Source organism: Nicotiana tabacum, chromosome 3 (assembly GCF_000715075.1).
Source record: "Nicotiana tabacum cultivar K326 chromosome 3, ASM71507v2, whole genome shotgun sequence".
Classification (NCBI taxonomy): Eukaryota; Viridiplantae; Streptophyta; class Magnoliopsida; order Solanales; family Solanaceae; genus Nicotiana; species Nicotiana tabacum.
Window position 1 is genome coordinate 87,906,642 of NC_134082.1, and position 72,089 is coordinate 87,978,730.

At 39.0% G+C, this 72,089-nt stretch overlaps 2 protein-coding genes across 2 annotated transcripts; both read right to left on the reverse strand.

The window, feature by feature from the left end:
• Nucleotides 1-30,783: 30,783 nt before the first annotated feature.
• On the reverse strand, nucleotides 30,784-31,356 carry LOC142176581 (putative calcium-binding protein CML46). The gene has a single exon (XM_075244576.1). It carries the CDS (start codon nucleotides 31,354-31,356, stop codon nucleotides 30,784-30,786), a length of 573 nt encoding a protein of 190 aa, XP_075100677.1.
• A 35,740-nt stretch (nucleotides 31,357-67,096) lies between these two features.
• Nucleotides 67,097-70,297, reverse strand: LOC107795318 (cyclic dof factor 1). The gene is made up of 2 exons (XM_016617929.2): nucleotides 69,815-70,297; nucleotides 67,097-68,779 (listed from the first exon to the last, which is right to left on the reverse strand). The coding sequence occupies exons 1-2, from the start codon at nucleotides 69,953-69,955 to the stop codon at nucleotides 67,511-67,513; spliced, it is 1,410 nt and encodes a 469-aa protein (XP_016473415.1). The 5' UTR covers nucleotides 69,956-70,297; the 3' UTR covers nucleotides 67,097-67,510.
• Between the last annotated feature and the right edge of the window lie 1,792 nt (nucleotides 70,298-72,089).

Here is a 72,089-nt window from a genome sequence, read left to right on the forward strand (position 1 = left end):
TTTTGTGAGGGACGTCAGTGCATAGGCTCCTACCATTGATTCGGTCCTGGTAGTGAGGGACTTTTCAGATGTGTTTCCTACAGACTTGTCGGGCATGCCACCAGATAGGGATATTGATTTTGGTATTGATCTGGTGTCGGGCACTCAATCTATTTCTATTCCACTGTATCATATGGCACCAGCGAAGTTGAAGGAGTTGAAGAAGCATCTTCAGGAACTCCTTGATAAGGGGTTTATTCGGCCTAGTGTGTCACCTTGGGGTGCGCCTGTTCTATTTGTGAAGAACAAAGATGGCACGATAAAGATGTGCATTGACTACAGGCAGTTGAACAAAGTTACAATCAAGAACAAGTATCCTTTGACTCATATCGATGATTCATTTGACCAGCTTCAGGGAGCAAGAGTGTTCTCCAAGACTGATCTCTGTTCAGGGTATCACCAGCTGAAAATCAGGGACTCGGATATTCTTAATACAACTTTCAGGGCCCGATATGGTCATTATGAGTTCCTTGTGATGTGTTTTGGGCTGACCAATGCCCAACAGCGTTCATGCATTAGATGAACAGCGTGTTTCGGCCTTATCTCGACTCGTTCGTTATTGTATTTATTGATGATATTCTAGTATACTTGTGTAGTCAGGAGGAGCACGCGGAGCATCTGAGAGTTGTGTTGCAGAGATTGAGAGAGAAGAAGCTTTATGCAAAGTTCTCCAAATGTGAGTTTTGGCTCAGTTCAGTGGCTTTCTTGGGGCACGTGGTGTCTAGTGAGGGTATTCAGGTTGATATAAAGAAGATAGAGGCAGTTCAAAGTTGGCCTAGACCGTCCTCAGCCACAGAGATTCGTAGATTTCTTGGTTTGGTGGGTTATTACCGTTAGTTCGTTAAGAGATTTTCATCTATAGCATCACACTTGACCAAATTGACTCAAAAGGGTGCTCCATTCAGGTGGCCGGATGAGTGTGAGGTGAGCTTTCAGAAGCTCAAGACTAACTTGACCACAACTCTAGTGTTAGTTTTGCCATCAGCTTCAGGTTCATATACAGTGTATTGTGATGTTTCGAGAGTGGGTATTAGGTGTGTGTTAATGTAGGAGGGGAGAGTTATTGCTTATGCTTCTCGTCAGTTGAAGCCCCATGAGAAGAACTACCCTGTTCATGATTTGGAGTTGGCTGCCATTGTCCACGCATTAAAGATTTGGAGGCATTATCTCTATGGTGTGTCTTGTGAGGTGTTTACTGATCATCGTAGCCTCCATCACTTGTTCAAATAGAAGGATCTCAATTTGAGGCAGCGCAGATGGTTGGAGCTGCTAAAGGACTATGACATTATTATCTTGTACTATCCGGGAAAGGCCAATGTTGTGGTCGATGCCTTGAGTAGGAAGACGGTGAGTATGGGCAGTTTAGCATATATTCCTGTTGGGGAGAGACCTCTTGCAGTTGATGTTCAGGCCTTGGCCAATCGATTTGTAAGATTGTATATTTCAGAGCCCAGTCGGGTCTTAGCTTGTGTGGTTTCTCGGTCTTCCTTGTTTGATCGCATCAGAGAGCGCCAGTATGATGATCTTCATTTGCTTGTCCTTAAGGACAAAGTTCATCACGACGATGCCAGAGATGTAACTATTGGCGATGATAGGGTATTGAGGATACAAGGCCGAATATGCATACCTAATGTAGATGGTCTTGGGGAGTTGATTCTGGTAGAGGCTCATATCTCGTGGTATTCCATCCATCCGGGTTCCACGAAGATGTATCAGGATCTGAGATAACATTATTGGTGGAAGAGAATGAATAAGGACATTGTGGGATTTGTAGCTTGGTGTATCAATTGTCAGTAGGTGAAATTATGAGCATCAGAGACCGGGTGGCTTGCTTCAGCAGATGGATATCCCATAGTGGAAGTGGGAGCAAATTACCATGGATTTTGTGGTTGGCCTCCCATGGACTTTGAAGAAGTTCGATGCTATTTGGGTGATTGTGGATCTGCTGACCAAGTCCGTGCACTTCATTCCTATGTGTACTACCTATTCTTCAGAGTGATTGGCAGAGATCTATATCCGAGATATTGTTCGCTTGCATGGTGTTCCAGTTTCCACCATTTCAGATTGAGGTACTCAGTTTACTTCGCAGTTTTAGAGAGCCGTGCAGAGAGAGTTGGGTACTCAGGTTGAGTTGAGCACAACTTTTCACCCTCAGATGGATGGGCAGTCCGAGCGCACTATTCATATAATAGAGGACATGTTGCGTTCTTGTGTCATTGATTTCGGTGGTTCATAGGATCAGTTTCTACCACTCACAGAGTTTTCTTATAACAACAATTATCAGTCGAGTATTCAGATGACACCATATGAGGCTTTGTATGGGAGATGGTGTAGATCTCCAATTGGTTGGTCTGAGCCAGGTGAGGCTAGGCTTTTGGGTGCAGACTTGGTGCAGGATGCTTTGGATATGGTGAAGGTTATTCAGGAGCGGCTTCGTACAGCGTAGTCGAGATAAAAGAGTTACAGTGACACGAAGGTTTGTGATGTGTCCTACATAGTTGGGGAGAAGGTTCTATTGAAGGTTTCACCCTTGAAGGGTGTTATGAGATTTGGAAAGAAGGGTAAATTGAGCCCTCGGTTCACTAGGCCTTTTGAGGTGTTTCGGAGGATTGGGGAGGTGGCTTATCAGCTTGCTTTGCCACCTAACTTGTCGAGTTTGCATCCGGTATTTCATGTTTCTATGCACCGGAAGTATATTGGCAATCCGTCTTATGTTTGGATTTCATCACAGTTCAGTTAGATGGTGATTTGACTTATGATGTGGAGCTGGTAGCTATTTTGGAGCGGCAAGTCCGAAAGTTGAGGTCAAAGTATATAGCTTCAGTGAAAGTGCAGTGGAGAGGTTGGCCTATGGAGGAGGCTACCTGGGAGACCGAGTGGGAGATGTGGAGTAGATATCCTCACCTGTTTGAGGCTTTAGGTATGTTTCTTGACCCGTTCGAGGACGAACGTTTGTTTAAGAGGGGGAGAATGTAACGACCCGACCGGTCGTTTCATGAGTTACCGCTCTGTTTCCCCTATTTTTGCTTCTTTATGTGTTGTTCAGTTGTATTTCATCGCTTCGTGATGGTTAGTTTGGGTTCGGAGTGGTTTTGTAGAGAAATGAGACACTTAGTCTCTTAAGTTGGCCTTTTAGTTGGAAAAGTCAACTGAGAGTTGACTTGTGAGTAAATGATCTCAAAACTTAGTTTTTATGGTTCGGGTAGCTTCGTGAGGTGATTTGGGACTTAGGAGCATGATCGAAATGCATTTTGGAGGTCCGGGGTAGATTTAGGCTTGAATTGGCAAAATTGAAATTTTGGCGTTTTCCGGTTGGTGGTGGAAATTTTGATATAGGGGTCGAAATGAAATTATAGAAATTGGAGTAGGTCTATTGTGTTATTTGGGATGTGTGTGCAAATTTTCAGGTCATTCGGACGAGTTTGATAGACTTTATGATCCGAAGCGGAATTTGGAAGTCTTGGAATTCTTAGGCTTGAATCCGAGCGTTATTTGATGTTTTGATGTTATTTTGAGTGTTCTGAAGGTTGGAAAAAGTTTGAATGATGTTATGGGATGTGTTGGAATGTATGGTTGAGGTCCCAAGGGCCTCGGGTGAGTTTCGGGTGGTTAACAGACCAATTTTTGGTTTTGGAGAGTTGCAGATTTTCTGGTTTTTGTTACAGAAGAAATTGTTCTTCGCGTTCGTGAAGTAGAGCTGGACCTAGAGGAGAAAATATTCTTTGCGTTCGCGAGCCTGAGGTCGCGTTCACATAGTTTGGATTCCAGTGAATCACGAACGCGTGAGAGGAGTCGCGTTCGCGTAGGGTAATTGGAGCAGCTGGGATCCCAAGAGTTTTGTGCTTCGTGTTCACTTAGGTATGGTCGCATTCGTGAAGGCTTGGACGGTTGAAGCATCATGTTTGCGTGGAGTATGTCGCGTTCGCGAAGGAGGAATAATTGTTCAGTGGATTTTTGTGCTTCGCGAATGCGAGGCTTTGACCATTGTTGAGCGGTTTTGAAACTTTTTGAGAGGGATTAAAGAGGGAATCGAATGGAAACACTTGGAGGTAAGATTTTTGAACTCAATACTCGATTCTATGGTGATTTCTACCTAATTAGACATGAAATTAGTGGGATTTAAAGCCTAAAATTGGGAAATTAGGGCTTGAAATTGGAGACTTTGATTTAAGGATTTGAGGAGTCGTTTGTGGTCGGATTTTGATGTATTTGGTATGTATGAACTCGTGAGAGTGTAAGGATTCTAGTTTTGTGATTTTTATCGAAATCCAAGACGTGGGCCCGGGGGTCGGGTTTGGCCAATATCGGGATTTTTGATGTAATTTGATTATTTTCGCTTGGGCTTTGTTCCTTTAGCACGTATTAATGGCATGATACTGATTTTAGTTAGATTTGGAGCAATTGGAGGCCGATTCGAGGGACAAAGGCTTCGCGGGCTAAAGTTTGGACCGGATTGAGGTAAGTAATAATTGTAAATGTTGTCCTAGGGGTATGAAACCCCGGATTTCACATCGTTGTGCTACTTTGAGGTGACGCACATGTTAGATGACGACCGTGGGGTTGTGCACCATTGGGGATTGTGACTTGGTCCGTCCCGTGCGACTGTTAAGTTGCGTATTTAATTGAAACCTATTTGATATCATCGTATTTTGGAAAGTATTACCATGTTTGGGCTGAATGCCATATTTGGGTTGAATGCCAACTGTTTTGGACCCTTAGGGGCTTTTTACTGCTTTTCCTCACTGTTTTAACTTAATATATGTACTCAGTCATGTTGTATTCTACTGTTTTCATATATAACTCAGCCATATTTACTCCATTTTGATATATTTAAATGATATTTTGGGCTGAGCATCATGTTTTACTATTGCCCGAGGGGCTTGAGAGATTTCTGACCAAGTGAGGTCAAAGGCCTGTGTAGTCAAGATATTATGGGATCGGGCTCGCACGCCGCAACATGTGTACTGATTTGTGATATATGAGAGGTCGAGGGCCTGAATTGTTATGCCTCGAGTTGGCTTGTGATAGCGCTTGGATTGTAGGAGCCCCTCCGAAGTCTGAACACCCCTAGTGAGCGCAGGTACCCAGTGTGAGAGATGTGATATTGCCCGAGGAGCTGATGTTGTTTCATGATGTTGCCCGAGGGGCTGATTATGAGTGACTGTGAGGTAGCCCGAGGGGTTGTTGAGCTACATGTTTTGCCCGATGGGCTGTTTATGTTTTCATCACTTTTACTCACTATTTTCATCACTCGTTTGAAACTATTGAAATATGTTTTAAAAAGGTTTTACTGAACTGAGTTGTTTTTACGAGTTTTATTGCTTTACTGTATTGTTCTGGACATATACTATTTTGTTGTAGTGGTATGACGTGGAATTACCTATTTTCTTACTGCTCAGCTGCCCTTACTTTTATTACTTACTAAGTGGGAGTACTCACATTACTTCCTACACCTTGTGTGCAGATCTAGGAGTCTCGAGACGCGATAGTGAGTGTTGATCAGTCTTCCAGCAGGTCTCCGGAGTTGACTAGGTAGCTGTTTGGCGTTCGCATCCTAGTGCTTCTCCTTCCTATCTTATTTAGACTGTCTTAGTATTTTATTTTCAGACTATGTTGTCCTTTCTTATTCCTAGACGAGTTTGTAGTTGCTTATGACTGGTGACACCCCGATGTCGGGTTTGTGTTATATTTTTGCACTGCTTATTTTAACTTATATTATGGGATTTTAGCTAATGAATGGCTTAGAATGACTTATTATAAATTCTGGTTGGTTTTGGGGTTTCTGTCGGCTGGCCTAGTTTCACGTTAGGCGCCATCACGTCCGAGTCAGTTTTGGGTCGTGACAAGTATAACTCTCAACTCTACATTACCCACTCTATACCTCTCAGCTAGAGAGTGATTTTGCCCAAATTGACTTTCTCAAGTCCAAATAGGTATCAATTAGAACAGTTGATATGACCTCAAGTCGGGTCCTTACTACCTCTAATTTGAACCATTTAATTAGGTTAATCAATCTCTTAGTTAACCCAATTCCTCGTTCGCCAAGTTATCCTAGACTATGTCCATCTTTCTCAAGTAGAGACTAAGTCAAATAGGCATGAATCAATGTTTGCAACCATTAATTCCAAAATTGAAGCATGAACTAAGCTAAATAATTAACACACAATCATAAACAAGCACTAAATTAAATACCCATAAGGTTTACACACTAGGGTTGGGTCACAACCCTAGTAAAAATCTGGCTACTCATAATGAAAATTGTAGAAAATGCAGAAGAAAAGATAATAAAACTATAATGGAAGATTAAAATGATGAAATCTAATGTTAAAACATTCAAATAAGCTAAAACTTCCAATAATAGTAAAAAGAAATGGCTACATCAGCTTTTAATGTTCGAACTTGACCTAAATTTGTGAAATTTATCCATTTATACTAGCGAAAAATCGCGAATAAAGATGCCCCTGAGTAGGTTCTGCGGCCGCACAATTCCATGTGCGGTCCACAGATTTCTTCAATTGGCAGGAAGGAGGAGTCTGCAGCCGCACATTTCTGGACTGCGATTGCGAAACAACTTCTGCGGCCACACAATTATTGCACGGTCCGCACTTCTGCTAGGGGTCAGGATTTGGAATTTTGCACATTCTCTGAACTTGAAAATATTTGTCAGTGCAAGACCAGTTCCGTGGCCACACAATTCATGTGCGGTCCGCACATTGTTGACACTCATGTTGAGCTCTTTAGCTTGAGTTGTGGCCGCAGATGAATTCTGTGGCCCGCAATTTCTTCTATGGACCGCACATCTATGCTTCTGCACCTTTTATTGCCTTATGTTTTGGAACACTCCTTTTTGAGTCAAAATTCTTCATGGGAGACCAAACTTCCAGCATTCCTGCAATTTGCACGATTTCATTAGTTTTGGGAACCCAATTCGATATTTTCGGTCTAAGACAAGAGCAAAAAGGTGCAAATAATCAGTTAAAATCCCTACTTATCAACTCCCCCAAACTTAAGTCTTTGCTTGTCCTCAAGCAAATAAATTAGTCCCCACCTTCAAAAGTTAAGGGTCATTTCAGCAAGTCAAGTGTGAGTCATTCACACATCAGTTAGGACCAACAATTACTTACACTACTCATGTGTTATGAACAAGGTGACACGTAAAGCATTCATGCGCATGCATATAGTTCTATTATGATATTTGAGCTTCAAGAATTGATTTCACTCATCGAGGACTCTTGATCTATCATGTAGTCCACGGTGGACTCGAAACTCTTCCTCCTCTACTTTCCATTTTTCAAGCTCACTTAAGAAGTTAGCACTCAATCTAAAGATTCATGAAAGGTTCACTCATCTCTCACAAGAGAATGTCACAACTACGACTTCAAGTACCATAGGCTTGCCTCTCATGTGGATGGCCACTAATGTAAGATCACTTTGTTTGAAATCAAGTAGGACTTCTTTCAAGATGTACTGAAGGCTTTTGGGTTAGGGTAGGATATTGTATGGTTAAGTGGTTGCACCTTTCCTTAAGCACTCCGTCTTTCATTTCTCGGCTCACTCTTGCCAACTCTTAGAGGCACTTTCTTTTTAATGGGGACTAGAGAGACTTAATATCACTCTTCCTTGATCATTTCATTCTTTATATCCCTTTTAGATTTCTCAATGCTTGAGATCATTGCCTTTTTTTGAATCCATTCAACCCTTCTACTTATTCACTTTTTGCATTTTTCTTTTTGTTCTTTTCTTTTCTTGCCTTCTCTTCTCATAGAGATCATTTCTTTTATCTTTTTGCACCTTGATACCTTATTTCAACTTCCTCATCTCTCCCCCAGTCTTATGTTTTAAGCTATTTGATTCACAAAAGTGTTAAGGAAAGCTCGGGTCAAGAGAGGGTCACGATAAAATGGGTAAAGGTTTGTACGTGGTTATCAAATGAGGAAGGCTAGAGGCTTGAAGGGGTTGACTAGAGATAATGATATTAGTTGGCAATAGAAAACTCAACGGGCCAAGTAGAGCCTACAATCACTTCTCAAACCAAGGAAAACTTAGGATTTCTCCTTGAAACACATTCAGGGAAAGTTCTAGACCCTTCGCACAGATACTTGGACTAGCAACAATTCATCTCACGCCTCACGCAACTAGATTGTAAAAGAGGATAGAGTCAAGAGCCTACGATGACCATATTCAAGTTTAAAGATCACTATGGTCCAATTAAACCACTCGATGATTACCAAAGTCAACACAAGAGTCACAAAGTCACTAACTAGAGATATTTCTTTTGAAAAACCTTGTCTAACCATAAGCACGTAGTTAAGTGTGTTGGTGCCAATGAAGCATGGTTGACTCTTCGAGCATGACTTAATTAGGTCTTTTTATTCATTACTACTACTATTATTACCTAAACATAAAAATGGACTCATTCCCTTAAGAAGGTTGTCACGCTATTCATCATTGGGACAAGTCACACGATTCACACAACAACTACCTTTGGAAAGAACCGAGGCGTTAAGAATATCAAAGGCTTATTATCTACTAGAACACAAAAAGAAGTTACTTAATAAAATACGAACTAATATAGAAACAATAATGAAGAAGCTAAAAAGCAAAAAACTATTAAAAATAGAATGAATATACATAATGAGAGAGAGAGAGAGAGAACATATATACATACAAATAAGAAAAGAGAGAATATTATCAAGTTATTACATGTCAATTATCTCAGAATGTATCAAATGTAACAAATAAACTCCACCCCCCCAATAAAAATAAACATTGTCTTCAATGCTTAGCAAAATAAGAGTAAAAGAGGGAAAAGAGTGAAGAAAATTTCATATGGCTCCTTGGACATCTCTATGTCCCCAGCAATGTCAACACCCTCCAGCTCAGCCAATTGGATCTCCTCATCCTCGAATCTAGGTATGGCTGGGTTGGCGAACATCTGACACACTACCTCAGTAGTATCAGCAACAAGGTCTGGCTCTTCAGACTGGCCAGCTAGTGCTACTGGTGCAGATGGGGCGAAGGATCTGGTGCCGACTAGTGTGGATCAAGTAACATATCAAATGAAAGATCTCCGGCTGTAGCAATTCTGATCACCTCTTTACAGAGCTTATCCATTGACTTCTTGCTAGCCGGTGATTTCCTCATCTTCTTTACTTCCTTTCCTAACTCTTCGATTACTGACTCGTGTTGTACTAAGGTGTTCATGATTATCTTCTGGTTCTTTAGGAGCTTCAGTATTGTCTCCTTAATGGTCAGGGGAAACTGAGATGCATGAGCAGTATATTATGCTGCAACAGTACTAGATAAGTCAGACAGCCTTCTAGTAGCTATCTGCATCTAGTTGTTGAGACTCGCCAATGTCTAGGAGACTCGCAGCATAGAGATTGGGATAGTAGGCATGGGTACTGGCTTCAAAGCCAATGTGGGAGCTATGGTAAGAGCTGCAGTAGGGGCTGTAGATGATGGTGAAGGCATAGCTGCGACACTGGAGGAAGGCTCGACTGAAGTAGATGGAACATCAACTGCCTCAGCTACCATAGCTGGCTGGCTCATCAAAATTGCATGTGGTGGTAGAAGGCTGAACTTTCCTTTTTGGGTTGTTCGCATCCATCAGTGAGTACCAAAAGAAAGGCTTCTTCAGCTTCACCTTTGTATTATAATCCCTCGGCTCTACCCTTGCATCTATGAGATATTCTGTAATGGTGTTAGGATACGGGTAGGATGAGTCATCTTGCTGAGTGATCACTGAGATGTTGGTTGATATCACGACACCCACATTTATAGGGTACCCGACCATAATAGAAGTAACTAGAACTGCCCGAGGAATCCGAAGGTGAGTCTTATTTTGGCTCGGGTCTAGTCTGCTACAAACAAAGGTTTGCCACCCCTTTGCCTCGAAACTCAGAGTGCTTCGGTGGATAGGAACCCCAGCGGCAATCCATGGTGGTGGTGGCCTTGGTGCTGTTAGAATCTCCGCTAACCAAGGTCGGACTGTGTCTCCCAGTGCACACTTCTCCAAATATTCCTTTAGCTCAACATCTTTGAAGCCCAAGTACGTGTTGAGTGTATGCTGATCATATCTCACTTTGAGGTTACACACTTTGGTCACCTTTATCCCCTTGTTGATATGCGCCACATTGGCGTAGAATTCACGGACAAGGTACTCTTTAGCGTCCACTACACTCTGAGTGAATCACATCCACCCCTCGCGTTCCCTGAACTATCTCAACACGGGTGGGTTGTACCTCTCCAAATCTGTCAATAGGAACTGTCGCTTAAGGGTTAGCAACCTCGATGGTCACCATGTACGGAAGCTAGTGAAAGTAGCCAGGCTGACGAAACGGTCCTCCCAAACCTCTTTCTTCTTTGTTCTTTCAAGCCCGGTAGTTGTAACATCTCCCCCTCTGCCATCATCGGGAGTATCCTGAACTGGTGCATCTTGTGTCATAGGGTTTGGCGTGGCCGATGTCTCAGAAGCCTGACTAGTAGTCTCTGATCCCTCAAAAGTGTTGTGAGATGAGGACAACTCGTCTCTAAGTTGGTATCTCCCTTGCGGCCTTAATTGTATGGACGGCTGCTCCTGAACAAAGGGTGAGTTTCCCTCTGATACTTCCCTAGATGGGATATATATGCTTGTCTCAGAGAGGTGTGCACCTCTCCCTCTCCCAGTTGTTACCTTCTTTCTAATTTCCTTTTGTTGGCCAAGAGGTAAGGCCCTCTTGCCTCATCCCGAGAAGGTTCACCGCTCCTTTTAGAAGTGTCGCCTCGTCCCATAGATCGAACCATTGTCTTTATCAAGCAAAAGGCGATTGTTAGTTGCAATTCAATGTTTAAACATACATAGGAGACATGCAAGTTATATATAAACTAGAAGACACGGTACAAAGTTAGAACATGCTTGTAGGGAAGTGATCTGCGATCTGCACAATTTCATTTGCGGACCGCAAAATTTTGTTGTGCGGCCGCAACAGTGAAGTGTGGTCCTCACAATTTCACTTGCAGCCGCACCTTTGAAACCCAAAAGATGTCAACTCTCTGATGACAGATAATTGGCTGATATGCGGCCAAACATGTTTTCTGCGTTCCGTATAATTAGACATACGGCCGCACATTGGAGTCAAAAAGTATGGACTCTCTCATGACAGTAAATGAGTTGTTCTGCAGCAGCGATGAGAATTTTACGGTCCATACATTTTATCTCGCAGCCGCAGAATGAGTACTTTACTAAGTTGCCCTAAATTCCACATCCGTGGACTGCACAGATTCAAGTGCAGCCACAGAATTCAATAGTTACGTACAGATCAATTTTTTTCTATCTAGATTTTTTAATTTTGTGCACACTTTGACATGGCAACATCATAAAAACATGAAAATATGCTAACCTAGTCCCTATAGAGCATGGACCCACAATTGAATTCTAATGACAAATAGCCTAAAAATAACTAAAAAGCTACAAATTAAACTAAAATAAAAAAATTAACAAGGAATTGAAGCATACCAAATGAATAAGTGTAATGAGTGAATGATAAAAGTTGTTGGGCGTGTGGACAAATGAAATCACCAAGAAATTTTAACAGAGAACTATTTTGTATGCTCAGAGAGTGAAAAAATGTAACAAATGCCCTTGTTCCTCTATTTATACTTATTGTTTATCAAGAGAAAGACGGGAGAGTGTGGTCGCACAATTTCATGTGCGATCCGCACTCTGTTACTTGGTAATCTTATCTCAGCATCTCATCTGTGGTCCGCACAATTTCATGTGCGGCCACAAATTTCCTGTGCGGTCGCATATCGACTTCTTCTCTGACAAGCTAAACTTTAGAGAGTTGGTATTTTCAACCTCTCATTTGTGAGGTCCGCAAGCTAATTGTGCAGCCGCAATGTTCTTTTGCTATAGCACCCAAAAATGTGTTGTCCGCAATTCTTGCAACACTTAGCAAATTTTTGTCCACAATTCTTGTAAGTCATACTCAGCCCTGTAGCATACTTGAAATCAAGTTAGAATAAAAACAATACCTAACTACAAAAGTAAAAGGAAAAGAAACATGGATTGCCTCCCAAGAAGCGCCTGATTTAACGTTGCGGCACGACGCAAAATTCCATCAATTGAAATGAATGACCGCCACGATATGGCTATCTCTAACTTTCCCAAGTAGTGCTTCACTCGGTGATCATTGACTCAAAATACTTTATTGTTTTTATTCTTCAAGTCCAATGCACCAAAAGGTGCTACACCCATAATTTCAAGAGGACCAGTCCATTTAGACTTTAGCTTCTCGGGAAACATCCTCAACCTCGAGTTAAACAACAATACAATATCACCCACCTTAAACTCTTTGTTTCAAATGTATTTGTCATGAAGATATTTCATTTTTTCTTTGTACAAGGACGAACTTGCATAAACATGGTTCCAGAGCTCATCCAATTCATTCAAATGTGCAGCCCTCAAGTTAGCGGCTACATCCCAATCAAGATTCAACTTCTTTAGAGCCCACATGACCTTGCGCTCAAGTTCCCCCGGAAAGTGACAAGCATTCACAAACACCAACCGGTATGGTGACATTTCGATAGGTGTTTTGTAAGTTGTCTGGTAATCCTATAATGAATCATCAAGCTTCTTGGACCAAACCGTCCGATTCACATTCAATGTTTTGGACAAAATACTCTTTATTTTCCGGTTGAAGACTTCCACTTGACCGCTAGCTTGTGGATGATATGGAGTCATGACTTTATGAGTAACACCATACTTTCTAAGTAAAGTGTCGAAAGCCATATTGCAAAAATGTGACCCCTCATCGCTTATAATAGCCCGCGAAGTACTGAATCTTGTGAAAATATTCTTCTCCAAGAACGCCACAACACTTCTCCCCTCATTGTCGGGTAAAGTAATGGCCTCAACCCATTTGGACACATAATCCACCGCGAACAAAATGCAGGTATTTCCATAAGAACTCACAAAAGGACCCATGAAGTCTATACCCCACACATCAAAAATACCAATTTCCAAAATATTAGTGAAAGGCATTTCATTTTTCTTTAAGATTCCACTGGCCCTTTGACATTCATCACATCTTTTCACTAACTCACTTGCATTCTTGTAAACAGTGGGCCACTAGAAACCACAACTAAGCACTTTGGTTGTCGTTCTCGCTCCACCATGATGACCACCATATGGCGAAGAATGACAAACTCCAAGAATTTCACTTTGCTCTTCTTTCGGCATACATATTCTAATTACCCTATCCGTACAAATCCGAAAAGGTCCGGTTCATCCCAATAATAATCTTGACAATCCCGTTTGAGCTTCTTCCTTGGGTTTGAAGAGAACTCATCCAGAATGATTCCACACACAAGAAAATTTGCTAGATCTGCGAACCATGGCACCTTTTTTATTGAAATAGCCAAGAGTTGCTCATCGGAGAAGGAGTCATTGATTTCAAGGCTATCATGTCGTCTCCCTTCCTCCTTCAAACGAGACAAGTGGTACGACGCCACTTGATTTTCGCTCCTTTTTCTATCTTGGATTTCAATATCAAACTCTTGCAACAAAAGCACCCATCTCATCAACCGAGTTTTGGAGTCTTTCTTGCTCATAATATAACAAAGCGCCCCATGATTCGCGTGGACATGACTTTTGCACCCATCAAGTACGGGTAGAACTTCTCAATTGCAAACACAATAGCAAGAAGCTCTTTTTCCTTAACGGTATATTGTATCCAAATAAGGTCAGATACAAAGCTTGATCAATTAAAGAATACTTCATTAATTTTTAATTGATTAGTCAACAGACGTCCTGCCATAATTATACAAAAAAGGTTAACTAAATTATACTACTCTATGTTATTTATTTTTCAAATTAAAATCTATATTTAATAATATAATATAGATTCTGATTAGTGAACAGACATCAAAAATATTTTCTATCATAATTAAAAAAATAATTCTTATTGAACTACTACTTTCATTAATTATGTTTCCATTTATAATTTAAATTATTAATGTTGTATTAAAATTGTCAAGTGTCTTAACCACATGCTTGTCACTTGGCTTAACCACATGCTTCACTACCCAACTTTTAATATAAGAAAAAATTACAATAAAATACACATGACTTCACACCATAACAAAAAATGGCCCATGTTTTTAAGTTTTACCCCACCTAGCCCACATTGTACATATTTTGAAAGCACTTTGCAAATTTAAAATCTGTGTTCTTACAACCATTGCTTCTAAAAGCTATGAAGTTAATTCTTTGTTCTCACAACCATTGCTTTCACTTTCTCTTCTTCTCACATCTTCTACATATGCTTCAAGGGGCCGTGTATTTTCTGTTTCTCCTCTTGTGTCACCTGCTAGCAATGTAAGAAAATTGAAGAGTAGAAGTCCACCATTGAAGACCATTCAAAGCTTTGCTTTTGAAAATGTGTTTTTTTGAATTTGTTAGTTGTTTGGATTGGGTGTTGTTCTAATTGATTGAAAATATCAAAAGGAGTTCAAAATTTAAATTTGAAGTGATTTGGAGTAGATTTGAGCAAGATTTGAGTTAAATTTCAGAAAAGACGCAAGGAAGAGGATGAAGTCGATTTTTTTTATAATTATGTATAATCTTGTATAATAGTGTATATGAGTACCGAAACACACCTTATACGCTATTATACACTTTTATACGCTTTTATACAAGCATCTGTAGACGAACTTCTTCCACAATTTTCAGTTGCAATTCTTGTTCAAAACCAGTCCAAATCTTCATTAAGTGACTTCAAATTTTATATACAGCTTCCTTATACTATTTCTAACAAGTCTAAATAACATCCACTCCAAATTTCTCACAAAATCAAATTCGGAATCTAAACCCACATATTTAAGCTTGTTAAAAAACTAATTTTCACCACCCAAATGAATTTGATTTGTTGAATTAATATTTGAGTCACAGTTACTGAATTGAAAATTAATTTAAAAGCTTGGGGAATCTTTTTTAAAAATTAAATAAAGTAGTAATTTTAAGAACTTATTGGAGTTGAATATTGAATCTTAGCCTATTATTTTTGGGCTAGTTGGTTGTAAATTGAATATGGGCTATAAAATTGAAAAGTATGGAACCCAATTATTTTAATCTGAAATTTTCCCGTAATATAATATAGAAGATTGTTTGTTTCATCAACTCAACAATATCACGATTACTTTTGTTAGAACTATATCAGCTAGCACGTGTAATAATTCGGCCCCATAGGTAACTTATGTGCGCTATATAGCACCTCCATCTGTAATGACCTTGATTAAGTCATAATATTATTCCTTTCATGTTTTAACCAAAAAAAAAAACATATTTCACGAGCTAAGATGTTGGTCTTTGTATGAAGAGGCCCTTTTCGTACGAAAACATCGAGAATTCCAAATGAACGAAGACATTCTTATTTTTGGTAGCCTCTTTGTGTTAACGTAAAGAAGACACCATAAAAAAAAAATAAAAAAAAATAAAAAAAAATTAAAGAGGATTACTCAAGTGATAAGCACCCTAGAAAAAGGGATGAAAGAAAAGATAACGAGTTATTCAATTACATTAACTTTTGAAAAAGGACAGAAGAGCTGAACCCCTATTCATATGGTTCATGAAAAAAATAAACAAATTGAAATGGTCTTCTTTACATTATCATATTGATTAAAAATTTTAGGACCTACGGTATATAACATACGGGCCACGGCCGAAGAACTAGTTACATGGATTAGATTTTTTTTGGTTTAAAAGACTACATTCTATTAATTACCGATGAAATACAGGGAGCATCTGTGAAGACGCAGTTATAAAAAAAAGTTGGAACAACACTACTATTATTGTTAGTAAGTGGATGATGAGCGTCATTTTGAGCGACTACTCTATTACAAAAAAGTATTTAGGTGTTATGATGTCACGACCCAAAAACTAACCCTGTCGTGATGACGCATATCGTGGTACTAGACAAGCCGACACATTACCAAAACAAAACAATATTTTTATTTTTCAAGATAATCCCAAAGCTATTTAATATAAAACCTTCATAAGGAGTTCAAATCAAAACAAAAGTGCGGAAAAGAAAGCCCGATATCGGTGTATCACTAAGTCATGAGCAACTACTACAAACTGTTCTGAAAATAGCAACACTAACGTAGTATGAGAATAACCAAAATACACTAAAGGGAAGATAAAGAAGGAGAAAAGCAGGACTGTGATCGCCAGATAGCTACCTCGCTATCTCCGATGATCCGCTATTGAGTAAAATCAACAACCGCTACCGTATCCAGAGATACCTAGATCTGCACACAAGGTGCATGGGGACGTGAGTACACCAACTCAATAATTAGCAAGTCCAAACTATGGACTGATAGGTAGTGACGAACTTAACCTCAACAAGTAACAAAAATAAATTGTGCAGAAAAGTAGGCATGCTTTCAATTCAAGTATTCAGCTTAAGCATTAAAGTAAATACAGATCTGGACAATGTGAAGTATAAAGCTCAGCTAATCTTTACGTGTCAATGCACATAATGTATGAAAATGTACCATGTACCTCCACTCTCAAGTGCTCAACTACTCGGTACTGTATATGGCCATCCGGCCCAGGGAAGATCCATCCCGGAATATATACACATCACCGACAACGGTCACTCAGTATCGAGGAAGGTCAATCCAGCCTTGTGGAGAAGATCCATTTCCAGGTATAAATTCTTCGGACAAGACCCATGTCCTAGTAAGATCCATCCCTCAATAATAACAACTGCGCTCACTGGGGGTGTGTTACAGACTCCAGAGGGGCTCCTATAGCCCAAGCGCTATCATAATCATCAACATAACTGCTGCGGCGTGCAACCCGATCCCATAACTACCACTCATAATCAGGCTCTCGGTCCCACTCAGTCATCACTCTCCAGTCTCATACATGGGCTCACAATGCCATGAAACTAGCCCGGAACAATGATATGATGTGCCAATAAATAACAACTGAGACTGAGACATGATATGAAATGCATGAATAAGACTAAGTACAGAATATCAATGAAAAGAGTGAGCTGACAGTAAGAAACGACCACTCGGGTCCCAACAGTATTGGCGTAAAGCCCCAACATGATATCTACCATGATTTACAGCTCAATTACTTAATCACATGATGGAAACATGGATATCAGCAAGAAAGAGTCACTAAACGGTGCCATGGAATGAACCAGGTCCCGATTCTCACGATGCACACCCGCACGCCCTCCACTTGTCATGTGCATCACCTCAAGACTAATCACATAACACATAGTTCGGGAGTTTTGAACCCTCAGAATCAAGTTTGGAAGCGTTACTTACCTCAAACCAAGCCAAAATCCTACTCTGCGACACCCTTGCCTCTCAAATCTGTAACGACCCGACTGGTCATTTTGCCTTTTAGAACCCTGTTCCCCTAAATAAAACTTCCCGTGCTTGCTTTAGCTAATTTACGACTTACGGGGATGGTTGGTTCGGAATTTGGAAGAGTTTGGAGTGAAATATGCCCATTTGATTCCTTAGGATTTTCTTAAAATGCTAAATTTGACTTTGGTCAATATTTTGAGTATACGGACCCGGATTCATGATTTGATGGTCCCTGAGGGTCCGTAGGAAAATATGAGACCTAAGAGTATGCCCGAAATCGAATTCCGAGGTCCTTAGCCCAAGTAATGAATTTTTGTTAGAAATTGTTAATCTGAAGTTTTAAAGATTTAAAGAAACTAATTAATGATTGATCACATGGGTATCGGGCTCGTATGTTGGTTCCGAAACCCGTTACAGGTCCGAAATAATATTTAAGACTTGCTCGTAAAATTTATTGTCAATCCGAGTAGTTTAAGTGTGTTTCGGCTCGTTAGAGGAAAATTAAGAACTTGAAGTTCATAAGTTTGATTCATTTGGTTTTAGGGGGTGAATCTTAGATTTAGCGTTGTTTCAGGCATTCCGGAGTTTCGAGTAGGTCCGTCTCTTGATTTTAGACTTACCGGTATGTTCGGGAGGGGCCCGGGAGCCCCGAGCGTCAAACGGACGAGGCTTGAGTGAAGTTGGGAAATTGGAGAAGTGCTGAAGCATCTGCTTCTGTCATAACCGCACCTGCGGTTGGTTGACCGCAGGTGCGAGACCGCAGAAGCAGTCCTCCAATCGCAGAAGCGGCCCAGGGCAGGCTAGGCCAGGAACTGCAGAAGCGATCCCAGCCCTTTTGGCCCGTTTCTGCAGATGCGGTCTCTTCCTCGCAGAAGTGGGACAACAAATACGGAAATTGCTGAAGCAGTGAGCTTCATTTAATATGGGTTCTAAGTTAATTTTTACCACTTTTCACTTCTCCATTGGCGATTTTGGGAGCTTTTGAGAGAAGACTTCCACCTAGCATCTTGAGGTAAGTTTATCCCACTAATTCTTGGTTTAATACTTGTGTTTTAGGTAGATTAAACACTAGAATTTAGGTAAAATCAAGGGGTTAGAGAAAAACCTAGGGTTTTAATAAAAGTTAGATTTAACCACGAAATTTATTATGGAATGAATTAGAAATCATATATTATTGATCCTTAGGTTATAGAGAACAACTTCCTTCGAAAAATTTCGGAATCCAGGCACGTGGGCTCGGGGTCGGATTTTAGGAAACTTGTGTTAAAGGTTGGGAAATTGCTTAAATAGCTAGAATTTGATCTTGTGAGTATATATTGACTAGTTCCTACCTCATTTAACTAGTTTGGGATCGTTCGACTCCGAATTAAGGGCTTGGACTCGTTCTTGGTATTGGAAGTGCACTTTGGAGCGAGGTGAGTCTCATTTCTAACCTTGTAAGAGGGAATTGTCCCCATAGGTATAATAATTGAATTAATTGCTATTATATGCGGTGGCTACGTACGCACTAGGTGATAAGAGTCCGTGCGTAGCTACTATTATGTTAAGTTCGGGTAGTCTAGGACCCAAAAGCATGCTCTACGTGGTATTCTTGTAACTTGATGATAAATTCGGATTCGTAAAAATTATGTTGATTAAAGCAAATGAGACAAGTAGAGGAACCTTATCTCGCTTGGCCTTTTAAAAGAGAATTTGAATATTCCTGTGAATAACTACTCCTCAGATATACATTATAGTCTGCTTGTTGATGAGTTTATTTATATTTGACCGCGTTGCACGTGTGATTCGCGAGCTGGGTAATAGGTGCATCTATGGTTCGAGCCGTTCGACCCTCGGCAATGCACAATTTACTTTCATGTTAGATCGGGCCGTACGCCCCTCGGTGTTACTTGCGCATGCTTTACTTAGTACTTCTCTGTGGACCGAACTTCATATATGCCTTGAAACGTAAATGGATACCCATGATATTATTTGGAAAAAGAACTGTTATTCCTTGCCATACGATACTAATAAATTGTGCTATCCATGCTTATTATAAATTCTTTCTCATATTATTTGACCCTAGTAAGTATCAAGTCGACCTCTCGTCTCTACTTCTTCGAGATTAGATGGAATACTTATTGGGTACATATTGTTTATGTACTCATACTACACTTCTGCACTTAATTGTACAGGATCTGAGACAGGTACATCTGGTTACCAGTCTGGTGCGCATTCTTGATCAGTGTTCGAGACTTCTATGGTGAGCTGCTTCCCTTCTCGTGCCGTTCAACGGCCTGAAGGAGTCTCTCTTATGTATTTTTGTTGTCTATTCTGTTTTGGACAGTAGGATAGTGTGATTCTTTTGTATATTCTACTAGTTGTCCACAGCTTGTGACACCAGGTCTTGGCACACACATTAATAAACATGTATTATTTTGGGATTGTATGATTATTTTTTACTTTACTGATCAATTATGATTTTATTTCAACTTAAAGAATCATTGCAACTATTTTGGGTAAAAGTAAATGAGAATTATTTAGTATTTTTCCGCGTTGGCTTGCCCGACAATGGTATTGGGCGCCATCATGACCTATTATGGAAATGGGTCGTGACAACATGGTATCAGAGCACTAGGTTTACGTAGGTCTCACGAGTTATGGGCAAACCTAATAGAGTCTTGTAGATCGGTACAGAGACATCTGTATTTATCTTCGAGAGGCTATAGGGTGTTAGGAAAACTACTCTTTATTCATTTTCTATCGTGCTATGGTTGGTATACTAAATTTCCCTATTCTATTCTCTCACAAATGGTGAGGACACGCACGGCTGATGTTCTAGACCCGGGCGGAGCTGCTCCCCCTGTTGCTAGAGCCCGAGGCAGAGGCTGGGGGAGGGCACCAGCCCGTGGTAGGGGACGAGGGCGTCCCAGAGTTATTCTAGTAGTACCACCAGCAGATCCCGCGGGAGATCCTATTATCGAGGAGCAGAGCAAGGTGCTCGTAGTTGAGCCTACCCCGGCGGACTTTATGACAGCTTCGGGGGTGAGCGTCATGAGGATGCCCAGGATTTTATTGACAGGTGCAGGGACAGATTGCACAACATGAGGATATTGGAGTCGCATGGAGTTGACTTCACTACTTTTCAGTTTAAGGGCAGGGCCAGTAGATAGTAGCAGTCCTATGTTCTTGGCAGGCCAGCAGGTTCTCCTCCCCTCACCTGGGATTAGTTCACCCAGTTATTCTTGGATAGGTATATTCCACCCTCGGAGAGGGAAGAGCTACAGTATCAATTTGAGCATCTTGAGCAGGATCAGATGTCTGTGACCGATTATGGGGCGAGGTTCTCTGAGTTGTCTCTCCATGCACTTATGATACTTCCCACAGATGCAGAGAGAGTGCGGAGATTTGTTGCGGGGTTGCACCCCGGTATTCGAGCTAGAATGGCCTGAGAGGTGGAGATGGGTAATGAGTATCATCTAGTGGTAGAGGTTGCTCGCAGGATTGAGGGGTATTGCCAGAGGGGTAGAGAGCATATTCAGCACGACAAGAGGGCCTGGTTTTCGGGAGAGTTCAGAGGTGCCCCAGCAAGGGGTAGAGGTCACTTCGGGAGGGGTCAGCCCAGCAGACCCCCGTACTCAGCACCATCACCCCCTCCCTGAGGTGCTCCAGTGAGGCCTTATTTTAGTGCGATGTCGGAGAGTTCTTACCGCCCACCAGCTATTCAGGGTTCCTTCGGCGGGTATTCTGGTCATCAATATTCTTCCAGTGCTCACTTCAATGTCGTGCCAGAGAGTTCATATCGCCCACCAGCCATCCAAGGCTCTTCAAGTGGGTATTCGGGTCAGCAGGCTCAGACTTCAGGGCAACAGGCTATGGTACCGAGAGTATGCTACGAGTGTGGAGATCTGGGTCATATGAAGAGGACCTGCCCCAGACTTCAGGGCAAAGCAGTGCAGCAGGGTTATCAGCCTATGATTTCAGCACTGGCTGCCCCGCCACCTAGAGGTGGAGTGCAGACTGGCAGGGGCCGTCCTAAAGGTGGAGGCCAGGCAGGGAGAGGTCAACCAGCTATTGCTCAGTCAGGTGGAGGCCAGCCAGCCAGATTCTACGCCTTTCCGGCTAGGCCAGATGCATTGGCCTCAGATTCCATCATCACAGGTAGTATTTTCGTCGGTGGTAGAGATGTTTCAGTATTATTTGATCCAGGGTCTACTTATTCATATGTATCATCTCTGTTTGCTCATTTCCTGGTTATTTCTCTTGAGCCTTTGGGCACTCCTGTTCATGTGTCCACTCCTGTGGGTGATTTTGTGGTTGTGGATCTGATCTACCGGTCTTGTATGGTCACATTTTGTGGTTTCGAGACTAGAGCGGATCTCTTGTTGCTTGACATGATCGACCTTGAGGTCATCCTGGGCATGGATTGGTTGTCTCCATATCACGCCGTCCTAGATTGCCATGCCAAGACTATTTCATTAGCGATGCCAGGGTTACTGAGGTTGGAGTGGAAGGGTTCCATAGTTGATATATCTAGTCGGGTTATTTCTTTCCTGAAGGCTCAGCATATGGTCGAGAAGGGGTGTTTGGCTTATCTAGCTTATGTTCGGGACACCACCATAGAGTCTCCGACGATTGATTCAGTTCCAGTGGTTCGAGAGTTCACCGATGTGTTTCCTTCTAATCTTTCTGGCATGCCACCGGATCGTGATATTGATTTCTGTATTGATTTGGCTCCAAGCACCCAGCCTATATCTATTCCACCATACCGCATGGATCCTAAGGAGTTGAAGGAGTTGAAGGAGCAGCTTTAGGAGTTGTTAGCAAATGGGTTTGTTAGACCCAGTGTATCACCTTGGGGTGCACCAGTGCATTGATTACTGCTAGTTGAATAAAGTCACTATCAAGAACAAGTATCTATTGCCTCGTATCGATGATTTTTCGACCAGTTGCAGGGTGCTAGGTTGTTCTCTAAGATATACTTGAGGTCAGGGTACATCAGTTGAGGATTCGGTATTCGGATGTTCCAAAGACTGCATTCCGGACTAGATATGGCCATTATGAGTTTTTGGTGATGTCCTTTGGCTTAACTAATGCCCCAGCAGCATTTATGGACTTGATAAACAGGGTGTTCAGGCCTTATATTGATTCATTTGTCATCTTCTTCATTGACGACATCTTGATATACTCCCGTAGCCTGCGGGAGCACGAGCAGCATTTGAGAGTAGTGCTTCAGACCTTGCGAGAGCAGAAGCTATATGCTAAGTTCTCCAAGTGTGAGTTTTAGCTGGAGTCAGTGGCATTCTTGGGGCATGTTGTGTCAGGAGAGGGTATTATGGTGGATCCCAAGAAGATTGAGGCAACTCAGAGTTGGCCACGTCCTACCTCGGTGACCGAGATCAGGAGTTTCCTAGGGCTAGCAGGTTATTACCGACGATTCGTGCAGGGCTTTTCATCTATTGCATCACCTTTGACTAGATTAACCCAGAAGGGTGCTCCTTTCTGTTGGTCCGATGATTGTGAGGAGAGCTTCCAGAAGCTCAAGACAACTTTGACTACAATACTAGTTCTTGTGTTACCTTCCAATTCAGGGATGTATACGGTATATTGCGATGCTTCACGCGTTAGATTCGGGTGTGTATTGATGCAGGAGGGGCGAGTTATTGCCTATGCTTCGTGCCAACTGAAGGTTTATGAGAAGAATTATCCTGTACACGATCTAGAGTTGGTCGCGATTGTTCATACTCTTAAGATATTGAGGCATTATTTGTATGGAGGTTTATATTGATCATCGCAGCTTACAACATTTGTTCAAACAGAGGGATGTTAATTTGAGGCAGCGTAGGTGGCTTGAGTTACCGAGGGATTATGACATCACCATTGTTTATCATCTGGGCAAGGCAAATGTGGTTGCGGATGCCCTAAGCAGAAAGGCAGAGAGTATGGGTAGCTTGGCATTCATTCTAGTAGAGGAGAGACCACTAGCCTTGGACATTCAGTCTTTGGCTAACAGACTTGTAAAGTTGGATATTTCAGAGCCCAGACAAGTTCTCGCGTGTGTGGTTGCTCAGTCTTCATTATTGGGAAAGATCAAGGCCCGGCAGTTCGATGATCCACATTTGGTGGTACTTAGAGAGACGGTGCTTCAGGGAGGTGCCAAGGAGGTTACTATTGGCGAGGATGGTGTTTTGCGACTCCAGGGTCGTTTATGTGTTCCTAAAGTTGATGGTCTGAGGAAGAGGATTCTAGATGAGGCACACAATTCGCGGTATTCCATCCACCCGGGAGCTACGAAGATGTATCGCGACTTGAGGCAGCATTATTGGTGGCGAAGGATGAAGAAAGACATAGTAGAGTATGTGGCTAGGTGTTTGAATTTCCAGCAGGTCAAGTATGAACACCAGAGGCCAGGTGACCTACTTCAGCAGATGCCTATACCAGAGTGGAAGTGGGAGCACATCACCATGGATTTCGTAGTTGGGTTGCTGCGGACTTTGCGGAAGTTTGATTCAGTATGGGTCATTGTTGACAGGTTGACCAAGTCGGCCCACTTTATTCCAGTGGCAACTACTTATACAGCAGAGAGGTATGCTCAGATTTACATTCGGGAGATAGTCCGGTTGCATGGTGTGCCTGTTTCCATCATATCAGATAGGGGCCCTCAGTTTACTTTCCATTTCTGGAGAGCCATTCAGAGTGAGTTGGGGAATCGTGTAGAGCTCAGCACAACATTTCATCCTCAGACCGACGGGCAGTCGGAGCAGACAGTTCAAATTTTGGAGGACATTCTCAGAGAATGTGTGATTGACTTTGGAGGGCAGTGAGATCAGTTCTTACCTTTGGCGGAGTTTGCATACAACAACAGCTATTAGTCCAGCATAGAGATGGCTCCATACGAGGCTTTATATGGTCACCGTTGTTGTTCTCCTATCGGGTGGTTCGAGCCTGGTGAGGCTAAGTTATACGGTACAGATTTGGTACAAGATGCCTTGGACAAGGTAAAGTTGATCCAGGAGAGGCTTCGCACATCTCAGTCCAGACAGAAGAGTTAAGCAGATCAGAAGGCGTGTGATGTATCATATATGGTTGGCGAGAAGATCCTCTTAAAAGTCTCACCAATGAAGGGTGTTATGAGATTCGAGAATAAGGGCAAGCTGAGCCCAAGGTTTATTGGCCCATTTGAGGTGTTGAGGCGAGTTGGAGAGGTTGCTTACGAGCTGGCTTTACCCCCAGCTTATCGGGAGTTCATCCGGTTTTTCATGTATCAATGCTTCGGAAGTATCATGCCAACTTGTCCCATGTGTTGGACTTTAGTACCATTCAGTTGGATGAGAGTTTGTGTTATGAGGAGGAGCTAGTTGCTATTATTGATAGACAGGATCGCCAGTTGAGGTCCAAGAGGATTTCTGCGTTAAGGGTCCAGTGGAGGGACCAACCAGTCGAGGAGGCGACTTGGGAGTCCGAGGAGGACATGCGGAGCAGATATCCACATTTATTCGGTAGCTCAGGTAATTTTCTATGTCTGTTCGAGGACGAACGTTTGTTTAAGAGGTGGAGAATGCAACGACCCAACTGGTCGTTTTGCCATTTAGAACCCTGTTGCCCTAAATAAAACTTCCCGCGCTTGCTTTAGCTAATTTACAACTTGCGGGGACAGTTGGTTTGGGATTTGGAAGAGTTTAGAGTGAAATATGCCCATGTGATTCCTTAGGATATTCTTAAAAGGCTAAGTTTGACTTTGGTCAACATTTTGAGCAAACGGACCCGGATTCATGATTTGGCGGTCCCGTAGGGTCCATAGGAAAATATAGGACCTGGGCATATGCCCGGAATCGAATTTCGAGGTCCCTAGCCCGAGCAATGAATTTTTATTAGAAATTGTTAATCTGATGTTTTAAGGATTTAAAAAAACTAATTAATGATTGATCACATGGGCATCAGGCTCGTATGTTGGTTCCGAAGCCCGGTACAGGTCCTAAATAACATTTAAGACTTGCCCGCAAAATTTGGTGTCAATCCGAGTAGTTTAAGTGTGTTTCGGCTCGTTAGAGGAAAATTAAGAACTTGAAGTTCATAAATTTGATTCATTTGGTTTTAGGGGTTGAATATTAGATTTAGTGTTGTTTCGGGTATTCCGGAGGTTCGAGTAGGTCTGTCTCGTGATTTCAGACTTGTCGGTATGTTCGGGCGGGGACCGGGAGCCCCGAGCGTCAAACGGACGAGGCTCGAATGAAGTTGGGAAATTGGAGAAGTGCTGAAGCATCTGCTTCTGTCATAACCGCACCTGCGGTTGGTTGACCGCAGGTGCGAGACCGCTGAAGCAGTCCTCCAATCGCAGAAGCAGGCCAGGAACCGCAGAAGCGGCTTCAAGATCGCAAAAGCGGTCCCAGCCCGCTTGGCCCGTTTTCGCAGATGCGGTCCCTTCCTCGCAGAAGCGGGACCGCAGATGCGGTCCCCTGACCGCAGATGCGAAAATCGCTGAAGCGGTGAGCTTCATTTAATACGGGTTCTAAGTCAATTTTTACCACTTTTCACTCCTCCATTGGCAATTTTGGGAGCTTTTGAGAGAAGACTTCCACCTAGCATCTTGAGGTAAGTTTATCCCACTAATTCTTAGTTTAATACTTGTGTTTTAGGTAGATTAAACACTAGAATTTAGGTAAAACCTAGGGGTTAGAGAAAAACCTAGGGTTTTAATAAAAGTTAGATTTAACCACGAAATTTATTATGGAATGAATTAGAAATCATATATTATTGATCCTTAGGTTATAGAGAACAACTTCCTTCGAAAAATTTTTGGAATCCGGGCACGTGGGCCCGGGGTCGGATTTTAGGAAACTTGTGTTAAAGGTTGGAAAATTGCTTAAATAGCTAGAATTCGATCTTGTGAGTCTATATTGACTAGTTCCTAACTCATTTAACCAGTTTGGAATCGTTCGACTCCAAATTGAGGGCTTGGACTCGTTCTTGGTATTGGAAGTGCACTTTGGAGCAAGGTGAGTCTCCTTTCTAACCTTGTAAGAGGGAATTGTCCCCATAGGTATAATAATTGAATTAATTGCTATTATATGTGGTGGCTATGTACGCACTAGGTGACGAGAGTTCGTGCGTAGCTACTATTATATTAAGTTAGGGTAGTCTAGGACCCAAAAGCATGCTCTACGTGGTATTTTTGTAACTTGATGATAAATTCGGATTCGTATAAATTATGTTGATTAAGGTAAATGAGACTAGTATAGGAACCTTATCTTGCTTGGCGTTTTAAAAGAGAATTTGAATATTCCTGTGAATAACTACTCCTCAGATATACATTATGGTCTGCTTGTTGATGAGTTTATTTATATTTGACCGCGTCGCACGTGTGATTCGCGGCGGGGTAATAGATGCATCTATGATTTGAGCCGTTTGACCCTCGGCAGTGCACAATTTACTTTCATGTTGGATTGGGCCGTACAACCCTCGGTGTTACTTGCGCATGCTTTACTTAGTACTTCTCTGTGGACCGAACTTCATATATGCCTTGAAACGTAAATGGATACCCATGATATTATTTGGAAAAAGAATTGTTATTCCTTGCCATACGATACTAATAAATTGTGCTATCCATGCTTATTATAAATTCTTTCTCATATTATTTGACCCTAAAAAGTATCAAGTCGACCTCTCATCTCTACTTCTTCGAGATTAGATGGGATACTTACTGGGTACATATTGTTTATGTACTCATACTACACTTCTGTACTTAATTGTATAGGATCTGAGGTAGGTGTATCTGGCTATCAGTCTGGTGCGCATCCCTGAGAGGATTTCGAGACTTCTACGGTGAGCTATTTCCCTTCCCGTGCCGTTCAACAGCCTGAAGGAGTCTCTCTTATGTATTTTTGCTGTCTATTCTGTTTCGGACAGTAGGATAGTGTGATTCTTTTGTATATTCTACTAGTTGCCCACAGCTTGTGACACCAGGTCTTGGGGCACACATTAGTAGACATGTATTATTTTGGGATTGTATGATTATTTTTGACTTTACTGATCATTTCTGATTTTATTTCAACTTAAAGAATCATTTCAACTATTTTGGGTAAAAGTAAATGAGAACTTATTTAGTATTTTTCCGCGTTGGCTTGCTCGGAAATGGTGTTGGACGCTATTATGACCTATTATGGAAATGGGTCGTGACAGAATCGGCCTCCAAACATCCCTAATATAGTCAAAAACAATACAATGCCATCAATATACGCCAAGGAACCAATTCCATAAGAAAAATTACTTAATTGGACACAAATTCCCGAAAGTCACTCAAACTCGGCCCCCGGGCCCACATCTCAGAATTTTACAAAAATCACAAAACTAGAAAGCCCATTCACTCACGAGTCTATACATACAAAATTCATCAAAATCCGACTTCATTTGGTCCCTCAAATTCTCAAATTAAACTCTCCAAAATCCCAAGCCCTAACACCTCATTTTCACCCCCTAATTTCCACTAATTAATTAATAAAATAATGAAAAAATACCATAGATAGGAGTATTAGAGCTCAAGCAACTAACCTCACTGAAAACCCCTTGAATCTCCCTTCAAAATCAATCCAAAAGCTCCAAAACTCGTCTTCAAAATTGGTTGAAATGAGCAAAATTCGCGAAGTCTTCAATTTATAGGTTTTTCCCAGTAAAATCGCATTTGCGGCCATATATCCTCTCCTATGGAAACCACTTAAATCCTCAAAATTGCACTTGTGCCCCAAGTTCCCTACCTGCGGGCGCACCTGTGCACATCCTTCCGCTTCTGCGGAACTGGCCATTCTCCCTTCTTCCGCATTTGCGCCCCAGGTCTCGCACCTGTGAGCTCGCAGATGCAACCATTCCTTCGCACCTGAGCTCCAGCTCACCTCATCCTTGGCTGCATATGCGGCTCCTTCTCCGCTTCTGCAGGCTCGCACCTGTGGTTCCCACTCCACAGGTGTGGTTATGACAGCTGAGTTTAACTTCAGCAAATCCTCCAATTCCAAACATGCTCTGTCAATCACCCGAAATCAACTCGAGGCCTTCGGGACCTCAACCAAACATACCAACATGTCACATAATATCATACGAACTTAGTCAATCACCAAATCACCTCGAATACCATCAAACATACAAATTACCCTCGGATTCAAGCCTAAGAACTTCTAAACTTTCAAATTCCACAAACGGTGCCTAAACCTATCAAATCACACCCGAATGACCTCAAATTTGGACACAAGTCAAAAATGACACCAGAACCTACTCCAACTTCCGGAATTCTATTCCGACCCCGATATCAAAATTTTCATTACCGGCCAAAATCGCCAAAATTCTAACTTTTGCCAATTCATACCTAATTCTACCACAAACCTCCAAATCACATTCTGGACATGCTCCTAAATCCAAAATCACCTAACGGAGCTAACGGAATCATCACAATTTAAATCCGAGGTCGTTTACATATAAGTCAACATCTGGTCAACTTTCCCAACTTAAGCTTCCAAATAAGAGACTAAGTGTCTCAATTTGCTCTAAAACCACTCCGGATCCGAATCAACTAACTCAGTAAGTAAAAATTCAGCTGAAGAACATAAAAGAAGCAGGAAACAGGAGAACGGTGCTATAACTCTTGAAACGACCGGCCGGATCATTACATATGACTACCAAAAGCTACATCAAAAGAGTTACAAAAATCTACTCGTGATCCTGTTGTTGTAGGATTTGTTGTTTAATATGCCTAAGCTGCTACAGACCCGTTTGTCTTCAAGAAGATCTTATAATAGAAAGTTTGGTAGAGTTGGCAAAAAGGTGATATTGCTGCCCATCAGTTCCATTCCAAAATGTACTAGTTTGTTAGCTACTGTGGACAGCTCCCTGTAAGTGTGGATTACGGACGTATTACTCAGTGTCTGAATCAGGGATCTTCAATCATTAAGCAAGTGTGAGTGCATTATGGATGTTCTATTAAGCATGGAAATCACCTCTTTTGCATCCGTGTGGATTTGCAATGGTGTGAGGTTTTGAGCTGCTGCTAATTGTAATCCTCGAAGCAGCGCCACAAGTTCTATATTAGTGACGTTTGTTGTGGGATGGTTTCTCGCATATCCCATCACCCAACTCTCATTTGTATCTCTGAACATCCCCCCTCCCTCCCTCCCCCAAAAAAAATCCAACATTAGTAGTTGACGATTCGACTGCCCCGTCCGTGTTTAATTTGAAATAACCCATTGGTGGAGGTTCCCACGTGATATACATTGGTAACAATTATTTTTTGTGTGTGGAACTATTGGTTAGGTGAAAACAATTTGGTTGCAAGTTGATTTATAGAAATAATATTGGGTGTACATTTGGAATTTTCGAAGATGTTTTTATTTCTAATGTTTCACAAATGCCATAAAGTGAAGGGGAGTAGTACTTGGTGAGTTATGAAACTCTTATTGGCGAAACTATGTGATTGAATAAGTTTTCTAAGCCACGCATAGTTAGGAACTATTGCATGATTAATATTTTATATGCAACTCATTAGCTTCATAGCAAGGCAACATTGGCTTGACCAAACACCTTAATTTTGGCAAAAAAATACTTTTGACTAAAAAAAAAAAGTGCTTTTGGCCAAAAAATAAACTTGGCCAAACATACTATAAGTGTGCTAAAATACTTGTACAGTGACTTGTGCCTTTTAATATAGTTAGGTACTATAAGAAGTTGCTTTAGATTTTATTCAAATAAACTAATAATAATAATAATAATAATAATAATAATAATAATAATAATAATAATAATAATAATAATAATAATAATAATAAGGATCTAAAGGAGTATGATTTATTAGGAAAAATAATATATTTTTTGGCTTTGGTATTATTAATTCCTCATTTGGTATAATAGTATTTTTTTCACTTATGTATAAGTAATATGTACATGTATTAGTTATATATACACCTTATTCAATACTATTTTTATATATAGCAAACCATGATATTGGCAATACCATAATTTTTAAATATGGATAAGCATGTATGAGATCATTTTCAAAGAATATGGAGGATATTTTTGTAAATAAATATTTTTTAAAAAAAATATGCAAATGCATATTATTTTTAATACACCAAACAATCAATAGAAATAATTTTAGTATAACTAATCCGAGCATTCTTACACACGCTACCAAATGACCCATAACAGCATTTTAACACAATAAAGACGTGTTTGGAACTAGGAGATTCTTGGAACAAAATAGTCGCGCAAAATTTTGTAAAAAAGAAAACTAATACCAAAAGGGGAAAAAAAGCACATATATCCAACAAAGAATGGGATCAGCCATTAGTAATTATAATATTTTCTTGTTTAGGCAAAAAGAATAAAATCCAGCAAAATTAAGCTTAACAAAAATCTTTAAATCATATTTACGAATTCCTCAAAATCGATCTTCCCATCTCCATCTTCATCAAAAGCCAAGATCATCTTTCTGCAAATTTCCAATTCTGCAGCTTGCTTCAATCCAAGAGCGTACAGAACTCTCTGCAATTCCCTTTCGTCAATAAAACCATCTTTGTTCTCATCAAATACATCAAAAGCTTCTCCTAAATCCTGCATATTATATTCTTCTTCTCCAAACAAGTCATATAAATTGTCTAAATCAAACCTCTCCTGTAGTTTTTCACCTTCAGGGTGGCAAAAAATTCCCAGTTTAGCCATTATAATCTCTACCTCTTCTCTGCATAAGCTTCCATCAACTATCGTAAAAGGGGTTGTTTTCTTGTTTTTTTCCAGGTAATCTGATGGACCCACCTTGGATTTTTTAGAATTTTGTGTTTGGGACAAAAAGTTGATAAATTTTCTTCCCCAATCAAAGATTATGTACAACAAGAAGAAACCAACTAAGCCATGAATTAGCAAAGGGACTGGGACGGTAGTTAAAGGTAACTTCTTGAATGTAAAGCGATTGAGATAGCTAGGAGCTGCCATTGGCTATATTGCCTAATGGAGCTTCTCTGTGATTGAGGATGGAGAAAATTACAGAATTTTCTCCTTTCTCCTTGTTCTATAAGGGTTATGTTAAGGCATGCAAATACCAAAAAAGAGAGAGAGGAAAGAGATGGTATTTTTCTCTTCAGGTTTGCGAGAAGGGTGGAGAGGAATGGTAGGGAATAATGCTTATGTGTACGTATATATAACGAAAGTTTTTTTTTTTTTTGGCTTTATTATTCCGAAAACCTAAGTAACCATTAATTAGAAAGTTGATGAAATTGCAGTTTTAGTCCCTTAAATATCAACAAATAGTTAAACTTTTACTTTCAATTTATGGGGATGTGCACTTCGATTTTTATTGCTTGTGAACTTTCATGAATTTAATGAATTATTTTAATTATTATATCATTTAATTACTCATGTGTTATGTTACTTTATATTTAAGAATAGTATAATAAAATAATTTTAATATAACAGAATTATTATACTCTTTATGTGTTAATTTATATTTACCACCTTTTACTATGCACAAAGTTTAAGAAAAAATAAAAAAATTTAGAACTTGTGATCTTAAACATGCACCCTTCTACACAGTGGCGGGCCCAGGATTTTGTGCAAGCGGGTTCAATCTTAGAAGTACATAACTTTAGTCGTAAAATAATAGTTGTTAAGTGGGTTCAAATAAAATATTTATACAAAATTTACACAACTTTAATCGTAATTTATACATATATACAGTATTATTTTTTGATGAAGCGTCCACCACGTGCGTCCATCATTGCTTCTACATCTTATCCTCCCGAGATCCCACTTATGGGAAACTATTGGATTTTTTGTTGTTGTTATTGTTGTTGTCTTAAACATGCTATAAATCGTGGATATAAGACTTTTGTTTGTTGTAATCTTAAACATTTGATAATATTTATGTAATTATAAAAATTTCTCATTAAAAAAATATAAAAATGTGTTCTTCTATTTAAAACAGAATAATAAAGAAATAGTGTCGAACAACAACGTAAAACGAAGACAACATAAAGACAAAAAATACATGTTTAAATAAATTAAAAAGTTGAATGTGCCATATATAAGGATTAAAATTGATCAACAATTGAGTGACGAATAGTTTATTATTCTTCATTTGCACTAAAGTGGAAAAAGGATGATTGAGGAATGTGGTTGTTGGGTTCCATTGATTTCAGTCAGTGGGTTAGAATATTAATCAAGATTAGGTTATTGCCCCAAGTGTCAAAAAATGCTAAAGAGACATGGGGGTATTCTTGTTGGAGTCGTTTGCCTTATGGCCTTTTGGATGGAAATTTGGTGTCCTGTTTTTCTTTTTCTTTTGGTCGTTTTATTATTTGATTTGACTGTTTTAATCAGTACTACTACTAGTATTTGACTATTTCTGAGAAAGAAAGTACGAGGAAGTTGCTCTGCGGATTGTGATAGTGCACTTTCACGTCATCTTTTCTTCTTAATGCGTTGCTTTTTATGCAGTAAGGGTGGATTGAGTATGTTTACTAAATTAATAAATCTAGAATATGTGCTTTATTATTATTGGGGTGATTAGTGTGTGTGCATACTATATATATTATCATGGTTTGATAAAAAAATATTAACTTTCGGTTAAACTATTAAATTTTATGTAATGAAGGATTAAATCTAGTTAATGATAATATCCCTAGATATAGATCTTGAAAGCACGAATTACACGAGACTGAGTTAGTGGAAGATTGACAGTAACATGCATTTAATATTTCAAAAGGTATGAACAGTAATGGAGGGGTAACTAGTAATAAATAACAATAAATGACATTTAAGTAAATATGAGGAGCGATTCATCCAATAATGAATGAACTAGATTCGTTCCTCCTGACAACGATGAATGACAGATAAATCTTAGAATGTTCCGACTATTCTTGGATCTGATGGAAAAGTATGGAATAATGTGAGCAAGAATATTGATGAAAGGTAAAATTTGTATCTTTGCTAGAGAGAGAATCTTCTTTCGAAAAATATTCTTACCAATTGAATATTACATGCCCTCATTCATTGACCTTTTTCCTATTTATATGGGACATACCCCTAATAAACTCTAATAGTACATATGCCGAGAATATCCAATAGAATATTCTCTTCAATATCCTATTCCAATAAACTAGTCGTTACAGCTCTTTTTGCAGTGCTCGACATCGACCATCGTTTGCACCCTAACCACAAGCCTCGCTATCTTTTGATTGACCTCGGTTGATTCTTTCCGTGATGTTACTTTGCACTAAGTACTGAGACAGATTTCGACCTATACAATCACCTCAATCTATCATTTAAGATGCTAAAATAATGTGATATGACATAAATAATGGTCTAAATAATTTTTTTCTCACACTCTCCATACAATATTTACCGGCTGGGATCCCCTCCAGTGATGTTTGGTCCAATATTGTTCAATAGAGTATTGATTTTGTCACACGTATCCTATATACTAATCAATTGACAAGATCTTTTTAAACTTAAAATCTAGTTTAACCATGGTTTCTTCTTGTCTACGTCCATGTAGTTAAGACTACCAAACATATTTTCTTTCACTTCATGCGAATTATGAATCATGGTTCTTTTCTGAATCTGTTCACGTCCATTTTAGCATCGGTAAAAAGGATATAAAATCACCTAGGGCTATTTTCTTTCTGAGATGTCAGGATTGAGTTTAGTGACGTTCGAATCCATTTTAATTTTATCTCATGCATAGCCGCAAAACAAATTCATGTAGGATGTCATTTTTCATCTCACCCATACCCTCGAAAAGAAAACGATTTAGGATCTCAAACAATAAAACATCTGACATGCATTTGATGATGGCAATGTTTATCAATCTTGAACACAACAATAAAAGTCTTCGATAAAAGACTGCCTCAGCCTCTTTGAGTAATTGAATGCAAAGTGGGCAATTGAAATATGAAACATTATCTTTTACTTTTCTTATTTTAATCGCCATAGATACCTGTACTACTTTGAATAAAGTGAGGCAAGTGCATATGTTTGTTAAGAAGAGTCCTCCCTCCACCATCCAATAATTAATATTGCAAAATATTGCAAAAATAAAAGAAATACTGTCATAGAGACCAAAGAAGGAAAAAAAAAAGAAGACGAAAGAATAGCTTGAAAAGGGTTAAAGAAGAACAACTAAGAGAAGAAAAATAGATCCATAGTTAAACTAGCTTTTTAGCTAAAGAGATCTTGTCCATTGATTAATATATAGGACCCGTGTGACAAAATCAACACCCTACTAAACAATATTGAACCAAACATCGCTGGAGGTAGGAGTGTACATAGGTCAGGTTGGTTCGGATTTTATAATTACCAAACCAAACCAATTGTGTCGGGTTATTAAATCTTAAGACCAAACTAAATCAATAAAACCCGGGTTTTTCAATCTTGTTTTTCTCGGGTTTTCTGGTTAATTTGGATTTTTTCTCCGGTAAAATCTTCGTAGAACAAAACATATAACATATGCTCAAAATATTTCTTTAATCCTAGTAAGATACAACTATATAAAGTATTTTCCAAGAAAATAATACAAAATATGATATGTGTCATGGCATTATCCTAAAATATTCAACAATAAAGACAATAAAATTATGTAATATAAATATTGCTAATTAAAAAGGCATAATAAAAATAAATATAATCTAAAAGTACTAAGTCTTGCTAAAATAAATAGACTAACAAGGGAGTATTAATTACATGACTAAACGCTAAAGAAAAATAAAAATAGGTTATGTATTTTTATCTAAATTATTGTAAAATAAAAAATAGATATTCAATACATTCACGTTCGTAATATTGAATTGAATGTATTTTGTTAGCATTATTATTGATTAAATTTTGGTTTGGGCTTTTATTAGCATTATTTAATTTACTAATATTAATGGCTATAAAACTTATTGGAGCATTCAAAAGTTCTAAGTCCAACCTTGAAGTAATACCTTAAAAGATAAAATTATGAAAATTTTTAAGAAATATTTCTAAATTACATCACAATAAGTATATTTATATATTAAATATATCTAAAATTTCTATATATGTAATATCAGGTTGGTTTGGTTTCGGTTTGACTTTCTTTAGTTAAAACCAAACCAAACCAATTATGGTCGGATTTTTTTTTTTCCAACACCAAACCATAGTCGAATTTTTTTTTTCAATTTGACTCGAATTATCGGATTGGTGCAATTTGTCGGTTTCCATTGTACACCCCTAGCTGGAGGTTATCCCAGCCCAATATTTAGTCCTTGATTTCAAATTGAAACCTTTGGTACTTGAAACCCCCAATCAAAACTATGTCCATAAAATCATATTCCGTTTATTCCACTTTATGTGGACTTTTTACTCTTTGGGTTTAATTTGACCTTTGTATTCCGAAAAGATTCATATAAATTGAAACAAAATTCTCTAAATACTTGGAAAACAAGTACCACTTTTCAAAACCAAGAACAAAAATCACTACTTAAACTAAATTTCACAAAATTAATTTTGATGAGAATTCGATTCTTTGTTTTATTTTTAAATAAATAAATATAAGTTACATATTTTGAAACTACATTAAAATGTAATGAATCACAATACTTTATAGTTCATGCTTAAAAAAATTTTAAAAATATTTGAAGACACTTGTAATCAAATAGAATTTACGCTCTAAATGATATTAATTCGACAGAGTGGACTTTTTTTTTCTTCAGAAATTCAATGTCCCTTCAGCTACTTCAGATTGAAGAACCACTAGTATCGACACACGCAGGTGTATATTGTTGATTCTAAGGTCCAATTTGGGCAGCTATTGCACATTTTCTTTTGAAAACTTTCTTCTGCATTTTATCTTCTCTGCTTTAAGAAAGAATTGACAAGTTGCAGCTATTTACAACATGAAATCAGAACCACTTAGTTTGTTCTTATAATGGAGAAATGGCTTTGTCTTCTGATTTCTTTTTTTCTTTTTTCCCTTTTCCCTTTTCATTTTGGAAGAAATGGTCCCTCCCCCCCCCCCCCCTCCCTCCCCCCAAAAAAAAAGGTAAAATAAAAATAAAAATAACGATAGAGACTGTTGTAACAGGTGGTGTATAAAATTCCTTCGAAGTTGGGAAGTTTAGTATGCATGTTTCATTTGGAGTATCTATTTGCAAATAACGAAAATCCTTCGGTGCCAATTAGTATGGTGGAATCGATAAGAGGGTACAAATCAATTTTTTTATTAATCACGTCCACGATTAGAACCGTTAAAATAGGCTTGGCCCGTAAAGCCAGCCCAACTCAGCCTGCTACTTGAGTAGGGCTGGGTTGAGATTTTTTTAACTCATTTAAAAGTGAGGCTTATAAGCTCGGCCCAAGTCAGCCCGCTGGCCCTTGAGGCTTGACCGAGGCTGGTCGCCACGTGAGCCAAAAATTAATTAAATTCAAATTTAAATATTTAAAAAAAGTAAAAACGAAAAAAAAATATTAACTATAATCCCCATTTTCCAACCTTACATCGCTCATTTATCCTTCCATACCAACTACAATTTATATTTTTGATATGCATGTAGTATGACAAGATTAGTTTTTCTTTTGCTTAATTAACAACGAACTAGGAAAGTCTTAAATGGCCCATAATAATTTTTTTCAAAAGAAAATATTACTTTAAGTGGACAATGATCAGTTTGGTTACTTTAATTTATTATTAATTATTAAATTGCTCATTCATATGATTAAGAGATTATGTCACGAAAAAATATCTAAGGATTTGAAGAACTATTTTTTCCTAAAAAAAATGAAGGGCCGGCCTGCCCTCTTAGGGCTGGGCTGGGTTAGGCTAGCCATTTTAAGGCATATATAGATAGAGGGCTGGCCCGCCCTATCCCACCAAATTTAAAAGCCCGCGAGGCTTGGACTGGGTTGGAATGTGTTAGCCCGTTTTGACAGCTCTATCGAAGATCTTGTAATATACATCTCTAACCGGAAAAAAAAGAAGAAATAAAAAGAACTCTAGGTTTGGGTGCAATTTTCTTTGTCTCCCATTTTACAGGAGCCAATAGGCAAGAAAGCATTGACCTGTTGTCCTAATACTACAACAAAATCAATTACCCCTCAATATCAAACTAGCAGAGATTAGAGATAAGCTCAATATAAATGCTTCTTTTGGATTCATAATATTTCAATACTCTATACTCTATAGTCTGTAGTTAGGCAAAATGGTACAAAAAGAAATATGACATAGTCTCTATTATATTGTAACAATAGGCATGCCCCTGATAAGCAGAGGCGGATGTAGTATGAGAGTTATGGGTTTAATTGAATCTATAACTTTTAACACGGAGTAGAAATTTATGTGTAAAAATTTATTAAAATTGCAAAAATAATAGATTTGAACTCATAACTTTAAATATATAATGAGTTCAATGTTAAAAACCTTAAAAATTGAACCCATAGAATTTAAATCATGGATTCGCCTCTGTTGTTAAGGGACCAATTCATAAATAAAGATGTCACAATTTAAATTGTAATGTTACAACTACATAGTTGCTCTTAACAAATTGCTGCTAAGTAGAATATTCCTTACTCTCCTATTATTTATGAATAAAATTTAAATAAAAGAATGTTTAGTGTCTATACCCTGAATTGTACTTTCAGTACTTAAAAGTCAATTACAGTCATACCAAGTATGTGTTAGGTTGTTTCGGGCTTAAGAGTCAAATGGCTTCTTATAGGTTTTATTCATAAAAGGAAGGTTGGTATAACTACTACTGCATGACTCCACCTTGGATATCTTATAGTGTTCCAAAACTTTTGGTAGTCTAGTTGGTGATGAAAATCCAGAATATGAAAAGGAGAAATGCATATTTTTAGCCGCTTCCATAAATAATAGCCGACAAAATGTATATTTTTGGTATATATGTATATATTCATACAAAAAAAAATACATATTTTATTCACTTTTCGGCTGACAAATGCAATTAATTTCAGAGTGTTATATTTTGCGCATATGAAAACAATCATAAAAAATTTGCAAATCTCATAAACTTAACATGAACAATCATAAACTAACCAAATAAAGCCCAAGCACCAAAGCCTATTGCCTCAATTGCTCCACAAAGAAGAGACAAACTCATGAAGCTTAAAAGGTCAATTCATGTCTTGAATTTGAGGTGGCGGAGGGTAAGGTGGAGAAAAAAGAAAACCAGAATGGGAATTAAAGTTTGGCCCAGCATATGCATAGTCCGCCTCGTACGCTGTCCTTGGTTTCTCCTGTCACGTTAAATTAAATTATGGAAAAATCACACCATAGTGCCTCTCAAAATTGCAGGCGAAATGTAAATTTTTTGTATATGAATATATAATATACAAAAAATAGTCATATTTTTATGCATATATAAGTTAGCCAATGTAATTATTTTGGGCCAACCGGCCAAATGTGTAACTTGCCCTTAAATTATCCGCATGAACCTCAAAGAGAGTCCAGGAAAAATATGAAATGAACCACGATGAAAATATTATACACCTTCCATCTCAAAAAGAGCTTCGGAATTAGAAGTACGAAGATACATCTAATTTTTAAAGTGAATTTACAGGTCAATTCTTAATCCTTTTGAAATAAGATGTACAAATTTAGAGAATACATAAAAAAAATATTTCCTTCTATTTAAAAAAGAAAAATAGATTTTGGAGCAGAAGGATCAGATCGTCTAAATATCGGTCTCAATTGGACTTCGACACCTCAATTTTCTAAGAACTATAAGTACTAAAATTTTATAACCAGAGATGATTTTGAGAAGTATGAAGAAGTGGTAAAAACAGAAGATATATATAATTCACAAATAATAACTGTATCATATAAAATCAACATAGAGTGTTTCATATCCCCTGGAATAACCAAAACCACTTTCTTTTTTTGTAGATCTACGACCCCAAAAAAATTCAATTAATCTCAACAACCAATGTAGATTAATTTACTCAACCATTTCATTCTACCGTACATGATATTTATTCATAGTAGAAACATTTTTCATGGCCAAATAATAATGTTCCTTTAATTTTGGGATAGAAAGCATACAAATAAAATCACAAAAGAAAAAAAGAAAAAGAAACGAACCTCAATCAAAACTCTATGGGTGTGTCCATAGTCAAAAGATCCCAATGTTTTTCTACCGGATCCTAAACAATAAACAGCAGAATAAAGTTAGTGAACAAAGAAAAATTTCAACACAGATTACTAATCCAAATTTTGTTGCCAATTTCTAATAATAAAGTAAGAATCCAAGGGGGAAAAAACATGGAAAACAAAAAGAAGAAAGAATGGATAACCGTGACATTGAGAGAAGGAAATCATTAGAAAAGCAGCTACGACAAGTGCAAGAGAAATGAAACGCCCCATCTTTGGTTTTTGCTTAATTAATTGAGGGGTTCTGAAAATGGAATTATGGGGTTTTGTGTTTAGGGGGTGGGTGTTTTTGAAGAGGTGTAGTTCAATTAGGATCCTTTTTTGGTTGGGTCAGTGACGAAAACTACGTAGATTTGTCACCCGTAGAGCTATCAACAAACAAAATATGAAGATGCTCATAAATACATGGAAATAACCTAGAAACTTATATGCTCGCTTTCCACCAAATAAATATATGCAAGACACGTCTTTCATACATATATTTATTACTTAACTTTTCAATTTAATTTTAATTATTAAGATTAAATTATTTGATTCGATGTAAATATTCGATGTGGATAAATATTTATCTGAAACTAATTTATGCACAATCAATGTTTATACTAAATAAATTGATTTAATCATTGTTAGATGATATATTGAGGCAAAAATATACAATTATTAACGTGATTAAGTGATAAAAATATATGTAAAAAAAATACTTGTCTGTTGTTCATTGTATTAGTATCATTTATCAACATTTAATGCGTAGGTCCTTTCTCAATGTATTTAACTTTGAAAATTACCATTAAAATTCCTCCTTATCTAATTGACAAGTTCAACCAAGAATTCCGCAGCAAATCATGCCATCTACACTCTTTATCCGGATTTTACTAAATGGCTAAAATGTAAACGACTATTGGCATTTTAAGCATGCATGAAGCAGTAAATAATTGTTCATACTTTTTACTTAAACACTTTATTTTAAGTCCATGAATACAATTTCGTGATGTGACGTAGTGCGTGTATTACACCGTTTCTCAGAGCGTGAGAGATCATTTTTTCTTTTTAAAATTCTTCTCTCTTTCTTTTCCTCCTACTCTTTCACACATTATCCCCTTTCTCTCTCCCTCCAATGGTCCACCACCATTTACCTAACTGTCTTAGTTTTCATTGCCGAACTAAATGGAAATTGCCGGGAAAATCCCAAACATGTGTCCGTTGCAATTTGAATACTTTACATATAAAAAGGCCAAGAGAAAAGGCTTAAAATGACTCTGATTAGAGCATGTGAAATGAACCGGAACTGAAAAAATCATCAGCGCTCCGGCTACGAAAATAAAGGAATAGGGAAAATGACTAAAAAAGCATGTGGCAGTCAACAAATTTGAGCTTAGCGGTCGGCACCATGGTTATTTAGCTTTCTACAAAAATACTAAAGCTAATACTTCTAATATATCAATCAAGAGATCTGCAAAATCTTTGAGAAGTTTTTGGATTTAGCTATGGCTATGTTAGGAGAAGCGAGAACGAGTTGTAGTGGTCGGTGTTTCGTGATCGATTTCCTCTAAGATGTCTCGAGAATTAGGAGGAGATTTAGCTGTATCAATGGAACGGCGGCAACAACCACTTTTATCGGGCCAAGATTCATCGTCCGACATGGGTTCGAAAGATGGCACGGTTCACGGTGGTTGCCGCCGGAATGTGCAGTGGTTTGTTGTTGTTGCTCATGTGAGCTCGTGAACCTCTTTATGCTGGTTGTATAAGTTGCCGACGGGACTTTGCTAGAAGGCACTGAGGTCTGAGGACGAAACGCCGATGTCGGCTGACGAAGAAAGGGCTTTTGGTGTGCTGTGAAGAAACAGTGCTTTCGAAAATCAAATTTCTTTTAAGTTTTTTCTTTTTTTCAAAAGTTTTTTTATTTACTTAATTTAAGCCACGTGTATCGGTCTTATTTGTCATTCTGGTATGTGAATAACACACGTCTTTTGTGTTTGTCTAACTATCAATTTTGTGTATAAATGAAACATTTGAGATGTGGTTGAAATATTCAAATGGAACGAACTTAAGATAAAGTGTCTAAGTAAAAAGTGTGGATAACTTTAAAGGATTGTCAATGTATTCTGCCAATCAAAAATGACACATGTTATATCCATTTAATGAGATGAATATATCCTTTTTGCGGCTGTCACCAACACAAAGTACTCGCTCCTTATAGTTTGACCAAAAAAATATAGATCTTGGTTCAACTAATTAAATTTATGTAAATGAGGGTCAATCTTATTTAACAATAATATTCCAAAAATAAAATTCTCAGAAGTGCAATAAATACTAAGTAGATATATTTTAATAGTGGCGGCATCATACAACCAATAATTAGAAGTCAAAGGAAATAATGTAGCAATAAAAATTGTTGAATAGCAATAAATGGCATTTAAGTAAATAGAATGAATGAATCACCCAAGAAAAGGATGGAATCGGTGAATGTTCTTTCTGACAATGATGAGTGATGGACAATCTTTTGAATATCCGTGTTATTCTCGGATCTGGTGGAAGAGTGTAGACAAGAATCTTCGCAAAAATGTTGTGTTTGTATCCTTGCAATAAGATCCGATTCTCTCCTAAAGCCAAAGTGTATTTTATAAATGAATATCACACGTCTCCTATCATTGTGCCTCTTTCTATTTATAGGGAACATGTTCCTAAAAACCCTAACAGTACAAGTGCAGAGAATATCCACTAGAATATTCTCTTTTATGTCCTATCTTGAAACTAGTCGTTATAACGCTATCAAAGGTACTCGACCTCGGCCTTGATCCTTGATGACACTTAGACCACAACCTTCATTTTTTATTAGATCACTTCGACCCATGGAGACCTGAAGATGCTTTATAGATGCCATTTTGACTTGTATTCTTGAGATAGATTTTGACCCATATAGTTAGTCCCTCCGCTTAAGAGGCCAGCTTTGGGTTCGATGAGCGGATCGTGTTGTTGGTGGTCGAGCTAATCAAGTGGACTACGTAGGTCGTGGTTATTGAGGTGAGCAGGTCACGTGGCCCTCTGTGGTCCGTACATTTCAAATGCTTCGAATTTCCCGGGCAATTGGTTGGAGTTATGATGTCCACGAGTTCAGATGATGTCATGATGTTGGAGTTGCGCTCTACGCCTATCCCTTCCAAGTTGGTTATTCTTTTCCCATCCTTCCGTTGGTGGAAGATTTTTGTCGTCACTACGCATTTGTCCTGCTCAGCTCGCGCTGCACATCTATAAAGCTATAAAGATTCTCACTAAGTTTGTTGAGTTGGCCGGGGTCGAACTAAGACTGCAACATTTAATTCATCTGTTCGCTCCCAGCTTTTACAGAGGAACGACGCTGAAACTTTGCCACCGAGGGGGAAAATGCATGATGGTGAAGATGGACGACAAGGCCAGCCGTCAATTTTGGTTTAACTTCTTTTTCGTCAGAACCGAGGATATTGTGGCCAATGTCAACGTCCTTCTTGAGGCTTGGAACTACACTCATAAGTACTTTGGTTTCTCCCCCGTGTTTGGTCCTAAATTTTGACTTCTTGCCTTCTTCTTTTGCAGCCAAGATGTCGCCTCCTCCTTTAGGCGCTTACATTTCTGACTGGGTCGAGCGGATCCTCCCTCACATCGTAGGGATTTGTGAATGGCCAAGTTTTTTCAATAAATTCAGGCCTGCTCTCCCTTCGACTAGTAATTTCCTTTTTACCATCAGTGTCTTGATTTCTTTGTTCGTTTTTCTTTGCTGATTTTCCCCTTTCCTATTTTTCTCAAGCTTCAGCCAGGGGTTCTATGAGGAAGTCGAGATCTTCCGAGCCCTTGTTCTGGAAAAGGAAGGCTACTACGCCATCAGTTTTTGCCCCTGTTTCGAGCGCGCCTGATCCTATTGTCTTTCTAGTTTCCTCTATCGCCGCGTTCGAATTTGTTCTTGCTTCGGTCGCGGAGACTTCGACTTCTCCTTTGTATTCTCTCATCGACGAGGACGATGAACCTTTGCCTAGTGATAGAGATCTCCTACCTCAAAAGAGGAGGTTCGTAGACGTTGGTGACAAAGTCATATGGGTCATTAATGCGGCTGAAGGGGACTTTTTGTTGCGTGAGACGACGACCACTTTTGTGGGAGATGATATTGAGCCAAGTCCCGAGGTTTCGATATAGGGGAGACGATATAGATGTGTCTCTTCCTTCTGCAGTGGTGGAAGCTGAAGGGGCGACTGCTGATGTTCTTGACACTTCATAGCGAGAGGAGGCATCGACTTCTCGAACAACTGCAAATGCCTCATTGCCGGCCAATGAGAAGGGCAAAAGCGTCGATGAGGAGGGAAATGAATCAGGTTCCGACATTGATGCGGATGAACTGAGGATGATGGAAGAATGTTTTACACAACTTGAAATAAGGTTGGAGGGGTCTACGAGGACTATTGCAATCCCCATGGATCGTGACCTGTTGAAGAACACCAAGGAGGTAGTCCCTACCCTCGACCGTCTCTGTTCCGAGATAGAGGGTAAGACCCTTAAAAAATAGATGATGGTGCTTTGTTGAGGAGCATTGCTGGCCTTGCTCTTAGGGTGAGTGTTTGTGCTTCAACCTCTTTTCTCTCTTTTTTCTTTTTTTTTAATGTTTTTCAGGGCGTCTTTGGTTTTAACTTCTTTTTTCTCTTTCCTCTTTATGATTGTAGACGGTGATTTCGGAGATTGAGAGCACCCGGAGGGAGAAGAGGCGTAAAGAAATATTTGTGAAATTGAAAGATAAGTATTTTGAGTATCGTGGCAAGTATCGAGATCTCCGCAGGCGATTTCAAAGGCGGCGATATGCAGGCCCTTTAGGATGAATTGAAAGAGAAGGATGATGAGATTGTGAAGGCCATCGATAAATGTAGCGTCTTTGAGGGGACGTTGAGGAGTAGGTAAGAGAAGCTTGAGGTCAGCAGGGGCGTGGAGGCCCAATGCAGTAACCTTCAAGCTCAAGTGGTCTAGTTGTGGGGGCAGTTAGAAGAGTACCGACTTCAGCTGTAGGCCCTCGATAGTGAGATTGTCGAAAAGCAAAAGGAGCTCGAGAAGGAGAAGTCTTCTCGTTTGGATGCTCGGAGGAAGACGGAGATGCTCGAGTTGCCGAATAGGACTCTCCAAGCCGAGCGGGAGAATGATTGATCAACAACGAGAACCAAGGAAGATCGACTTGGGGAAAGGATCAGAGAGTTAGAGAAATATAACTCTGTTCTTCTTGATCGAGTGGCCGCTTTGGAGGGTGAAAAGGCCCAATTACTTGCACACCTATCCTCCTCCCGTATTTTAGATTTTCCCGTTGTACCTCGAGAGTTATATGAAGAATAGATTCATGCCAAGGCCCAATTAGATATATTTCGAGCGGGATCCGTCTCTGAGGCTACCCTTAAAGATGTTCATGTTAAGACTCATTAAGCTCGAGTCGCTTGTGGATATGATCCCGTTATGCCTGAGGCTGATGAGGAGGCTGGGGACGAGGGTGTAGACCGGTTTGAGGAGAACGCCTGGTATGATACCGCTTATCCTTAGGGCGAAGGTGGCGACAGCGAGAGGGATCGAGATGGTGAGGGTATCAATGGTCAGGGTGGTGACAATGTTGAAGACCGAGCTGGTGAGGGTACTAAGGCAGATGATGGCGATGACCAGTAAATTTATTTTTGACCTTTTTGTGTATTTTTGTCGGTGTCTTCATGAGCCTTTGTAGAAAGTTTAAGTATAAAATATCAAAGTTGTTCCTTGCATCTTCTTCCATTCCTGTGGTTTATTTTTTGTACTTTTATGTTTTTTGCTTCTATTGTATGCTCGTTTCGCTTTTTGTCCTTATTGTTGTTGTCTTTTAGCTGATTGTGGCCTTGAAGCCGAATATTCATAGATCGCGTGCGTTTCTTCGTTGAGATGTAACCGAGGGCCTATGGATGTTTGTTCGAGCGAGGTCGAACATAACCTTTTGTTAAATCGCGATCAAGGGACGGTAGGAGTTTGTTCGAGCGAGGTCGAAAATAACCTTTTGTTAAAATCACGGCCAAGGGCCGGTAGGTGTTTGTTCGAACGAGGTCAAACATAACCTTTCGTTAAATCGCGACTAAGGGCTGGTAGGTATTTATTCGAGCGAGGTCGAATATAACCTTTTAAAATCTCGGCCGAGGGCTGATAGGTATTTGTTCGAATGAGGTCGCACATAACCTTTCGTTAAATTGTGGTCGGGGTCGGTAGGTATTTGTTCGAACGAGGTCGAACATAACTTTGATACAAAAAGGAGAAAAGGGTGATAAGCATAAGTTTCTTATTAATTTGACGATGTTATTTTGGTTACATACTTGGAGAAAGTTAAAGATTTTGGGTGTTGGCTGGTCTTCCAGTCCGAGTCTACCTAGTCCCATCATTGTTAGACTTGGAGAGTATTGAGGAGTCGAGCAATGAAAATAACAGGTCCCTCACTCAAGTACTTCGAGTCGTTGTGTTCCCTTTGCCGCCTCATTAAAAATCTCCTTGAGAAAACCCAAATGGGACAAAACTCAAACTAAGGAAGAAAGTACGACTTGGCGGACACTTTCTCTCAAAAGTTGAAGTATTTGAGGTGGCCGATATTCCAATTGTTTGGTAGTTGCTTTCCTTCTATTGTTTCTAGTTGGAATGATCCCTTGTTTGCTTTGGCTGTGATTTTGTACGGACCATCCCAATTTGTTCCCAGTTTGCATTCCCGAGGGTCTTTGCTCGCTTGAGTTTTGGCTTTCAGCACGTAGTCCCCTACTTTAAGTGGACATATCTTTGCTTTGTTGTTGTAATAGCATTCTGCTTGTTGTTTTTGGGCGACCATTCTTATGTGTGCTATATCTCTTCATTAGTCGATCTCGTCGAGTTCTTGCCTTATACTCTCATCGTTACTCATACCGTTTTCGTAGGAGTACCTTAGGCTAGGTTCTCCGACTTCAACCGGTATTACTGCCTCGATCCCATAGACCAAAGAGTAGGGCATCTCTTATGTGCTCATTGTTGGAGTTATTCGGTAGGCCCATAATACTTATAGTAGTATTTCCGGCCATAATGCTTTGGCATCCTCGAGATATTTAGTATGGACTTGTTGGAGGACTCTGTTTGTCTGTTACCCAGTGAGTGGTTGAGAATATCCTCTTGTTATGCCATTTCTCAAAAAATTTGGCGATTTTCTTTCCCATGAACTAGGGTCTATTGTTGCAACTGATCTCCTTGGGTAGGCTTAATTGGCAGATGATGTTTCTCCATATAAAGGTTATTACCTTTTGTTCCCTTATTTGGACGAATGCTCCTGCTTCCACAAATTTAGAGAAATAGTCAGTTAAAATCAAAAGAAATCGTACATTACCTCACCCTGCTGGGAGGGGGCCCGCGATGTCTATTACCCATTTAATGAACGACCACGGGGAGGTGACTAAGTAGAGGTGTTTGCCTGCTTGGTGAATCATTGGGGCATATTTGTGGCACTATTCGCATTTCCTCGCGAAGTCTGCGGCGTCCTTTTTCATGGTGGGCCAATAGTATCCAACCTATATGAGGATCTGACTAGTGTTCGATTGCCGGAGTGAGCACCTTAATGGCCTTCATGGACTTCCTCGAGGATGCGCTGGTTCTGTTTTGGGCCCAGACATTTTGCTAGGGGGCCTCCGTAATTTCTCTTGTATAGGTTGCTATGGAGGAGACTATATATAGACGCTTGCATTCTTCGTTTCTTAGCTTCTTTCTTGGAGGCTGGGAGTGTGCCATCCTACAAATAGGCGATAGTACGATTGTGCCAATCCCCATTCAAGTTTATGGTTATTTCCTCGATTTGGTCTAATAACGAGTTGATGAGGTGGACACACTTTTATCTTTGGTCGTGATGCTTTTGGTAGCTGAGGCCAATTTGGCGAGGCTATCCGCTTCGGCATTTTGCGCCCGTGGGATCTGGTCGAGTTGGCATTCGTTGAACTCAAACAGTAGTTTGCACATCTCAGTCTCATATTTTTGCAACCTTTGTTCCTTAATTTGGTAATTCCCCGTGACTTGGTTGACTACGAGCTGGGAATGACACCGAAGTTTCAACTGCTTCACCCCGTATTTGGATGCTAGCCTCAATCCTGCAATTACGGCCTCGTACTCAATTTCAATGTTAGTCATATCCAAGCACCTTATAGACTAGCGGATTACTTTGCATGTAGGGACCTCGAGTACGAGTCCCCGTCCGGAACCTGACGCGTTGGACGCGCCATCAGTGTATAGGACCCAGAGTCTCGTGCTTGGATAGAAGCTTGGACGGCTTCCTTTTTGACTTCAGGAATTATTTTTCCACTAAAGTCAGCGACGAAGTCCGTGAGCATCTACGACTTTATCGTCGTTCGCGGCTGGTATATGATATTGTGTTTGCTTAGCTCGATGGCCCACTTGGCCAGCCTCCCCAATAGCTCGGGTTAATGCAAAATGTTTCTTAGGGTATAGGTCGTGACGACCGAGATGGGGTGGCACTGGAAATAGGGTCTAAGCTTTTGTGAAGCTACGACCAATGCCAAAGCCATTTTTTCAAGGTGCGGGTACCTCGTCTCGGCATCGACAAGTGTTTTGCTAATGTAATAGATGGGAAATTGCATTCCTTTGTTTTTGCGGATCAGGACTGCAGTTACCGCTACTTCAGAGATGGCTAGATATACGAAGAGCTGCTTCCCAGGTTCGGGTTTTGAAAGTAGGGGTGGTGATGATAGGTATGCCTTTAGTTCTCACAGAGCCTGGACCTACTCGGGAGTCCATTCAAGGCCGCTGTCCTCTTTGAGCATGCTAAAGAATTTGTGACATATATCAGACGAATGCGAGATGAATCTCGATAGGGTGACGATTCGACTAGCCAACCTTTGGACTTGCTTCTTGGTAGACAAGATCTCGGGTATCCCTTTGATAACTTTGATATGGTCCGGCTTAACTTTGATCCTTCGTTGCGATACCAAAATACTTAAGAACTTTCCCGAGGTTACGCCGAATGTGCATTTCTCTAGGTTTAGTGTCATCCCATACCGTCTTAGTATGTCGAAATCTTCCTTCAAATGATCGATATGGTCCTCTGCCTTTACGGACGTGACCAACATGTCATATATATATACTTCCATAATCTTACCGAGTTGGTCTTTGAACATCATTGTTACCAATCTTTGATATATAGCCCCCGCATTCTTCGTCCCAAACGGTATGATCCTATAACAATATATTCCTTGGTGGGTGATGAACGTGTTCTTCTACTGGTCTTCTTTCTCCATAAGAATTTGGTTATAGCCCGAGTAAGCGCCCAAAAAACTTAACAGCTCGTGTCCGGTTGTTGCATCGATGAGTTGATCGATGTGAGGTAATGGGAACGAATCCTTCAGATATGCCTTATTTAAGTCTGTGAAGTCCACGCACATGTGCCATTTCCCTTTTTTCTTTTTCACCATCACTATGTTGGCGATCTACTTAGGGAACCTCGACTCCCTAATAGAATCATTCCCTAATAATTTTTCCACTTCCTCGCGGACTGCATCATTGATGGCGGGGTTAAATTTATGCCTAACCTGTCTAACTGGGGGGTGGAACAGGTCGACATTTAATTTATGTGTGGCAATTTCCCTTGGGATACCCGACATATCTACATGGCTGAAGGCAAACAAATTTGTATTAGTTATTAAGAATGACTGAATTTACCTGGTTCCCAGAGTTTGCAGCTGATATAGGCCTTTTTGCTATGGTCGTTGAGGTCAAATTGAATGGGTCGAGATCTTCTATGGTCGAATCTTCAACCTCGACCAATTCGGGGTCCATGATGACGTCTCTAGTCTCTTCTTGCGTCGACCTCGGCCCTGTTGATTGCTATGCCTCTTTTTCCTTGTCTTTTTTCTGTTGGGTTATCGTGCTGTCTATGGCAATATAGTAGCATTCTCGGGACATGTTTTTTTCCCCGCGTATGCTGAATATTCCCCATGGTATTGGGAACATAATTATTTGGTATAGGCTGGAGGGGATGGCTCTCATGGGATGTATCCATAGTCGTCCCATGATGGCGTTGTACACGGTAACCTAGTCCATGATATGGAATGTCATCTCCAAAGTCATGCCACCGGCCAAGACGAAGAGTGTAATTTCCCGTGACATCCACTTAGTTGCATTATTAAAATCGTTTAGCGTGATGCAACGCAAGACTATCTTATCCTCGAGTCTCATTTGGGTAAGGACTCAGGGATGGATAATGGATGCGCCGCTTCCATCGTCTACCATGATACGTTTGACATCGATATATAAAATATGTACACTAATAAGGAGGGCATCATTATGAGGAAAAGTCAAACCATAGGCATCTGACTCATCGAAGATGTACTTTCTTCGAGTCTGTCGTACCATTCGTGGGCGATAGACCGCTTGAGCTTGTGAGTGGTGGTGAACTTCATGTCGTTGATAGAGGAATCGTCGTCACTACCGATGATCATGTTAATAGTACGAGCTGGTGATGGCGGCTTTGGAGAGCCTTGGTGTTCGCGTCCTCTGGCGAAGTTGTTTCTACCCTTGTCGCTTAGCAGCTCTTTGAGGTGTCCCTGCCGCAACATGTTAATGACTTCTTGTCTGAGGGCAATGCAATCTTCTGTTTTGTGCCCGCGTTCCTGGTGGAACTCAAAGAGGGCGAAAGATTTTCTGGTTTTCGGGTCTGATCTCATCTTTGGCGGCCACTTCACCTTTGTTCCAGTTTCTCAAGAGCGTAGACTATTTCTATAGGTGACAAACAAAAATTGTGAGTAGATAATAAAGGGGCATACCTCTTTCATTCCGATGAGTCCCTGTTCTCGGCCTAGATGGGCCTACTTCATAGTGGGGGGAGGTGCAACAACCGTCATGGCATAAACCTAGTGCCAATCCCTATTGGGTTGCAAAATCGGGTGATCCCTCGTGATGTTGTCTCTTCGTTCTTTTCTGGATTCGATTTGTACTGAGGTTAGTCGGTGAGTTAGTCCGTTAAGGTCATCTTCATATGCTCGAACCTCAGCCAATAGACATTATGAATCTCGTCCTAAGAAGTTGGAGGATATTTCATCAATTAGTTCAACAATTTTCTAGTCACTCTCGAACCATCTCTACTCAACCCGTTCTAGAAGGCCGTGACCGTATCCTTTCATATGCGTTCGACAGAGTCATCCTTACTCTGTTAAATCGAGCGAGGAAGTCCCTTAGTCCCTCTCCCAAGGACTGCTTGATAGAGAATATGTCATTTACTCTTGCTTCGGCTTTTTTGGCTCCAGCATGGACAATTACGAACTTATCGACCATTTCCTCGAAAGTCTCTATAGAGCGGGTCCTAACTGTGAATAACATGTCAATGCCCCTCCCGTAAGGGGTTTGACAAACTTCTTCAACAAAATAGAGGACACTTGTTCCTTGGTGAGGCCATTGTCGTTCACGGCGGTGGAATAATGGGTCATATGATCCTCAGGATCCATCGTGACATCGTATATCCTGAGGTAGGGCGGCATTTTAAAGGTATTTGGTATGGCATGCGGGGCTGCATTATTGTTGTACGGCTTCTCTACGAACCTTCTGGCATCCCTTTTTGGCAACAGCTTAGGAGCACCCGGTATCTTGTTAACTCATTCTTGGTGTTCTTTCATCTAATCTTAGAGTGCTTTGTTTTTACTCTCCATTTTTTCCAACTTCTTTAGAATGGCAGTAAGGGCATTGTCACCTACACTATTAGTGATATTGTGAATTATAACTGTCTTCGGAGGACTTGGTCAGTTGCACTACTCATCCGTTTGTTGTATCGTGCAAGCTCTTGCGGTTTCTGTAGTTATGCCTGGAGCAGGTCTGTTGAGGACGCTCACCACCGTTTCAGTCAGCCATGCTTTGAGGAGTTTTTTCACAGCTGGGAGCGTTCCTTCTTGTGCGGACATGGAGGTCCCTTTTCTGTTGGGTTTTGTTATGTTGCAGTAGGGAGGGGAGGCGACATGTAATGACCCGACCGGTCGTTTGGAGAGTTGTAACCCATTCCCCCATTTACTACTTATTTTGTGCTTTATAGTTGTTATGTGACTCGCCGGGGTAGTTAGTCCAGGTCCGGAGAGGTTTCAGAATAATTTGAGATACTTAGTCTCAAGGTTGGAAACTTATGTTGGAAAGGTAGATCGGATCCTGACTTATGTGTAAACGACTACGGAATAGAGTTTTGATGGTTTCACTAGTTTTGTTTGGTGATTTTGGACTTAGCAGCATGTCCGGATAGTAATTTGGAGGTCCGTGTTTGATTTAGGCTTGAAATGGCAAAAGTTAGAAATTTGGAAGTTTGACCGAGAGTTGATTTTGTGGTTACCGGGCTCGTATTGGGGTTTCGAAGTTGGAATAGGTTCTTTATGTCATTTATGACTTGTTTGCAAAATTTGAAGTCAATCGTACTTGATTTGATAGGTTTCGGCATCGAATATAGAAATTGGAATTCCTTAAATCTCATTAGGCTTGAATTGTGTTGCGATTCATTGAATTTATATTGTCGGACGAGATTTGAGGACTTGAGTAGGTCCGTGTTATGTTAAGGGACTTGTTGGCATATTCGGACGGGTCCCGAGTGGCTCGGGTGTGTTTTGGAGTGAGTTTTGAACGAGTTTTGGCATTTCGTCACTCTGATGATGCTCTGGAACAGTTGAGGTGCGGAGGGAACATTTTGAGTGATGAGGAAAGCCTCAGGTGTGGACCATAGAGGAAAATTGCGAACCGCAGAGGAAATGTACAGACCGCAGAAGAAATGTGCGGATCGCAGAAATCCTCTTGCGGCCGCAGAAAGGAGAATTCGCAGGTTCTATAGTCTTACTTAGGAAGCTTATATCTTTTAATCTATAAAGAATTTTGAGATGATTCAAAAATGAAAGTTGTATCCCTTAGAGTCTAGTTTCCAGAAAGTTAAAACAAATCATCATTTGGATATTTGTACAGAACGTTATGGTCAATTTACTGAAGCATGATAGTGCAGTCACTATTGAAGTGCGACCACACAATTTGGATTTGCGGCCGCGGAACCTGGAATGTGCGGACCACACAAAAAATGTGTGGTCGGCACAATGGGAGGTCAGATTGTGTAATATATAAACGAGGGTTAGGGTATTATTTTATATTTGGACTTTGGGAGCTCTATTTGTGGCAATGTTTTGTGGATTTTTCAAGAAATTCATCGGGGTAAGTGATTCTAACTCGGATTTGGTTAATATACATGAATATATCATTATTTTCATCATTTAATTAGTGTTTTAAGATAAAAATTTAGGGAAAATTATAGAAACTTCATAAACTATAATTAGAGGATTTGAAGGTCGAGTTGTGATCGGATTTGACTAATTTTATATTGTTGGACTCGTGGCCGAATGAGTGTTCGAATTTTATGACTTTTACCAGATTTCAAGATGTGGGCCCAGGGATTGACTTTTGAGTTGACTTTTTGACTTTTAATTAAAAACTTAGTAATTTCTTATGAAATTGATTCCTTTAGCTCGTGTTGATTGTATCAAATTGTTTGTGGCTAGACTCGAGGCATTTGGAGGCCATTTCACGAGGCAAAAGTGTGTTGGAGTAGAGATTTGCTTGGATTCAGGTAAGTAATAGTGCTAAATTTGGTTCTTAGGGTATGAAACCCTGTATTATGTGTTATGTGATTGGTTTGAGGTGACGCACATGCTAGGTGATAGGAGAGTGAGCGTGCACCGTAGGAATTGTGAATTGGTCAAATTCCATGGAACTGTATAATTGAAGAATATGTTGTTTATCCGTATATTCACCATGTGTTATAGAAATTAAACTGCAAACCATGTTAGAAATTATGTTTAGGCTATGGGTTGGTACTGTAAGGACCCACAGAGGCTGTGTTACATGTTAAATTATCTGCTAAACTGTTGTTTGTACTCAATCTCCGTTTTACTTGCATATCATATCTCAGTCTCTATTGTTCCTTGTTGATACATTATATCATTTCTGTTTGGGCTGATTTTCATGATTATTGAGAGCCCGAGAGACTGGAGAGATTGATGATTGAGTGAAGTCGAGGACCTGTTTGTGAAAATATTGATACTATAGCACGTGAGTTGTCCGTGTAGCATGTGATTTGTCCGTGCGGATCTAGATATCAATACTATAGCACATAAGTTGTACATGCATCACGTGAGTTGTCCGTGCGGATTATAGTGCTTGGGCTGAAAAAGTCCCTCCGGAGTCTATACACACCCCCAGTGAGCGTAGGTACCTATTGAGTGCGAGTGCTGAGTGTCGAGTGCCGAGTGTTGAGTGCATGGGAGGACTGAGTGACTGTTGCCCTGAGGGAACACATTTAATTTCATTATTGTTTCACTTATCTGCCATGTATCGATGTCTTGAAATGCTCTATTTCACTTGAACTTATCATGAAGTAACTATTTTGACCTAAATTGTCGAACTTGATAGCATGCCTACCTTCCTATGTTGAAATCGTTATAAGTGAACTGTAACTGTGAAGCTCGTTACTACTTTCAGTTCTTTATTTAGTCTTGTTACTTACTGAGTTGGTTGTATTCACGCTACACCCTGCACTTCATGTGCAGATCCAGGTGTTTCCATACACGGTGGGTGTTGATTCTCTGCGCGGTTGATCCTTTAGAGATTCCAAGGTAGTTGCCCGGTGTTCGCAAACTTTGTTTCTCCTTTCCTATCTTTTTGCTTATTGTATATAGTTTCGGACTATCATAGACACTATTTTCCAGACTTGTGATATTTAGATGCTCATGTACTCCGTGACACAGTGATGTTGGGAATTTCCGCGTTATGTTATGGGTTTCTATCCCGTTTATGAGACCTTCTATTATTTAAAACTACTTTAACTTATTTTCTGTTAAAGTGTTGGAATATTTTGAAATGTCGGCTTGCCTAGTACCACGTTAGGCGTCATCACAATAGGTTAGGATTTTGGGTCGTGATACGACCTCTTGTGCCTAGAGGAAGTGTTGGGTGTCACGTTCTCGCCTACTGTTTCGTAGCTTTCGTTGATAGCATTCATGAGGTTGCTGGGGAGATCACTTGTTATTCTTGTCATTTCTCCGTGGATACCTACAATGTTGATTTATGTACGTACAAAGAGAGAAGAAATCTTTGAGGTTTGTGAAGCTACTGACTTGTGTTAGTTAAGGTTCTGAAGGAAACTATAAAATTAACAAAGAAGTCTCCACAGACGACGCCAAATTGTATGACCAAAAAATATAGATCTTGGTTCAACTAATTAAATTTATGTAAATGAGGGTCAACCTTAGTTTACAATAATATACCAAAGATAAAGTTCTCAGTAGTGCAATAAATACTACGTAGATATATTTTAATAGCGGCGGCTGCATACAACTAAAACTTAAGAAGTCAAAGGAAATAATGTAGCATTAACTATTGTTGAATAGCAATTAATGGCAGTTAAGTAAATAGAATGAATGAGTCACCCAAGAAAGGATGAAATCACTGAATATTCTTTCTAATAATGATGAGTGATGGACAATCCATTGAATATCCGAGTTATTCTCGGATCTGGTGGAAAAGTATAGACAAGAATCTTAGCGAAAATGTTGTGTTTGTATCTTTGCAATAAGATCCGATTCTCTTCTTTAAAGTCAGAGTGTATTTTAAAAATGAATATCACATGTCCCCTATCATTGTGTCTCTTTCTATTTATAGGGAACATGTTCCTAAAACCCTAATAGTACAAGTGTAGAGAATATCCACTAGAATATTCTTTTTTATGTCCTATCTTGAAACTAGCCGCTATAATTCTGTCAAGAGTGCTCGACCTCAGCCTTGATCCTTGATATTCATCGACCATGACCTTCATTGTTGATTAGATCACTTCGACCTATGGCGGCCTGGAGATGCTTTATCGATGTCATTTTGACTTATATTCTAGAGATAGATTTTGACTTATACACTTATTACAAATAGTAGCGAGTACTTGTCTAGTCATTCTTCAGTTTTGTAATCAAACTATGGCTTTTAGTTGAATTCACGTGTAACCAATCCAACACCAAAACCACAAATAGAAGAGAATATAGAAGCTTGCTAGTTCACATGCGTGCAAGCAGTTACCAGACATGATGTTGTAAATTGCAGTAGAAAATTAACAAGAGCGTACTGATTAAGCATGCTTTGATTGGAAGCACCAGAGATTCGAGTTTCAACTTATTGTTTATAATTTCACATCAATCACTAAGGTGAAAAGTTCAAATTCTTCCAAAGGCCCTTCAGCCCTTCCCTCATGTACCTTTCCGTCCCCGCTATTAATGGGCTTACCCTACTCTCAAAAAAAGAAAAAGAAAAAAGGTTTGATAAGAACCACATGTAACCTCGAACTATGATCCCCGTCTCTGATTGCGACCTTGAACCCCATCCCCAGAGGTGGATCTATATTGGAGGGGTGAGTTCACGTGAACCCATGCCCCTCTCCCGAAACTATGTATAACACTTGTATTATTTTTTTCGTTTCTTAAATAAGCATGTGTGAACCCATGCTCAAGTGGGCACTTTGGCCTAGTGGTCAATGAGTGCACTATTGACCCCAAGGTCATGGGTTCATTCCTTACTTGCTCCTTTAGATTTTTTAATTAAACATGCTTCTGTTTCTTTGTTGTTTCTTTTTTGGTTAGTCGACCTTAAGTTATTTTTTTTAAAAAACCTTTCGCTAAAATATTTCATGAAATCTTTTCAAAGTTGAAAGGTTAATCTCTCAAAAATGCTTATATTTGTCAAGAAATAAAGTACCTGAAAAGGATAATAAAATTAATCTTAAACTCCCACTATAATCATAAACTAATAATGCAAATCACGTATCTATATTTAAATATAAGTACATAAAAAGATCTACGTAATAGGATGGACGAAGAATTTTTTTTAATAATTTTTAGCTTGCTATATATAATGTAAGATATTTAAAACGGAAAAGGGTATGATCTGTCCCTCTACTATGATAAATTGTTTAAAATTGTTCCCCGTTATACTATTGGACCATAAAACTCGATGTCGTCTTACTATCCTAACAAATGTATCCTTAATTGGACGGAGGGGATATGTGGCACCCATCCGTGCCCTTTTTACATCTGGGCACATATTAAGCTATCCGCTCCACGAAACACCCATATTCATAACCTGTAACCGTGATTTATAACACAAAATAAACCCATTTCATTCATTTTCTCTTCTTTCTCTTTCACTCTCTAGAATTCTTTAACCTCTCTCTTCTCTGTTGACTGCCATCTACATCCAACTTAAGTTTCTGCAATTTCAGTTATATATTCTTATTTCTTGTCTATTTCTAGTGTTTGGATGCATGTTTTACACTTTTGTTGCTTATTTTTCGTTGGGGTTCTCTGTTTTGTGGGATTTTATGGGATTATATGGGGTTTATTTTTTGTCTTTGTTAATAAAGTATATTTGTGTTGCCTGAAGAATCTGCACTTTTTCATTAGAAGCACTTAAAGCACAAAAGAAAAGGAAAATAATTGAAAAACTTAGTGACTACAAAGAGTTATACAAAGGTATGTCCTTTAAGGACATACCAGAAGCTAGGAAGTGTATGAAGTTATATTCTCTGACTAATAAGAAAAGATTAAAACTGGAGAAGAGTGACCTAGAAAGGCTTAGGTATAGTTGTGATATTGTTGGATGTCCCTTTATTTGTTAAATATCAAAAGAAAAGTTTGGTGGGGGTTAAAATCAAGACTTTAAATGCTGAACATGATTGTGGCACTGCATTTGATAACAAAATTGTTGATTTAAGTACTATTGCACATTATTTCAAGAAGAAGTTACAAGATAATCCTAAGTTAGGGAGTTGATGTTAGATTTGAAGAGAATCTTTGAGCTAAATGTTAGTCATGGGAAGTGCAAGAGGGCAAAGAGGACAATATTGGAGTTACTAGATGGTAGTTTTTCAGATGAGTACAATAAACTTGAGGCTTATGCCAATAAATTGAGGGAAAATAACCCTGGTAGTGATGTGGTTGTTACACTTCCAAAAAGTGCATTGAAGAAGGAAACGGAAGGTTCTTGAGGATGTATGTGTGTTTATATGCTTTGAAGATGGGTTTCAATCTAGGATTGAGACCTTTTATTGGTCTGGATGGTACTTTTTTGAAGGGCAAAGCCAAAGGCCAACTAGATGGTACTTTTTTGAAGGGCAAAGCCAAATGCCAACTTTTTTTATGGTACTCCGTGAAGCTGAACCAAGTCAGGACAGTTCAGCACCTCAAGTTGAAAATGATATCAATTGTTCAGCACCTCAAGCCACTCAACCAAGTTAGAACACTGGGCTTAGGTTCATGCCTACACCTGGAAGAATGCTTAGGTCAAGAGTTAGATATGAAGAAGATGTTGTACTTAGGCCAAGAGTTATATCAGAAGTAACTAAAAGGCTCAGGATGAGACAACAGGTCTGAATACCAGCTGGAGCAAGGTCAATTAACTTCACTGATGATCACAGTAGTGTTATTGTGCCAACAGATCTAACAAATTCATCCCCAACATTACAGCGGAAGAGGAAGGCTGTTGTGACTGCAAATCAGTTGGAAAAACAAGGGCAAGAAAGAATTGGTAAGCTGAAATCAAAGAGAAAAAAATAAAGACAAAGCTGAATTTTTGTTGTGTGTGTGTGATGTATTTACTACAAACTTATAGTCAATTATCTCCCATTTAGTATTCTGTGATTAATAATTGGTTCTGAATGTTGTCTGGATATCATATTATGATCTAGTGATGTAATTACTGTAATTATAGTTTTTTAGTGTGTGTTTTGGGTGATGTAATTACTGGAGTTACTATGAAGAAGTGTATATTTTTGGTGATTTAATTACTGAAATTGGATACCATATTAATCTAACTGAAATTGGATGCCATTTTTGGTGATGTAATTACTGAGTTTGGATGCCATATTAAGAGCATAGAAGCGTCTAAGTATTACAAGAACTAGGAAGTGAAATATGGAGCATATGCCATCTTTCTTTTACAGAATTTACTTCATCCACATTGCCGCAACAAATCCAACAAAAAGTGCAATTGAAATGGAAATAAACATCTTTATCTTAACCACTTTATCTTCGATTTTCCGTGCTTTGTTCACTCCATCATTTTTTGCAACCTCCAAATCTTAAACTATTTTCAACAATTTGTCCCTTTCTAACTTGTAAGACTCCAACAATTGCTTCAACATATTGATTGTAACACTAGCAGGATCTAATTTAAATTGCAACTTACTGATTTCTATCAATGCTCGGTCCGAAAAAGGTTCATCTTGCCATTTCAAATATCCACACGACTCATTCTAACGATAATGAACAATAATTAGGTTAGAAGGAATAAAAATCCAATTTTTGTACAAACAATTAACAAACTAAACAAATGAAAAATTTCAACTTACTTCAGGTTTAGCACATTTATAGAATCTCTTTCCGAGATTTTGAGGTGTGGTAAATCAGAAGTGGTTGGCAATCTCTCCATAATAGCACCTCCTCTTTGATGTGGCATTAGACTCCGACACTTGACCAACTTTTACCACCACTAATAGAAAAAGAAATTTATGATGAAATTGTTGTAATGGGCAATCTTGATGGAGCTTAGAGCATAAAGGGTTTGATGGAAATGGTTGTAGGAGTATAACTTAGGGTTGGAGTTTATTTTGTGTTATAAATCACGGGTTACGGGTTATGGATATGGGTGTTTCGTGGAGCGAATCGCTTAATATGTGCCCAGATGTAAAAAGGGCACGGATGGGTACCACGTGTCCCCTCCGTCCAATTAAGGATACATTTGTTAGGATAGTAAGACGACAAAGAGTTTTATGGTCCAATAGTATAACGGAGGATAACTTTAAATAATTTATCATAGTAGAGGGATAGATCATACTCCTTTTTATATTTAAAATCGTAAGTAATGATTCTATTAAATTAATGATAGTTTTCAAAGCATGAAAACTCGTCGAGGACTAATTATATTAGAGTTTGCTCGTCAACTTGGGTCATTGTAAAATATATTGTCAAATCATATATTTATCTAAAGATAGTATTTCACCCATACTTTTAAAATGTTGGATACGTCTTTGCCCATCCCTTGACCCCCAACCTTTACCCTGAACCCGACCTCAAACCCTAACCCAAACCTCGACCCTTTAACCTTTGGGTTCGAGTTTTGAGCCCCGAGGTCCGAGGGCAAGCAAAGGAGGGTGGTAGGAGTTGGGGGACTGAAGGCGAGGGAAGGGGTGGCGAGACATGGGGTTAATTGGGGAAGGCAACCGAAAGGTGTGCGGAGGGTGCTGTGGCGGGGTTGGTTGGCGTAAGGTCAGATGCAGGGTGGTAGGTCTGAGGTTTCGGTGGCGAGGTAGCGAGGGTGTCGACTGGGGGTGGGTGGGGAAGGTTAAAGAAAATTTTGAAAATATTTTCCCTCCTTTTGGTAGGGTAGTAAAATGATCAGTCAATAAGGAAAATATTTTCTAAATTATTTAAGCCAACTAAACATGAAAAATTTGAAAAACGTCCTTCATACCAAACACATCCTTAGTATAAAAGGCTAATTATTTTGCCATGCTTCATCTTTCTTCGCAGCCAGGAAAACAACTTTAACTAGGCAACAGGGCTGAGAAGTTGTTGCTCTTTTGCCACACCGTCATTTACTAACCCTTAATCTTAGAGTTCAGTTAATGAAACACATGAAATTTTATTCCAAATGCTCTCTTCTGTGCAATAATGAATGAAAATTTTTCACATCTTAGAATTTTCTTATTGAATAAGAATGAGGCCTGGTCCGGTTTCACGCAGTCCCTTTGCCAGTAGCGTACGCACGAATTTTTGTAAGCAATGTCACTATTAGACGTGAATAAATAAATAAATAAATATAATATCATATTTTAAAAAATATTAATAAAAAAATACAAGTAACAAAGGAAGAAAAATTGTATTGTGCTGGTCTCTTTAGTTATGACACAGGATACTTTTTAGATGAGGCATAAAAGTATTAAAATATTAAATGGGCCTACAAAAGTTCGAACTCACACCCTCACATAGAATTCTCCAGTCTCTAACCATTTATGCTACAAAGCTCTTTATGACAAGTGGTGTCACTTTATTCCGTTTTATCTGTTTCTTGGTTTTTCATTTGAATTATATACAAATAATTAGTAAAGATTTTCGACGAAGCAGTGTCACGTGACACCGCTTCGGCTAAGGTAAATCCGCCCTTGCCCTTTGCTCAGCCTGGAGACAGAGGCGGATCTAGAATATTTAGTACATGGGTGCACAACCAAAAAAAGGAAGAAAAAATGTATTAAGTGGAAATGATCCCTATTCCTCTAGATAAACAACACAACCTTCAACCAAGTACCCTATCAACCTTCTTGGAGCATGAATGCCAACAATTAATATTATACCAATTTTAAAAAATATGTACATAAAATATTAATTTTATCAAGAGACCATGGGTTTACGTGCCCCTTTATCTTACCTATACATCCGCCCCTGCATGGCAATGAAAGGCCACGGATAATTTGGTTCATAAGGACACGATAAAATCCATCATTACATAGCTAAGCTACTGGTAAGTTATGACGAGGAAGAGGCAAACCCGAAAATAAAGAAGATAAAGAACATCAAATTTTAACGTGCAAAACCCTTCAAATCGAAGGTAAAACTACGGGATCACAAAGATCCAAAAAAATCTACTATAACAATAAGAGGGTTACAAAAGTTCTCCAAATTGGTTACACAACAAGTGCCAAACACGGAGCAACAATAGCAACAAGAACAACAACTAATCAATTGAAGAAAGAGTATAATCCACAAAATGAAGCTGCTGTTCGAGGCTCGTAATCAGATGCTACGAGCCACCAAATCCGATCTCCACCATTCAAATCCAAGACCAAGATGTTACGAACACTTAGTCAAAATTTCAGCCCGATCCAACAGTTAACGAATCGGAAAACGTGATTTGAATGTTGGCTGGTCAGAATAAAAATCTGCAGCAAAACAAATATTTTTCTTCTCTCTTCTCTCTTGACGAAAGCTCTCTCAAAAACCACTCTTATGTGATTAACTCTTTCAAAGACTTGTATCAATGAGCAGAGAATAATTCTCCAAGGTTGTCCTATTTATAGATCATGAGTGGTGCTTTTTCTTAAAGCCAAAACCCACTCAAAATAGAAATAAACCGAATCCAATTCCAAATAGGAATGGAAACCAAAAAAGAATAGGATTAGGCCATTGGGCCTTTGGCTGGACAATATGGGCATGAGCCCAACAAACTCCCCCTCCAGCTAAGGGGCCAAATGTGTCTTTAAGTAGAGGAACTATTAACAGGCTTCATGCCTGCCAATTTTTTACAAAATTCATGTTTATCTACAACCACCGCCTTTGTCAGCATATCCGAAGGATTTTCATTAGTGTGTATCTTCTCAACCTCAAATAATTTCTCTTCCACGACCATTCTTATTCAATGATACTTTCTATTTATATGTTTGGTCTTAGAATGAAAAGCGAAGTGCTTGGTGAGACAGATAGCACTCTGATTATCACAAAATAAAATATACATTGGCTGCTCAAAGCCAAGATCATTAATAAACTTCTTCATCCATAATAGTTCTTTGGCACCTTCTGTGACAACAATATATTCGGCTTCTGTGGTGGATAGAGCTATGCACTTCTGTAGTCTAGATTGCCAAGAAATAGCTCCCCCTGCAAAAGTGATCAAATAACCGGAAGTGGATCTTGAATTATCAAGATTGCCTCCTAAATCAGAGTCTGTGTAACAAACAAGTTCAGGCTTGTTATTGCCAAAACACAGCTTCAAATCTGCAGTACCTTTCAAATACCTTAATATCCATTTTACTGCATCCCAATGTTCTTTTCCAGGATTAGAAAGGAATCTACTAACAGTACCAACGACATGTGCAATATCTGGTCTAGTGCAAACCATAACATACATCAAGCTACCAACGGCAGAAGAGTAAGGAATACGAGGCATCTCCTTTTTCTCTTCATCAGTAGATGGACTCTAACTAATACTCAATTTGAAGTGTTTATCAAGAGGAGTACTAACCACTTTTGCATCTGTCATATTGAACCTCTTGAGTACTTTCTCAATGTATTGCTTTTGGGACAGAAATAACTCCTTTTTATCTCTGTGTCGGTGGATTTGAATGCCCAAGATTTTTTTTGCTGGCCCCAAGTCCTTCATCGCAAACGATTTGCTCAGCTGCTTCTTAAGGACTACAATTCTGGATTTATTCTTGCCAACAATAAGCATGTCATCCACATAAAATAATAAAATAATAAAATCATCATCAGAGAACTTTTGGAAGAATACACAGTGGTCTAAAGAAGTTTTCTTGTACCCTTGTTCTTATATGACAGATTCAAACTTTAAATACCATTGCCTTGGAGCTTGTTTCAATCCATATAGGCTCTTTTTCAATTTGCAGACATAATTTTCTTTTCCCTTAGTTACAAAACCCTCAGGTTGCTCCATATAAATTTCCTCATCTAAATCACCATGAAGAAAAGCAGTCTTGACATCTATCTGCTCAACCTCTAAATCTAGACTTGCAGCTAAGCCTAGAACCACACGAATAGAAGACATATCCTCACAACAGGGGAGCAAATTTCATCAAAGTCAACTCCCTTCTTCTGGCCAAAACCTTTAACAACTAACCTCGCCTTGTATCTAGGCGCAGAGTTATGGTTATTTTGCTTTATTCTGAATATCCATTTGTTAGATAAAGCTCTCTTACCTTTCAGCAATTTCACTAACTCATATGTGTCATTCTCATGGAGTGACTTCATCTCATCTTCCATCGCTTCGATCCACTGATCTTTGTGAGTATCTTGCATGACTTCATCATAATTCTCAGGTTCTCCATGTCAGTCAAAAGTACATACTCATCAGGAGGATAGCGCATGTATTTTTGCTTCTCCCTTATAGATCTTCTAAGAGAGGTTTTAGGAGCATTTGGAGTAGTTACCTATGCAGGAATTGGTTGCTGATCAACCACAACTTTATCAACTGGAGCATCCATAACATCTACACCATGATGATCATTTTGATCTTGATCACTATCTCCATCATTGTCTTGGGTTCCTTCATGTGCAATACGTGCCTTAGCAATTGAAACTGGATCAATATCAACTAAGCTCTCATTACTCTGAGAATCTATCTTCTCAGCTTTGTCAATATCTTCAATAGTTTGCTTTTCAAAGAATATTGCATCACGACTTCTAATAATTTTATTGTCAACTGGATCATAAAAACGATACCCAAACTCATCTTGACCATAACCGATAAAGATGCACTGCTTAATTTTGACATCTAGTTTCGATATCTCATCTTTAGGAACATGCACACAAGCTTTACACCCAAAAACTCTCAAGTGATCATAAGAAACATCTTTGACAAACCAAACTCTGTCTGGGATATCACCATCCAAAGCAACTGTAGGAGACAAATTGATAACATAGGCAACAGTGTTAAGTGCTTCCGCTCAAAATGTATTTGAAAGTTTAGCCTCTGAAAGTAAGCATCTAACTCTCTCAACTAGAGTTCTATTCATCCTCTCTGCCAAACCATTCAATTGAGGTGTCTTGGGCGGAGTTTTCTGATGACGAATTCCTTTTTCCTTGTAATAGTTATCAAATGGACCACAATATTCACCATCATTGTCAGTGCGAATACATTTTAATTTCCTCCCCGTTTGTCTCTCAGCTAAGACCTGAAATTCCTTAAACACGCTAAGTGCTTGATCTTTAGATTTCAAAGGATACACCCAGAGCTTACGAGAATGATCATCAATGAAGGTCACAAAGTAAAGTGCACCACCTTTTGACTTTACTTTAAAATGACCACACAAATCAGAGTGTACTAGCTCCAATAAATCGGGCTTTCTTGAGGGAGGATGGCTATGAAAGGAAACCTTTTTCTGTTTGCCAGCTAAACAATGTATGCACATTTTCAGCTTTGCTTGTTTCACTCCAGAAAGCAAAATTTTCTTGGCCAAACACGTAATCCCCCTCTCACTCATATGACTCAATCTTCGATGCCACAATTCTGAGAAAGTATCACTTTCCACCAGCTTTATTGAGTCATTAAGAATAGAGTTGTGTCACATATAAATAACCAGACTTGACTCCTCGAGCCACCACTAACGAGCCCTTGGTGAGCTTCCATTGGCCATTAAAGAGGGCATTATGGTAACCTTCATCGTCTAATCTTCCTGCGGAGATCAAATTGAAAGGAAAGTCTGGAGCATGCTTGACATCTTGGAGAACTAACGTTGAACCATTATTAGTTTTCAAACAAACTGTACCAACACCAAACACCTTAACTTCACTGGCATTGCCCATTTTTAACACTCCAAAATCAACAAGAGTATAAGATGAGAAAAAGTCTTTTCTTGGTGTGACATGTGAGGTAGCTCCAGAATCTACTATCCAGCTCGTCTCATGGGATACCAAATTGATGACGTTTTCATCATAAGCAAAAAGAAGGTCATCTCGAACAATAGCAGCAACATTGTTCTCGTTATTTTCAGCTTTCTTTACTTCTCTAGTGTCTTGATTCAACTTGCGGCAAAACCTTTTGATGTGTCCTTTTTTGCCACAGTGGTTGCATGTAATATTATAGTATTTGGACCTTGACTTACTTCTACTTTTACCTCTATTCCTTGAGCCTCTTGTTCTATCTCTCCCCCGGTCTTCTGTAACCAAGATATCTGCTTGTGAGGACGAACTCTGAGATTTTCTCCTTACTTCCTCGTTCAACACACCACTATTGGCATATTCCATGGTCACCTTACCTCCAAGAGCTGAATTTGTCAAAGAAACACGAAGAGTTTCCTAAGAGTCTGACAGAGTATTAAGAAGCCAAAATCCTTGTATCTCATCATCAAAATTAACTCCCATTCCAGATAGCTGATCAAGGACGCCCTGAAAATTATTTGTGTGATCAAGGATAGGGCTCCCTTCCTTGTATTTAAAGGTCATCAATTGCTTTAGCAAAAATAATTTGTTGTTCCCGATTTTTGAAGCATAAAGAGTCTCTAACTTTTCCCACAATGATCTCGCATGTATCTCGTTCACAATATGGTTGCGAACATTATCTTCAACCCATTGTCGTATATATCCACATACTTGTTGGTGCTCGAAATCCCAATCTTCATCGGAAATACTCTCGGGTTTATGAGCTGAAAAAATGGGTAGATGCATCTTCTTCACGAACAACAAGTCTTTCATCTTGCTTCTCCAAATATTATAATTTCTCCCATTTAAACATACCATCTTGCTCATATTTGCCTCCATTCCGTAACAACCCGGATAAATAACCAAGGCTCTGATACCACTGTTATGGCGAGGAAGAGGCAAACCCGAAAATAAAGAAGATAAAGAACACCAAATTTTAACGTGGAAAACTCTTCAAATCGAAGGTAAAAACCACGGGATCACAAAGATCCAAAAAACTCCACTATAACAATAAGAGGGTTACAAAAGTTCTCCAAACTGGCTACACAACAAGTGCCAAACACGGAGCAACAATAGCAACAACTAATCAATTGAAGAAAGAGTATAATCCACAAAACGAAGTTGCTGTTCGAGACTCGTAATCAGATGCTACGAGCCACCAAATCCGATCTCCACCGTTCAAATCCAAGACCAAGATGTTACGAACACTCAGTCAAAATTTCAGCCCGATCCAACGGTTAACGAATCGGAAAACGTGATTTGAATGTTGGCTTATTGGAATAAAAATCTGCAGCAAAACAAATATTTTTCTTCTCTCTTCTCTCTTGACGAAAGCTCTCTCAAAAATCACTCTTATGTGCTTAAATCTTTTAAAGACTTGTATCAATGAGTATAGAATAATTCTCCAAGGTTGTCATATTTATAGATTATGAGTGGTGCTTTCTCTTAAAGCCAAAACCCACTCAGTATAAGAATAAATCGAATCCAATTCCAAATAGGAATGGAAACCAAAAGAGAATAGGATTAGGCCATTGGACCTTTGGCTGGACAACATGGGCATGAGCCCAACAACATGGTCTTGATTGCTCTATGGCTCTATTTGTTCATACATATGGAGAAGGGTTGACAAGTATACTAATCAAGAGGAGAAGGACGATGAAACATTTAAATTAGTCATTACCTTTGCCCTTGGCGAGCTGGCACTAAAATGGCGGTGTCTCTTCTTCAATAGAATGAACTCCTGCTAAAGATAAAGATGCACCGAGTCTCTCTTGCACAGCCTTCTGCAACTTAATACATTACTGCTATGGATGGAATTAACTCCTTTATGCCTTCCTCTGAAAAGATAGTATAATAAGCACCATACAGAGTTTAAATTATGCATTACCCTTCAATTTACAATCATGAAAGGCTGACACCTAGAGGAAGAATTGCAAGGTAAGGTTCTTCAAATAAGCAAAGATACATCTCTTAGAGATGAGCTAAAATAACTCATTAAAGCAACCTCAGGAAATATATAGGACAGTGAATTCATAATAACGTTCACAACAAATGATAAAGCAAATAATAGAACATTTAATTTACCTTCAACTTATTCATCACATTGTGAATTTATTACACAAACAGCCTAGTTTACCTCTCACTTTCTCAAATACAAGTATGTACATCAACTAACAAAGTGGGGAAAAAATGAAAAAGAGAAAAAACAAAACACTATCATCCAAAAAGCACCTTTCTTTTTCACACAAAAAGGAGAAATTAGCTGCTAGAGATTCATCTACTCCGATTTGAAAGAAATAAAGGAATCTACCCTACACTTTCACAAACACTACCGCGTGAAGAACTGGCTCTAACGAAAATATGTCGTGACAGGTAACAGTAGATAAGAGTTACTGAGCTGAAAAATTGTTGTGCCGCCTTGCCATCATTTTCTGATATTTAACATTCTCAATGATTCTACAACTGCTTATAAGCCCTCATTGAAATTTAGTGAGCGAGACAATGCTGCTGGATTTGCTTGTAATACAGTAGAGTTTTCTGAAACACTATTGTTTCCGTCATTCTTCGACTGAAATGCACTGAAAGGACTTCCACCAACCGAATCAACACTATCATGTTTTATTCCCAATGTCGCCCATATAGAACTCTTTGCAGCCTCTCCTGGATCATCAATCCGCAGAGTTTTTGGAACCCAGAGGCACTTCTCATGATTACTCTCTTTTGAGGGCTCTTCCTTGCTGTTCAGCGGTTTTAGTATGTTTTCATCCCTTGAGTGTTTCCCCAATGGAGAATTAGGACCAGATGTTGGAGGTGTTTGGGTTAGGGAAGCAGTAGGTGGGGACGCCAAAGGGACATTCCAAGAACCTGCTACATTATAACCCCAATAAGCAGCTGTTGGGTAAAACGGTATAGGAAAGACAGGAGGGCAATAACCAGGAGGAGGGACTGCAGAGGTCCAATGGACAGAACTGCACGGATATGGCCAAGCAGCCCCAGGATAGCAAGCCAAGTAAGGCGGAAAGCTAGGGCAGTTCTTCCTTAGCAGGTCAGGTCCGATTTTGTTAACTTCATCCTCTGAATTTGCGGCAGAGACTGAAGATCTTCTGGAATGGTCATCTCCATTATCTCCAGCTCCGTAACTAACTTGAACCCTGGACTCTTCTGGTTTATGGAAGCCATTTGGTGGACAATTATGCATTGTTTTGTCAGCAATGTTCAAAACTGAAGCCATTGATTCACAGAGTGGCTTATGGGAGCCAAATGCAAGAATAGGTTGCTGGATTCCGTTTGGATAATCTGTTTGTGCATTGGGAAGCGTTTCAGGGACAGATATTTGTCGGTAATGTGAAATTGAGTTCTTGTTTTTGCGACGACCGGCACCTACAGGCACATTCCTCATGGTCCCACCCGCTGTCCAATATCTCTGGCAATTCTTGCAGAAGTGTCTAGGCTGGCTCACATTGTAATTGTTGAAATAACAAAATTTGGTTTCCATGCTGTTACACCGGGGACATGGAAGTATCTTATCTGGCCTTTTGAGGATTTTCTCTTGCGAATTACTTGCTTCGCCCTGCTCTTCTTCACTTTTTGAAGGTCTTGTTGAACCGTCGTTATCAACAGGTGGCCCCTCTATAGTATCACTTCTCGATTGATCTGAATTCTGATCCTGTAACTCCTTGCCAGTCAAAGTTCCCATCTCATCCTTATCATCATCCAGGTGTCCTCCAAAGTCATCCTGCATGAGTGATGCATTTTCACAGAGGAGTAAATTGAGTCGGCAAACTCTTCTATTCAAATTATTGGAAACTTGGGAGATCTCAAAAGAAAAGGAACAACCAAGATTCTTCATCGTTAAGAAGCATGAAAAGTTGTCGAGAGAAATGTTGAGGCCAAAGGATAAACAAGAAGCTATAGTAAGTTATATAATGAGGAAAGTAACCAGGGGGGACTAAGTACACGAGTGAATAACAAATTAAGTATCTGTACTCTCTGAGCTTGGAAGTAGAGTGTTCATACCATTACACAAATAAAAGTTATGAAGAAAAAGTTTCTCAGTTGGCTAGCCAAAACTTAAAACTTTTCCCATTTAGCAAGTCTGAAATTAAACCATGTTTTCAGGCTAATAGATTGCTTATTATAGGAATCAAACATAGGAAAGTAAAACAAATCTTAGATATAGAGATGTGAAAAATGTTGAACCATGATGGTTTGATTGATGGAATTAACTTGAACTCTAATGAATCTCCAAACAATTGTAAAAGAGTTCAACTTCTATACCTTAATAATTTTTACACTATCAAGCAATTTAAAAGATCATTAGAGATAACTACTTATAATAATTGGAATTAAGTAACCTAAAAAATAGGCAAGTAACCCTCTATAGCATGTTAAATTGCACTGATCTTTAAAAAAAAAAATTGTATTACATTTTCAGTAGATATAAGTTAAATCCATTGTAAAATTACTTAATAACTTTCCATTAGAAAAACTAAGCATTCGAGGAGATAAGGAGCTGAAAATTGAAAACACGAAGGAACCCCAAATAAATTTAAGAGCTAATTAATATATAAATCGACAAATTTCAACAAAAACTCAAAGCTACGGTCTTTCCTTTAAAGGATTTATTCTAAATCTATTGAAAGAAGTAGAGTATATAATTTGTCTCTCGTTCAAAACCCTAACGTAAATGCTCCTGAATGAGCTGAACCTGAGTCAAATGGAAAGTCAACAACAGTCTTCCACTCTAAATGCAAAAAGCTGCAATCCATACCTTGTGAGTTTGTACATCTTCTTCTTCTTCTTCTTCGTTGGTCTCCTCAGGCGAAGAATCATCTTGAAGAGATTCTTGAATATCTGGCAACTGAATGGTTTTACCGAACAGTTTGATGGCTGGGTCTTTTAGTTCCGACATATTTGGTGTTTCCTGCTATGCACTTTTTCAATTTCCTAAGACAAAGTTAGAAAAAAGAGAAAACATAATCCAACAAACAAATCCGGTGATTTTGGGGATTCACTCTCCTGTTACTCCCCACAGATCTGACACATACACATACAACCCCCGACACACACAAACACCCTATGTGTGTGTCACAACTACATCTCAATTTTTTTTAAAATTAATATTATGCAAAAATCTACGTATTTAATTTTTATCAATATTAAAATTTAAATATATAATTTTAAAAATATAATGAGTTAACTTTAAAGATGAAATTCATCATGAATATCAACAGTGTATTAGGCACATTCGGGTAGGACTTTGAGTAGTGGTGGTTGATTCAGATTTATAATTTATTATTTATTGTGGGGTAAGAAAAGAATAGTGTATGTGCTCAAAAAAAGTATAGAAGAAAAAGAATCAGTAAAAATAATAAGACGATCGAAGCAAAAGAAATAACAGATAATACTATAAATCTAAGAATAAGAGAATGCAAAAAATAATACTAATATTACTGGTATAATAAAAAGTGACGTTTGACTATTTACTGACCTACAATCCTAATTTTCGACTTGTACATCATGTCCTCGATAAGCAAAAATATACCATGTCATATCTAATCACTAATCAATTGAACTAAATCAATTTTTTATTCGATAAATTTTCGTATTATAGCTAAACAAAAGCAAAATGATTATACAGATCCATATAAGGCGGCTCTAACGATTAGTTGATTAATATGAACATAATCAAATCTAATTAATACTAACTTTATTTTGATAAACATAATTTAAAGCCGTTAAATTCGAATTAGGCCGTGTGAGAATTTTTCTTTTTCAAAAAATAATTTGGGGATTATCATCAACTTGTTTTTGGAAACTACGTGCAGAAAGTGTAAAATACAGGCTGGTATGCCACGTCAGAGGCAGAAAACAATTTTGAGCCACAAGCTGTATGTGGCGTTGAGATTTTCTATTTTGTCATAAATATATTATATTATGGATGTTCATTTATTACTCCGTTGTAAATAAGCTTCCTGAAGAAATTTATCCATATGAGACTCCACCGTAAATATGTTTATCTATTTAAGTACTCTATTGGAAATAAGCTTCCTGAAGAAGCTTATCACTTCGGTACCCGGTTATGGATAAATATAACCCTCGGTAGAAGATTATCCATACCGGGTATAATAAGCTTATCCTTTCAGTACCCAGTTATGGATAAACATTACCCCCGGTAGAAGATTATCCATACCGGGTATAATAAGCTTATCCTTTCAGTACCCAGTTATGGATAAATATTATCCCCGGTAGAAGATTATTCATACCAGGTATAATAAGCTTATCCTTTCAGTACCCAGTTATGGATAAACATTACCCCCGGTAGAAGATTATCCATATCGGGTATAATAAGTTTATCCTTTCAGTTCTCTGTTATGGATAAACATTGCTCTCAGTAGAAGATTATCCATATCTGGTATAGTAACAGCTTACACAACAGCTTCCTTTCTTCTATAAATAGAAGAGATTTCAGTTCATTATGTACATCGGTTTGAATTCGAATAATATATCAGTTTCTCTCTATACTTGTCTTTACTTTATAGTCTTTATTTTATAACACGTTATCAGCACGAGACTCTGCCATCTCGAGCAAATATTTTGAAAGCATCTGAGATAAGAACTTTCTTTTCCTAAATAATGTCAAATATTTCTAAACTTGAATTTGTAGCCCTAGATATATCGGGCAAAAGCTACATATCTTGGGTACTTGATGCTGAAATTCATCTTGATGCGATGGGTCTGGCAGACACCATCAAAGACAAAAATCAGGCATCAAACCAAGACCGTGCCAAAACAATGATATTCCTACGTCTCACCATGATGAGGGTCTGAAAATGGAATATCTTACTGTTAAAGATCCAGTCATACTGTAGAATAATTTGAAAGATAGATATGACCACCTGAAGATGGTCGTTCTTCCACATGCACGATATGATTGGACTCATCTAAGACTACAAGATTTTAAATCTATCAGTGAGTATAATTCTGCTATGTTTAGAATTATTTCCCAATTGAAGTTATGTGGTGATAATATTACTAATCATGAT

Bases quoted from the DNA above. Each gene is read 5' to 3' on its own strand.
- LOC142176581 (XM_075244576.1), bottom strand. From the start codon at position 31,356: ATGGCAGCTCCTAGCTATCTCAATCGCTTTACATTCAAGAAGTTACCT.
- LOC107795318 (XM_016617929.2), bottom strand. From the start codon at position 69,955: ATGTCGGAACTAAAAGACCCAGCCATCAAACTGTTCGGTAAAACCATT. The intron at 68,780-69,814 runs GTATGGATTGCA...TCACTCATGCAG, and splicing joins AAGATGTACAAACTCACAAG to GATGACTTTGGAGGACACCT.